The sequence below is a fragment of the Oncorhynchus nerka genome, linkage group LG6, assembly GCF_034236695.1.
Source record: "Oncorhynchus nerka isolate Pitt River linkage group LG6, Oner_Uvic_2.0, whole genome shotgun sequence".
Lineage (NCBI taxonomy): Eukaryota > Metazoa > Chordata > Actinopteri > Salmoniformes > Salmonidae > Oncorhynchus > Oncorhynchus nerka.
Window position 1 is genome coordinate 73,042,957 of NC_088401.1, and position 53,276 is coordinate 73,096,232.

General features: G+C 43.9%; 6 protein-coding genes across 8 annotated transcripts; 1 reads left to right on the plus strand and 5 right to left on the minus strand.

Moving 5' to 3' along the window:
- The first annotated feature begins 1,756 nt into the window (after positions 1 to 1,756).
- slc24a6a (solute carrier family 24 member 6a) lies at positions 1,757 to 17,630 on the plus strand. Its single transcript, XM_029660843.2, has 16 exons — positions 1,757 to 2,244; positions 2,515 to 2,628; positions 7,700 to 7,776; positions 7,966 to 8,040; positions 8,440 to 8,524; positions 8,800 to 8,903; positions 8,999 to 9,099; positions 9,199 to 9,252; positions 9,729 to 9,868; positions 10,145 to 10,308; positions 14,038 to 14,323; positions 14,696 to 14,862; positions 15,006 to 15,120; positions 15,551 to 15,663; positions 15,809 to 15,874; positions 16,011 to 17,630. Exons 1-16 carry the CDS (start codon positions 2,136 to 2,138, stop codon positions 16,119 to 16,121), a joined length of 1,881 nt encoding a protein of 626 aa, XP_029516703.1. The 5' UTR covers positions 1,757 to 2,135; the 3' UTR covers positions 16,122 to 17,630.
- A 110-nt stretch (positions 17,631 to 17,740) lies between these two features.
- Positions 17,741 to 21,998, minus strand: LOC115130917 (zinc finger protein ubi-d4-like). Its single transcript, XM_065019858.1, has 10 exons — positions 21,914 to 21,998; positions 21,150 to 21,310; positions 20,955 to 21,062; positions 20,635 to 20,828; positions 20,290 to 20,467; positions 20,075 to 20,209; positions 19,598 to 19,729; positions 19,163 to 19,275; positions 19,007 to 19,086; positions 17,741 to 18,898 (listed from the first exon to the last, which is right to left on the minus strand). Exons 1-10 carry the CDS (start codon positions 21,943 to 21,945, stop codon positions 18,808 to 18,810), a joined length of 1,224 nt encoding a protein of 407 aa, XP_064875930.1. The 5' UTR covers positions 21,946 to 21,998; the 3' UTR covers positions 17,741 to 18,807.
- Positions 21,999 to 22,143: 145 nt separating this feature from the next.
- Positions 22,144 to 30,322, minus strand: pola2 (polymerase (DNA directed), alpha 2). Of its 2 annotated transcripts, XM_029662500.2 has the most exons (18): positions 30,237 to 30,322; positions 29,878 to 29,999; positions 29,634 to 29,758; positions 29,460 to 29,551; positions 29,246 to 29,303; positions 28,978 to 29,087; positions 27,376 to 27,575; positions 27,090 to 27,178; positions 26,759 to 26,974; positions 26,537 to 26,600; positions 26,249 to 26,373; positions 26,098 to 26,136; positions 25,919 to 25,992; positions 25,673 to 25,781; positions 25,416 to 25,522; positions 25,233 to 25,289; positions 22,692 to 22,818; positions 22,144 to 22,573 (listed from the first exon to the last, which is right to left on the minus strand). In XM_029662500.2, the coding sequence occupies exons 2-18, from the start codon at positions 29,957 to 29,959 to the stop codon at positions 22,421 to 22,423; spliced, it is 1,827 nt and encodes a 608-aa protein (XP_029518360.1). In that variant the 5' UTR covers positions 29,960 to 29,999; positions 30,237 to 30,322; the 3' UTR covers positions 22,144 to 22,420. The 2 variants fall into 2 exon arrangements, with proteins under 2 accessions (XP_029518360.1, XP_029518359.1); XM_029662499.2 differs by having other exon boundaries at positions 29,878 to 30,296.
- Positions 30,323 to 30,438: 116 nt separating this feature from the next.
- zgc:195212 (DUF4554 domain-containing protein) lies at positions 30,439 to 35,252 on the minus strand. 2 transcript variants are annotated; one of them, XM_029662496.2, is made up of 13 exons: positions 35,115 to 35,250; positions 34,776 to 34,917; positions 34,625 to 34,678; positions 34,255 to 34,361; positions 33,909 to 34,048; positions 33,744 to 33,812; positions 33,420 to 33,615; positions 33,087 to 33,222; positions 32,408 to 32,560; positions 31,776 to 31,897; positions 31,343 to 31,453; positions 31,112 to 31,210; positions 30,439 to 30,654 (listed from the first exon to the last, which is right to left on the minus strand). In XM_029662496.2, exons 1-13 carry the CDS (start codon positions 35,133 to 35,135, stop codon positions 30,598 to 30,600), a joined length of 1,407 nt encoding a protein of 468 aa, XP_029518356.1. In that variant the 5' UTR covers positions 35,136 to 35,250; the 3' UTR covers positions 30,439 to 30,597. The 2 variants fall into 2 exon arrangements, with proteins under 2 accessions (XP_029518356.1, XP_029518357.1); XM_029662497.2 differs by lacking the exon at positions 31,112 to 31,210 and having other exon boundaries at positions 35,115 to 35,252.
- A 4,834-nt stretch (positions 35,253 to 40,086) lies between these two features.
- tstd1 (thiosulfate sulfurtransferase like domain containing 1) lies at positions 40,087 to 41,822 on the minus strand. The gene is made up of 4 exons (XM_029662498.1): positions 41,717 to 41,822; positions 41,203 to 41,331; positions 40,806 to 40,968; positions 40,087 to 40,709 (listed from the first exon to the last, which is right to left on the minus strand). Exons 1-4 carry the CDS (start codon positions 41,778 to 41,780, stop codon positions 40,658 to 40,660), a joined length of 408 nt encoding a protein of 135 aa, XP_029518358.1. The 5' UTR covers positions 41,781 to 41,822; the 3' UTR covers positions 40,087 to 40,657.
- A 223-nt stretch (positions 41,823 to 42,045) lies between these two features.
- On the minus strand, positions 42,046 to 46,154 carry LOC115131207 (LRRN4 C-terminal-like protein). Its single transcript, XM_029662801.2, has 2 exons — positions 45,960 to 46,154; positions 42,046 to 45,197 (listed from the first exon to the last, which is right to left on the minus strand). Exon 2 carries the CDS (start codon positions 45,193 to 45,195, stop codon positions 44,392 to 44,394), a length of 804 nt encoding a protein of 267 aa, XP_029518661.1. The 5' UTR covers positions 45,196 to 45,197; positions 45,960 to 46,154; the 3' UTR covers positions 42,046 to 44,391.
- Between the last annotated feature and the right edge of the window lie 7,122 nt (positions 46,155 to 53,276).

The window sequence follows — 53,276 nt, forward strand, 5'->3', positions numbered from 1 at the left end:
ACTGAAAGACGAACGAGGTCAATGGTGGTAATGCACCTAATTTATGAAAGTTGCCAATCGCATTATAAAGTCAAGACAAGAAAAAGCCTGGAAGGAAGAGAGATTACTTGAAACTACTTAGTTGACCATTTTATGTGTGGATTAATTGCCGGAGTAGAGGACCTTGTGCATTTCAGGTAAAATAACAACTCAATGTTTATATCCCAGAACAAATTAGCTAGCAACAGCAAGCTAGCTAAATAGGACAAATTAGCTAGCAAGTGCAAGCTAACTATCTAAATTGCCATAAATGTTTAATGCTTTTCGACCTGTCCCCAAATTAATATTATTGGTTCAGAGTTTGTTTTGATATTTTAACCTGCGTGTCGTGATCGCGTTTGGTGTGGGGGGACAAAATAAATGTATGCATGTTGGTGCACGCGCGCAGCCGGTTTGGGTTCCGTGTTAGACTTGTTGGTGACATAGTGTCCCCATGAGTGACAGATCACTGAGCCAATCACGCCGCAACACTCCGTATTTCCTGCTGAATTGCCTCAAGACCACAGAAAGCACTGAGCTAGGCTGAAACACCTGAATTTTGGAGCTACTTTACTCAAGAAACCAAAAAAAGAGACCATGTTATTTACTCAAAATATATATAATTGTTAGATTCTTTGCAAACTGATATATGACATGTATTAATGACAAAATAACATGCAAAACAGGCAAGCCTTATTTTTTGGCCCCACCTGCCCTGAATGACAGGTTGCGACTGGGTAGCTGATATTCAGAGTTTAAATTGCCAAAATTGATTAGTCACAGGAATCAGGATGAATAAAGCCAATACAACTGCCTGTTTTACAAATGGATGGGCAATCCTAAAATGCCATTGCAGGCTGACATGGTAGGCTGCACCCCATTAAGCACGGACCGACGCCAATGTCTTTTGGACCTCTTTTCAGTCCCGTTAGGACAGCCGTCTTTTTTTGTGTATTTTACAAACGGTAGGCCTACCACGTAGATGGGCATTCCTAAAATGACATTTCCAGCTACACTGTAGGCTATACCACAATAAGCACAGAACGACACTGATGCCTTTTGGACATCTTTTTTTGGTGAAGTCCAGACTGGAGGTCTTTTTTTGGTGCAGTCTGGACCAGCTTTGATTTCCACGTCCACAAACGTTTGTTTTTGGTCAGGACCAAATCTAAACCAATCATAGATGCCTGTTTGGTTCAGATTTGGTCTGGACCGGCCTTGATTTGGCCCAAACAGACATCTATGAATGATATATTCTCAATTTTCACCTAGAACCGAAAATGTACTTGATTTCAACTTCCAGAAAAGTATTTAGACCTTTCATTCAAAGTATTTAGACCTTTCATTCAGAACCTAAATTAAACCTAATTTCAATTTAATTTTGCTTACTGGGACTATTGTAGTTTTTTTTTGTCTTGCCTAGGGAGCCAGTTACCCCCTAGTACCCTATTGGTCAGTGCTACTCCTGCAACAATTATTTTGTGCTCGTATTTGTGGATGCATTTTCAGAAACATAAAATAATTATTTATTTATTGGAATTGTGTCTGTGTTGTGTGTCTTATATTATATTATTAATGACATAATGGCGTAACATAACATGCCTCATGTTGATAAATACATATTTAGTCCCTGAGACTGGAGCTCCTCGTTGGTGCGCCCCACCCAATTGTCGTGCTCACTGATGGTGGCACCAAGAGCTCACGGTAAACACCCCTCGTGACGGAGTCATGAAGATACTGGAACAGACTGGGAGCGAAGGAGACATGATGGGAGGAGTGTGAAATTCTGGAAATAGTACAGACTTGCGACGATGTGACGCTTAAAACCATAAGCTAGTGTGTGCGAGACTAATTATTTATCAAAAAGCCCATCGCCTGTTTCCTCGGTTCCGTGGAGGAACGGACAGATGCCCGCGGAAGATGATGCGCTTCTGAAGACAGAGAGTGGGAAAGAATGGGTGCAGGGATGCTGACAATACAAATCCATGGCTGCACGTGAAGAACTAGCTTTCCCTGGGAGTGCATGAAAAAGATTCCACCTGATCATCTGATATAAAGCGGAGAACCGACGCTGCGATGGTGACCGACATGTTCTGAGCTGAGGGAACAGCGGCGAGATGAAGGCGGCGGTAAGACCTAAGCGCATGCGGCTTTTCTGGCGACTCGGTGTCTGTGGAGTCGGGATGATCACCGCCACCTGGCTCATGCAGCTCCTAGACGTAACAGGTGCGTTTCCCCCAGAGTCGCGTTATTTATTTCATTCATACATAAAATATCAGTGGTTTATTCAATCATCACACCTGTTTCATTATTAAATTCTTATTATTTTAAAATGTTTTATTTAACTAGGCAAGACAGTTAAAGAACAAATGCTTATTTACAATGACGGCCTACCCCGGCCTCCCCTAAAAACAATGTGATCGCTTTTTATAAACACATAATATTAAATAGGCTAATATATTTTAGGAAATAATTTATGCTGCTCTATCCTAACAGACTCTCCAAGCCCCAGTGATGTTGTTGGTGACTTCCCGTGGTCTAAGAGAGAACTAATGCAGGAGAGAGAAGAGGAGAACCACACCTCCTACACTCCTACAACGCCCAGAGCTGGTGCACAAGTGTTTTTGTTTGTTCCTATACTCTTGGATCATTAGTGTCTTGTCTTTCTACCTGTGCATGACTCCTCTGCTTCCCATTCACTCATCCAGTGTTTCTAGCCTATCTGTCAATCTCTCTGGCGGTCTCTCATCATTTCTTTAAAGCCAGACTCAGTAAATCGCAAATAAAATGTTTTTTTTTTCTTCAGGTTTAATATATCTTGAAATGTATTGATGAAAGATGAATTTGCCATTTGGATCACTTCAAAGTGACACAAATGAAGGTTTTACGAATTATAACTCCAGCAGTTTTATTAACAAATTGCAGGTCAGATTTCTCCAGGAAATTATGAGGCATAGGCCTAGTGATAATTTCTATCGCACATGTTCTAAATGTCTCTCTGATCCCGCCACGACTACAGCAACACATCAACACTAAATATCTAGCTACACTACATGACCAAAAGTATGTGGACACCTGCTTGTCGAACATCTCTTTCCAAAATCACAGGTGTTAATACAAATGGGGGACACCTTTGTAGTTATAACAGCCTCCACTCTTCTGGGAAGGCTTTCCACTAGATGTTGGAACATTGCTGCGTGGACTTGCTTCCATTTAACCACGAGCATTAGTGAGGTCGGGCACTGATATTGGGCAATTAGGCCTGGCTCACAGTCGGAGTTCCAATTCATTCCAAAGGTGTTCGATGGAGTTGAGGTCAGGGCTCTGTGCATGCCAGTCAAGTTCTTTCACACCGATCTCGACAAACCATTTCTGCATGGACCTCGCTTTGTGCACAGCGACATTGTCATGCTGATTCAGGAAAGGGCCTTCCCCAAACTGTTGTGACAAAGTTAGAAGCATAGAATCGTCTAGAATGTCATTGTACGCTGTAACGTTAAGATTTCCCTTCACTGGAACTAAAGGGCCCGAACCATGAAAAGTAGCACCAGACCATTATTCCTCATCCACCAAACTTTACAGTTGGCGCTATGCATTGGGGCAGTTAGCATTCTTCTGGCATTTGCCAAACTCAGAATCGTCCATTGGACTGCCAGATGGTGAAGCGTGATTCATCACTCCAGAGAATGCATTTCCACTGCTCCAGAGCTTTACACCACCCCAGCCGACAATTAGGCTTCTGTGCAGCTGCTCAGCCATGGAAACCCTTTCATGAAGCTCCTGACGAACAGTTATTGTGCTGATTTTGCTTCCAGAGGAAGTTTGGAATGCAGTAGTGAGTGTTACAACCGAGGACAGACTATTTTTACACACTACGTGCTTCAGCACTCGGCATTCAACCACTTCTCGGCTGAGCTATTGTAGCTCCCGAGTGGCGCAGTGGTCTAAGGCACTGCATCTCAGTGCAAGTGGTGTCACTACAGTACCTGGTTTGAATCCAGGCTGTATCACGTCTGGCTGAGATTGGGAGTCCCATAGGCTGTCATTGTAAATAAGAATTTGTTCTTAATTGACTTGCCTAGGCAAATAAAGGTTAGAAAGCTCCTAGATGTTTTCTCTTCACAATAACAGCATTTACAGTTGACCGTGGCAGCACTAGCTGGGCAGAAATTTGATCAACTGACTTGTTGAAAAGGTGGCATCCTATGACGTTGAAAGGTTCTGAGCTTCTGTAAGGCCATTCTACTGCCAGTGTTTGTCTATGGAGATTTCATGGCCGCGTGTTTGATTTTATACACTTGTTGCTGACATAGCCAAATCCACTCATTTGAAGGGATGTCCACATAGTGTATGTCTCTCTTAATACAAACGAGACTCATAAATGAGAGTTGAGTGATACAGAATCAACGTGTAATTTAGCAGACAAATGCATGTTGTAACGGTTAATATTATTGGCTCCTGGCTGTCAGTCCGTCTGTGCTACAGTTGATGATATGCAATACCGCAGATTTGAAAACACTGGTCGGTCTGTCATTACAGTTACTTTGATGTTGCTAGTTTGAGTTTGAATGAACTGGAATTGTTGCCGATTTTCATTCAGCGAGGGATTGAGAATATTTTCCTAGTGCAACACTTGCTAGTTGGAACATATTTCAGACTTCTCAGCACGAGCAATGCTAGCAGAATGCTGGACACTAATCACGAATGCCAGCTCTGCCTACTGGTAAGTGAAGCAAGTCAGCTAGCTAATTTAGCTGACTAGCAAATGGATAGATACACACACGCATTGCTTGCAAATGTGCATAGCCTACGGGTGGGTGATTATCCTCCAGCCAAATAAATGTTCATGCAGTTGCTAGTTGGCTAATTGTTTTTTTTTCTTGGATGTGGGGTTTACTATTGCAACCCTATAGTTGCTATGGGTCAAGCAGATTTTTTTATTTAACTTGGCAAATCAGTTAAGAACACTTTTTTTATTTATAATGACGGCCAAACCCGGACGACGCAGAGCTTTATGGGACTCGGCCGGATGTGATACAGCCTGAATTCAAACCAGGGACTGTAGTGATGCAGTGCCTTAGACCGCTGCGTTACTCGGGAGCCCAGATAACACCGCTAATGTTGCTCCGCATTAGGCGGCCTATATTGTTGAACTTGTTTATGTAAATTAAAATGTCATTTTACTGCTGCAACGTTCATAGCTGACTCAACTTGTAGATTTGTATTTTTTTGTGCAGTAGAGTAACCTACATGCTTGTAGGCTACAAGCAAACGAGAACACCAGCTGTCTGATACTGACAGATCAAAGGATGGCTTGCCCAGTGGCCGCTTGAGAATTATGTTTTGCCTGGGTTTGTTTTGGCTCCCCGACAGTTTGATATTTTATAATCACAAATGACGTAAATTATACTTACTGAGTCTGACTGGGGTTCAGACTGATGCCTAAACCCTCATTAATACGCCTTTGAGGTCCGTGTTGCTAGGCAACTAAATGCTAAATTCTAGAACTGTTAGCAGAGTGTATTCTGAGCTTTTTTAAATGCTGCCCTGTTAGTATCGCCCACTTTTCTTGTCACGTCTGGTGTGTGTGTGTGTGTGCGTGCTTAAGTTAGTGTGTGTGTAGCATGTGCGTAGGCCAATGTGAATGAGTTTAGGGTCCAGGCCAAGGGGTCTGAGGTAGGTTGCATACAGTGCATTTGGGAAAGTATTCAGACCCCTTGACTTTTTCCTCATTTTGTTATGTTACAGCCTGATTCTAACATGTATTAAATGGTTTTTACCCCCTCAATCTACACACAATACCCCCATACTGTCAATCCCCCCATGTTTACATAAGTATTCAGACCCTTTACTCAGTAATTTGCTGAAGCACATTTGGCAGCGATTACAGCCTCGAGGCTTGTTGGGTATGATGCTACAAGCTTGGCACATCTGTATTTGGAGAGTTTCTCCCATTCTTCTCTGCAGACCCTCTCAAGCTCTGTCAGGTTGGATGGGGAACGTCGCTGCACAGCTATTTTCAGATCTCTCTAGAGATGTTTGATTGAACTCAAGTCCGAGCTCTGGCTGGGCCACTCAAGGACATTGACAGACTTGTCCCGAAGCCACTCTTGCGTTGTATTGGCTGTGTGCTTAGGATCGTTGTCCTGTTGGAAGGTGAACCTTCCCCCCCAGTCTGAGGACCTGAGCACTCTGTTGCAGGTTTTCATCAAGGGTCTCTGTACTTTGCTCCGTTCATCTTTCCCTCAATCCTGACTAGTCTCCCAGTCCCTGCCGCTGAAAAGCATCCCCACAGCATGATACTGCCACCACCATGATTCACCGTAGGGATGGTGCCAGGTTTTCTCCAGATGTGAAACTTGGCATTCAGGCCAAAGAGTTGAATCTTGGTTTAATCAGACCAGATAATCTTGTTTATCATGGTCTGAGAGTCTTTAGGTGCCCTTTGTATAAATTCTTATACTCTATATTGGGCCCAGCCTTTGGAACTTTGGTTTTTCCTAGATATGGCTACTGACGTATATACCAGAGAAGTATTTTAGTTCTACATCATGGAAATCTATCTGAGCATTGGCCAACGTTTTGTCCTGCTGAACGCTGCCCAGGATCAAGGTTGTAGAATACTCACCAATTAAGGAGGTGAAGAGCTCAGGGGCAAACTCCGAGCAGGCTGTCATGTGCCTTTTACTGAAGAGTGGCTTCCTTCTCGCCACTCTACCATAAAGGCCTGATTGGTGGAGGGCTGCAGAGATGGTGGTCCTTATGGAAGTTTGTAAGTCGCTCTGGATAAGAGCGTCTGCTAAATGACTTAAATGTAAATGTAAATGTTTCCCCCATCTACAAAGAGGAACTCTGGAGCTCTGTCAGAGTGACCATCAGGTTCTTGGTCATCTTCTCCTCCGTTTGCTCAGTTTGGCCGGGTGGCCAGCTCTAGGAAGAGTCTTGGTGGTTACAAACTTCTTTCATTTAAGAATGAAGGAGGCCACTGTGTTCTTGGAGACCTTAAATGCTGTTTTGGTACCCTTCCCCAGATCTGTGTCTCGACACAATCCTGTCTCAGAGCTCTACGGACTATTCCTTCGACCTCATGGCTTGGTTTTTGCTCTGACATGCACTTTCAACTCTGGGACCTTACATAGACAGGTGTGTGCCTTTCCAAATCATGTCCAATCAATTGAATTTACCACAGGTGAACTCCAAGTTGTAGAAACATCTCAAGGATGATCAATGGAAACAGGATGCACCTGAGCTCAATTTCGATTCTCATAGCAAAAGGTCTGAATACTTATGTAAAAAGGGGTATTTCTGTTTTACATTTTTAATACATTTGCAAACATTTCTAAAAACCTGTTTTCACTTTGTCATTATGGGGTATTGTGTGTAGATTGATGAGGACAAAAAATTATTTAATCCATTTTAGAATAAGGCTGTAACGTCACAAAATGTGGAAAAAGTCAAGGGGTCTGAACTTTCCGAATGCACTGTAAATCCCAGAGTCCACTTAAACCAGGAACTGTGTGGCTGTTGCTAGGGGATGATATGGAACACTCACATGGTCACATGATCTCAAATCTCAAGAACTGCTAGAGTTTTGGAGCGCAACAAACTGTCTTATTCCCTTGATTTGGAACCCGTCTTCAGAAAACACACTCAATCCCTCTCTCCTCTCCCTCTCTTTCAGCAATCCACGAGTTTCCAGCAGATATTTTCTCTCCAGAGCAGAGGAGAAAAGGAGCAGTTCTTCTCCATGCAGTCTGTGTAAGTGGCCTACCATGTAATTAGGAATTAGAATGCATATATAGTCATTTAACAGGATCTCTATGTAGCTTACTGCGTTGTTTAACAATGCTGTCATAGTACACCATTCTACTGTAACAGTACCCCAACAATCACTATGTCATCCAACTCAGTCCACAGACAGGCTGTTTCTTCTCCTGTGTTTTCTAGGCGATCTACATGTTCTATGCCCTGGCTATAGTCTGTGATGTCTATTTTGTTCCATCACTGGAGAAGATATCAGAGGTGACAATAAAAACACCTTCCCACTTCTGTTGGTTTCTTTGCAGGTTGACATTTATTGTCATGAGTCTTGCCCTAGAGGCAGAACTGAACCATTTCTGCTAGATGGGCCAGCTGCAAAGTCAAAATTGGCTATATTGTAAAAATATTTGCTTTTTGTTCTTATTTTAAGGTTCGGGTTAGCAGTGTGTTTAAGGTTAGGGTCAAGTGTTGGGTTAGGTGTAATGACTTTGTGGCTGTGCCAGCTCGTGACCACTCAGCATTGCTGCGTCTAGTATATGTCATCTCAATAAATGCCAACCTGCAGTTTGTTTCCCTCGTTACTTTTTGATTGCCTCTTCACTGTTTGACATTTGTTTTATTTACAAAGCCTCTTTGTTTATCCATTAACCTCTTTTCTAGAATCTTCAACTCAGTGAGGATGTTGCCGGGGCAACATTCATGGCGGCTGGTAGCTCCGCCCCTGAGCTCTTCACCTCCTTAATTGGTCAGTATTCTACATCCTTGATCCTGGGCCGCGTTCAGCAGGACAAAACGTTGGCCAACGTTCAGATAGAAATCTATGATGTAGAACAAGCATACTTCTCTGGTATATAGAATAAGGAATCACGTCAGCTCTAGTCATGGGATATCTATCTGCAAAGTTCCACAACGTTTTTGTTCTGAACATAGCCCAGGCCACCAGAAGGGGCCTGCAAATGCATACCGATTGGACTGATTGGATCAATATGCACTGCTGTTGACCTCCTCTTGTTCTCCCAGGTGTCTTCATCACGAAAGGTGACCTGGGGGTAGGCACCATTGTGGGATCGGCTGTCTTCAACATCCTCGTCATCATCGGCATTTGTGGGATCTTTGCCGGACAGGTTACTCAACTTTTTTGAGACAGGTGAAAGCAATATGGTAGGATTTCGATTTAGACAGGCAGTGTTGTTCAGTAGTATGTTGTGTTCTCTCTCAGCCTATCTCGCTGAGCTGGTGGCCGCTGCTTCGGGATTCTCTCTACTACATCCTGTCTATATTGATGCTGATTGTGGTGATCTATGATGACAAAGTGATTTGGTAAGGACATTGGACCATTAACAAGAATGGGTTCTCTACATATTTATAACTCAGTGATAGATATAGATTGTGCTTTTAAACAGTTTTTCTCTGTTGTAGGTGGGAGACCATCATACTGATCTCCATGTATCTAGTCTACATTATCATCATGAAGTGAGTAACTGACTACATTATCATCATAGGGTAGGTTACTGACTATATTATCACCATGAAGTAACTGGCTACATTATCATCGTGGAGTGAGTAACTGGCTACATTATCACCATGAAGGGAGTTACTGACTGCATTATCACCATGAGCTGAGTTACTGACTACATTATTATCATGAAGTGGGTAACTGACTACATTATTGTTGTGGGGTAGGTTACTGACTACGTTATCATCATGGGGTAGGTTACTGACTGCATTATCATCATGGGGTATGTTACTGACTACATTATCATCATGGGGTAGGTTACTTGCAACATTATCATAATGGGGTAGGTTACTGACTTTGTCTGTGCCTCTTATAGTTTACTATTTGTTCAGTTCCCCTTCTTACCCCACAACATTTTACTTCAGATAAGCACAAGCAAGGTATCTATCCAGGACAGATGTTGGTTGCTATACTGTGTGTGTGTTTTGTGTAGGTTCAACAGACCCCTGTCAGGCTGGGTGGAGAGGCACTGTGGTCGAGGGGGCCAGCCCTGCTTCAGTACCTTGAGACGGACCACCGCAGTGGGACATGGGGGAGTCGACTGTGACACAGACATGGTGCTGCTGAAGAGAGGTCGGTTTGTGTCTCCATCACTGATTGTTTGTGTGTGTGTACGCACACACTTATATCCACATTGCTTCAAATTGTTTTCAATCAAATGGAACATATCCCATTGGATCATGATTCTAAAATAGACAGACATAAAGTAGATCTTTCAGTTGAAAACCTACTTTTGCTCACCTCCTCCCTCTCTCTTTTCTCCTCCTCTCTCCTCGTCTCTCTCTCTCCTCCTCCCTATCTACTCCTCCTCCCTCTTCTCCACCTCCTCCTCCAACATCTCTCTCTCAGATTCGTGTGCAGGGCAGGAGACTGCAGTAGTGATGGTGGATGAGTTGATGAGTCTGCACCCTCACCAGCTGAGCTTCTCTGAGGCAAGCCTCCATCTCCTGATCACCCCACATTTCCCCCCCTACACACGCCTCCGCATGGCAGGACGCATGGTCATCAATGAGGTACACAGGACACACGAGCACACACCACACACACAGCAGTATGTCTCCACACCGTAGCATGGAAAGATGCATGGTTATTATAGAAGTTATTATAGAAGTGCAAAGAACACACACATGTAGGGCTGTTGCGGTGTCCGTATTACCGCCACACCAGCGGTCACGAGTAATGAAGGCAGTCAAATTCCATGTGACCGTTTAGTCACGGTAATTAGGCTTTTCCAAGCTCTGCTGGTCATTAGTAGCCTACCAAACTTGCTAACTGCCTGGTACTCAGCACTCTCTTGTCCCTCTAATCACTCTGAAATCAATGCAAATATAATCAAAAATATAATTAAACAATTCATGAGCTCATGTTGCGCATCATTTTTATAGGTGAGAAAACAGAGTGATGGCCTCTATTAAAAAGAGGAGGATCCCATCTGCTTTCTATAGGCTAGGTCTACTATATTTATTGCTCAACTTTCCTAATATTTAGCTAATATTAAGCACATTGGTTCTCTTTACAACAGAAGTATAGCCTACCTGCTGGCATGAAAATGAATATCAGGAAAAGTGTCCTCTATTTGCTATTTAAGTGCAGAGATGACATGTATTCTTCCGCTGCCCCTGTTACGAGACAGGTGCAGGATAATGGTTCATTCTAAATCAAAATTAATTTTACACGTATATGTAAAGACAAAAATAAAATCAATGATAGTCTGATGGGTGACCATATTAGCTTATCACTTGTCAATTACATATCACTTGTGATGCCCATCTTAAGGAAAGAAAAAATGCCTTTTTTGAGTCAGTCACACACCTCATGTAGCCTAGCCCATAGGCCTATATGTTTTGATAAGATTTGTATCACAACTAAAGTGGCCAAAAACTTATTTAAAATTAAGCACATTCATCCACTTTACAAAGGGTGTAAAGCAGGGGTGTCAAACTCATTTCGCATCGTGGGCCACATACGGCCTAGGGAGATGTCAAGTGGGCCGGACCATTAAAATTATACCATACTCTGCTACACTGCTCCACGAAATTGAAAATTTATGGAGTTGTATGAACAGTAGAATTCCATCACACAACTTTTGTTTTGAAGCTGCTGACTAACATTAAAGTGCACATTTTTTAAATCACCACAGTAAGGATTCATCTTCACAGAGCTGTATTCTTTCAATGCAAACAGTATCTAAGGCAGCATTTTAAAGGTGTTAGTCTAGTCTGGACTTGTATTTGTTCCTGAAACTTGGCATCTTTTGGCCTGTACAAGTGCATCAACACCAGGTGTCATGTCCTGACTAGCTGTCACTTTCAGAATGTCATTTAAGTGCTTGTTTGTGAGCCTTGAACGCATTTTTGTTTTATTGATATTCATCACTGAGAAAATTTGTTCACAAAGGTAGGTTGTCCCAAACATGCACAAAATTTTAGCAGCCAGGGCTGTTAATTTGGGGTACCCTGGTAGTAGATACTGATAAAATCTGTCCAGACCTACAGAGGCAAATTTGCCCTTCAAATCTGCATCACACTGCAAATCAATTATCTCTAGCAGTGGTAGGGAGGCCTGCTCGCCTCCCTACCACTGAGGAAGTACAGTTCCCGCTCAGCCCAGTCAAAACTGTTCGCTGCTCTGGCCCCCCAATGGTGGAACAAACTCCCTCACGACGCCAGGACAGCGGAGTCAATCACCACCTTCCGGAGACACCTGAAACCCCACCTCTTTAAGGAATACCTAGGATAGGATAAAGTAATCCCTCTCACCCCCTCCCCCTGAAAAGATTTAGATGCACTACTGTTCCACTGGAGGTCATAAGGTGAATGCACCAATTTGTAAGTCGCTCTGGATAAGAGCGTCTGCTAAATGACTTAAATGTAATGTAAATGTAAATTTCGACCGGCAGATCAGAAGCTTTAACTGTGAAAGGTGAGCGAAAAACTGAAAATTCTGTCTCAAGTTCACCAAATACCTGAAAACGTTTCTCAAACTCCCGCAGTAGTCCTGCAATTTTGTCTTTGTACCGTTTCATGTCCGCATCAGGTCTGGTCACACACACATCTCTCAGACAGGGGAAATGAGCAGGGTTGCCATTTGCCAGTTGCATCTCCCACAAAGTCAGCTTCAACTTAAATGCATGTATGTTGTCAGAAAACTGTGTGACAACTTTCGATGCTAATGCTATTTCGCTAGCAATTAGGTAGCTGGCTTTTACCGCTGCTTCACTGACTTCTCGGCTCTGGATGAAAGTTGACTGCTGTTTCCTCAGACCCGCCAGCAATTCGTTAATCTTATCTCTTCTCAGTTGTCCTTGCAAGCCGTCATATTTTTCGCTGTGATGAGTCTCGTAGTGGCGTCGAATATTATATTCCTTCAATACCGAAACTTGTTGCAAACACACCAAGCACGAAGGTTTTCCGTGCATCTCTGTAAATAAATAGGACGTGGTCCATTTTTCTTTGAAAATTCTACACTCCTTATCTACTTTTCTCCGTTTGGATAACGACATTTTGGCTAATGAGGGTGTAGCGGAGAGGTAGAGACCAAGGTATTAACAACGTCGTAACAAGCAGCAGATGGCGCATTGATACCGTCTGCTGTTTTCAGTCTGTCTCAGTGATGCGGCTTGTCTTCTACTCTGATGGAAAGAGTGCGCCCCTTAGCGGATAATCCATGAATTGCAGCGAATTAAAAATATTAATTCCATGTCTTTTATGCATTTTTTCCACTTTCAAATTATCCTGCGGGCCTGATCGAACCTCCTTGGGGGCCGGTTCCGGCCCGCGGGCCGTATGTTTGACACCCCTGGTGTAAAGCCTAACTGGCACACATACTGTATGCATGGCCTGAGTTTCAAGTTTGGGGAAGATAATTTTCACCATAAAAATGCACCTTCATAATAAAAGCATTACATGCATAATCACATTTGTGGTCACTTTTGATAATGGTGTTTTCCGCTAATGGAACATTCATTGTGAATGAGAGACTAAATGAAGCATATCGGAGGACCTATTTCTTTGTTAACCGCTCAACACATAATAGCTGCATGTGCACATTCCCTCAAATCATTTGGATAAAATATCATTTCTATTTTATTCAGCTTTTGTTCTATTGTATTCTTCATACTATAAAATAATGACACAGAATTCCAGGCAAATTTTGTCTGCTAAATGAACTAGTGTAGCCCACAGCCATATGCCATAGCCACATCAGGACCTAACATAAGGACAACTCAGAGTATGTTATTCTGTTCTTCTGAAATAGACTACATTTTCTTCATATCATGTTTCTTTAGACCGGTCTAAAATAAATAATGGATTTATTGTTATGGTGTAGGCTATATTACATGGATTTATTAGACTTTTAAAATGTAGATGTTCCAAAAGGTCTGCATCAGTGACTTGTAAGCTGTGTGTGGAAGCCAGGAGATGCTAAATGTGTTTATGTTAATTAACTGTAAATTACCGTGAGACTGACACTTATTTGCTTGACCATCACCGCCACAGCCCTCCTACACACATGCATTGCATATTTCCTAACTCTCCCATGCCTTTGCTTTTACCGGATGCACGATTACAAAGCACAAACACAGACCCACTATGCTTGTTTCATCCCTTTTATTCTGTTCTGGCTGAATGCTGAAAGCCAACATTGTGCTGCTGGATGTTTTCCTGCTCGAGTTGTGACATACTCTAACAAATAAAAACTGTAAAATGTATAAAGTTTGTCTCTTACCTTCTCACTCGCAGAGACAGAGGTTGAGCCGGGTTCGGGGCCAGGAGGAGAACGATGGGGAGGAGGGGGGAGATGGGGCCACATGGGGAATAGGGAACAGTGGGGCAGGGGAGGAGAGGGGAGATGGGGAGGCATCATGGGCAATAGAGAACGGTGGAGCGGGGGACAGTGAAAGGCAGCCACTGGAGGGGGACGGAGACAGGGATGGGGGGACGGAGGAGAACACAGAGGGGTTACAGCCCGAAGAGGAGGAGCTAGAGGAAGAAGAGGAGGTCTCCTTCAGTCCCTTCATAGTGCCAGGTGAGCGTAACCTTACAAACACATTTACAAACAGGGAACCTGTTGCTATATTCTGATGATATTGAGCCTGGTTCCTCTCAAGGTTTCTTGCTGCTGCTTTTTGCTCTTTGTAGATTGAGGTCAGGTTACTGTAAAGCTCTTCGTAGATTGAGGTCAGGTTACTGTAAAGCTCTTCGTAGATTGAGGTCAGGTTACTGTAAAGCTCTTCGTAGATTGAGGTCAGGTTACTGTAAAGCTCTTCGTAGATTGAGGTCAGGTTACTGTAAAGCTCTTCGTAGATTGAGGTCAGGTTACTGTAAAGCTCTTTGTGACTACTCTTGCACTTTGTGATTGATGATTTAAAAACCAAGGTGCTGCTCCCTCCATCCTCAGGAGGGCACTGTGAGCGTGTGCGCTGGCTGGTGTCATGGCCTCTGTGCCTGCTGCTCTGCTGCACTGTACCCAACTGTGTCCTGCCTCGCTGGAGCCGCTGGTACCTCCTGACCTTCCTGGCCTCCACACTCTGGATCGCAGTCTTCTCCTACCTCATGGTCTGGATGGTATGACTACAGATCACACATACACAAGCTCACACATAAAAACAAACACATGTTCCTACACATACAAATGGGATTTGATCATGTTGATAAGAATGTAACAGCTTTATAATAACCCTGTCACCAAATGCCCTCTATGCTCCCAGGTGACCATTATCAGTTACACGCTGGGCATCCCTGAGGTGGTGATGGGCATCACCTTCCTGGCAGCTGGCACCAGCGTACCGGACTGTATGGCCAGCCTGATCGTCGCACGACAAGGTAGTCAAATTCTAATTAATCTGTGTGTGTTGTGACGTTAACCTTTTTTGTTTGTTTTGTACGGTATGAAGGACATGCCTGTCTAACAGTAGGCCTTGTATTGACTGGTGTGTGTGTGTGTATGGGGGATATGGCTGTCTCTAACAGTAGGCCTTGATTTGACTGGTGTGTGTGTATTGTAGGTATGGGGGATATGGCTGTCTCTAACAGTAGGCCTTGTTTTGACTGGTGTGTGTGTGTGTATGGGGGATATGGCTGTCTCTAACAGTAGGCCTTGATTTGACTGGTGTGTGTGTATTGTAGGTATGGGGGATATGGCTGTCTCTAACAGTAGGCCTTGTTTTGACTGGTGTGTGTGTGTGTATGGGGGATATGGCTGTCTCTAACAGTAGGCCTTGTTTTGACTGGTGTGTGTGTGTGTGTATTGTAGGTATGGGGGATATGGCTGTCTCTAACTCCATTGGCAGTAATATCTTTGATGTGCTTCTGGGACTTGGGTTCCCTTGGTTCCTGCGCACTCTGGTGGTCGACTACGGATCAGTGGTAGGGACAGATTTTTTTTGTGTGTTGATTCGTTTCTGTGTGGCTCTGGTTGACAAATGTTCATCAACCAAAAAGCTAGGTATTGTGTCTTTGAGGTTGCCAGATGTGCATCTACATAAAGAGGTTGTGTTTTTATGGTTGGCAGGTGTATATCAACAGTAAAGGCCTGGTCTATTCAGTTGTTCTGCTGTTGGGTTCAGTGTTCCTCACTGTGAGTATCACTGTAATATCTTTTAAAGTTATTTGCATAACCATATCTGACTGTATATAGTACTTTTCTGCTGCTCTAATCTTCTCTGTCCACCTCTCACTTCTTTCTCCATTTCTCTCTATCACTCTCTCTGCAGGTCCTGAGTGTTCATCTGAACCGTTGGTGGTTGGACCGCAGACTGGGTCTCTGTCTCATGATGCTCTATGTCATCTTCCTACTCTGCTCGGTCGGCTTCCAGCGACTGTAGGCCAGGTTCCCAGACATTTTAGTATGATTATTATGATACTATTTGATGTGATGTTTTCACTTGTTGACATTATTTATCAGTTGTATGTGTACGGGTATTTAGTTACGGTTCATTTGCATTTGAGACATTTATGAATATTGTTATTGATGGGAAACCTCACATTTTATCTTTGAATGTTTCAAACTGGATCTTTTACATAGTTTTATACAGAGCAACTAGAGAAATGTGTGATATCCGAAGTTGACCAGTAGAGAACATCCACTTCACACAATGAATTTATAATGTATTGAATTTCTATCTACAGTTTAGTTACTTGATGACAATGATGAATCATATTCTTTAGAGTGAAAGTGTTAAAAGGCCCAGTGCAGTCAAAGTTGATTTTCCTGTTTTTATATATATTTTCACACTGCATTTGGAATAATAAATTTCAACAGTATGATAATGCCCTTTTTAGTGTAAGAGGTGTTTGAAAAGACAGTGGGATGGAGTTTTGGCCTGCCTGGTAAATTACTTAAGACCTATTACAAAGAGTTCCAAACCTATTTTTGACCATTGTTTTAAATGAAAATCATTGTAAGGTACTTAATTGTTACCCAGAAATTATTTGACATTGAGATAAAAACAATGCATTGGACCTTTTAAGACCCAATATTGTATTGCTTGTAGGAGTGCCACAGCAGTAACCATACTCTGCTAATCATATATAATTGTATGCTTGTAGGAGGACTCATGTATGTAGACTGAACAAAAATAAACACATGTAAAGTGTTGGTTCCATGTTTCACGAGCTGAAATAAAAGAGCCCAGAAATGTTCCATATGCACAAAAAGCTTATTTCTCTCAAATTTTGTTTATCCCTGTCAGTGAGCATTTTATCAATTTTAGCCAAGATAATCCATCCACCTGACAAGTGTGGCACATCAAGAAGCTGATTAAACAGAAGGCCACTAAAATGTGCAGTTGTCACAACACAATGTCACAGATGTCTCTAGTTTTGATGGAGTGAAATTGACATGTTGAATGCCCAGAGAATTGGATGTTAATTTCTCTATGACGGTCTCCGTCATTTTAGGGAATTTATCAGTATATCAGTCAGGCCTCAAAACCGCAGACTATGTCTATGGTATTTTGCTGATGTCAATGTGGTCAACAGTGCCCTGTGGTGGCATGGTATGGGCAGACATAAGCTACGGACAATTTGAATGCATAAAAATACCGTGATGAGATCCTAAATCCCATTGTGAGGCCCATTTTTTTTAAGGTATCTGTGACCAGCAGATACATGTCTATTTCCGGTCATGTGAAATCCATAGATCACGGCCTAATTTATTTAAATTGACTAGTTTCCTCATGAACTCACTCAGTAAAATCTTTGAAATTGTTGCATGTTGCATTTGTGTTTAGCATGTTTTATTCACTCACTGTTGGACTGATGATTGCACTGTTTTCGTTTCTGTTTAGAGAATGAGTGAGTGCAATAAATACCACAGTCTGTGCAATAATTCCTTTTGCAGTCTCCCTCCTTTAAATGTACTCTTCCCTGAGTTTCTTGTAAGTTATGGAGGTACCTATTGCTGAAGTATGAACAGAAGCTTGGGAATGTCCACTTCCTAAGACACTGTTAGCAGATACATGGACATTTTAATAGGGCAAAAGCAGTTTCAATACAAAAAAAGTAAATAAAAAATACATTATTTACCATAAAACACTATGGAGAACATCACAAAAGAAGAAATCAATGTCACTAAAAACAAATAGAAAAAGTCATACAGTACTGGAATTGAGTAATATATACCGGTACTTTACAAAATTCAACTAGAAAAAAAATCCCCTGCCCCATGGAATATCAAGTGATTATAAAAAAAGTAAAGAATTGTGTGAGTGTGTGCAGTCGTACTCAAGTACAGGTGCAAGTCTGCATGCAATGTGGCACAGATATGAACAGCTACCTAAACCATAAAGATGACAGCTGACAAATGTTCAATAATGTTAGGTTGAAAATCAGACCCGGCAGTAAGATGTGATTCAGTCACGATAGAATGACTATGGTTACCTCCCAAAAGGCACCCTATTGGACCCTGGTCAAAGGAAGTGCACAGTAAAGCGGATAGGGTGTCATTTGGGACATCATATGGACCTTGGCACCAGAGGTTCCTTAAAATGTTTTGTCGTTGCAGAACCTTTGAGATAAATGTTAAAACATCCAAAAGAAGTACACAGACAAAACTCCACTATTAATATCCCTCAATGTGATCATATTTTGAAATCGTTAAGTAAAAATAGATCATTTGGCAACAAATGAAACACACTGCCCGTCTTCGTCTTCGCAGTCCACACCATATAAAGGAGACGGGGGAAGTTGAGCTGGGGAATAGTTAGCGAGAGAATCCTTTTTTTCTAATGTGATCTCTGTAGAGTGGTTACCAGGGTTACGGTGGTCTCTGCAGAGTGTGTAACAGTCCAGGTGAGTTTACAGCCGTGATAGAAGGAAAGACAGCAAGGGTCGTGAGTGGACTCCCTCCTCTCCAGTCCCCAACCAGACCCTAACCCCTGGTCATTGGGGGGGGGGGGGTGGACCAGGGTGAGGGCTACTGTCGTTGAATGAGGTGGTAAGGTGGGGTCCCCTGGCTGAGGGCAGGGTGGGTTACTCTGGGGTGGCCCCAAAGACACTGATAACTAACCGCTATTCATCCTCTGTGGTGGGGCTCTGCTGCTTGTATATGGATGCCTTGTCCTTCAGCAGCGCCAGGCAAAGGTGACAACTCCAACTCCCTGGAAACAGAGAGAGTGATTAATACAGGTAAACTCACAAGTACAACATCATCATAGTAAATGTGGGCTTCATTGAAGTCATAGAGGAGTTGTGGTTAAACTATCATACCTTCTGGGGCTCAGTCATAGGAGGCTTGAGGCAGTACATGTGGTATCCTCGATCACAGTCATCACAGAACAGCAGCTGGTCCTGACAGACAGAAACAGAGTGTGAGGAGACAACGAAAAGGAGAAGTATGAAAAGGCAGAGGTGGAGCAGCACTCACGTCGTTCTCTGAGGTACCACAGACGTTGCAGCACTTGCACTCGATACACTGCCAGCGGTACGTCTTCACAGCTGCCATCATCACATCTGTAAACTGCAGGCAGGACGGGTGACCTGAAGGGTGACAGTCACAGGTCTGTTATCAATTACTTACCAACCTAGGTAAATAAAGGTTGAAATACATCCACAGAACACTGAAACAGAGCCAGACTAAGGAGTTACAGTGCAGCACTGCTAACATCAGTTCGGTTGTTAACATTCATGAATTTTGACGATGCTAACTCCTGGCTGTGGCAGAAATAAATAATGGATTATTGTTGATGCTGTCAGCATGGGCCTTCAGATAACTTAAGGTAAGGGTAATTCCACCCAAATATAGATTTTGCCTGAACTATCCCTTTAATGGAAATGTGGGACATTGGTGGGAGGTTCCTACCCGAGCGTCCGCAGTCTGAGCAGGACACCAGCTCCTCTGACTGGCCGGTCTTCTGGTTGTGGGCGGAGTCTCCCAGACAGAAGTCGCAGTAGTCGTTGGGCAGGGCCAGACCGTTAGGGCCTTTCTTAGGAGCTGGGATAAGAGAGGAAACGTAGAACAATGAATGAAAGACAATACACTCAACCTGCCCTAGAAGACCAACATCCCACTGAAACTACAGTAGCGAGACTAACTTTGCAATAGTTTGACTCGTTCTTGAGGTGTGCTTCATTTAGCTTTGGGTATGCACTTTTGGGACTATTCTATTGATTCCATTGTTGTAAATGAAGTAGTAAACTGTTAAGACATGCATTTGACTCAGGTCTGGTATCATGAGATAAGCAGGAGTGATTCTAGATCTATAATAGAAATGTGACCAGCTCTATAGTAGACTGTGACTCATGATTCTAGCTGCTATCATTCCAGACAATGACTCACTCTTGTGTTCCTCAGGCTGGCGCCGGGGGGGAGGGGACTCTATCTCCTCTCTGTCCTCCCCCTCTTCCTCCGCCAGATGGGAGTGTGTGTAGTGGTAGCTCAGGCCCGGACGGTTCTTATAGCGCTTCCCACAGACTGCAAACACACACAGCATTATGGAGTAAGTCATCACACACACACACAACAGAATTTACATGAAATAAATGTATACTCACTGTCACAGGCGTATGGTTTGTCCTGCTCCTCCAAGGCTGCAGCAGCTGCCTCCATTTTCTTCTTTCCATTTCCCACTCCACGACCCTTGGACTTGCCCTTCCCTCGTCTCTTGGGGGTCTCATCCTCAAAGTCCTCATCATCCAGATCATCCAGGTAGTCATCGTGGTCCAGCACCCTCTGAAAGCAGAGTTCAAGATAAGACAGGTGCACTGACAGAGCATTGGGAGCAACGCAAACCTTTTTGTAAAGGGTATTAGGAATCTGGAGCCTCGTTTGTAAAAATGTACTAAAAAAAAAAAAAACTTTGGTTCATTGATCTAGGGAGGTCAGAGGTCCCATCTAACCTTGCGGATGCGTCCAGAGGAGGTGTGGCTGGAGACTGTGGCGGCCACGGGTTCAGGTGTGGCTGGGTTGTCCTCCGGGGCACGGGGGTCTGGCGGGCCCCTCCTCTCCAGGGGCTCCCCCTTCAGCAGGGCCTCCAGGCTGCTGCCGTCCACCGTTCCCACAACATCCCGTTTCAGACCTAGCTCCAGCTCCGCTACACACAGAGAGAGAGAGAGAGACCGAGAGGCTTCAAAACTGAGGAGGCAGAAGACTAACAGGCAGCACTACGCCCTCTGGCATATAAAGAACAGATAAAAACCCATAGGATGAGGAAATGTACCTGATTTGATAGGTGGGAAGGCCAAACGGGGGTCCTCAGGAGGGTGGGACCGCCGTCTCTTCCTCCAGCGTCGAGACGGATAGCTATACAGCTGCCCAGGAGCCATGCCTGAACAAAACATAGATGAATAAATGTTTATCATTAAAGTGTGCTTTTGAGGGAGTGAATGTGTGTGCACACGTCTTTGCTACAGACCTGCACTCCGGTGTCTCTTCTCCATCCAGATGTAGCAGTTGCTTTGAGCAACACCCGTCTGAGAGTCGATGAAAGGCATAAGGATGCTCCTTTCCGCACACAGACGAGCATTGTAGCTGTGGCACTGTTCCATAGCATCCTTGTAGTACTGCTCCCCGAGCCTGAAACAAGAAAACACACTCATGCTAAACTAGAAATGATCAGTCGTTATTCTAACCATTTCAAAACGAATAATCCTGTATAGTTGTACAGGACCCACCCGTTCACTGTAATATTACAGGATAACACTTGGCTACTATAGCGAACAATACAGAGACGGCAGGTAAACAATGAAGAACCGCAGACAGGCTGCGCTTCAATGGTTAGCAAGCTAGCTACGCTGGTCTCAGTGAAAGATGGGCCTATAAAGCCAGCTACGTAGCTATTAGTTAACGTTAGGTGCAATTTATATTTACACCATAATCTTCGTAGACCGTTTATGAACTTCCGTCTTGTAATCAAACAGATTACACTAACTTAAAATGACAATCGTGTTCAATTGAAACGCTGTCTAACATAAGCTAGCTAAACTTGCTAGCTGGTTAGCAAGAGAAACAATAGCTATAGCTAGTTGGCTAGCTACGTGTAGCCAACGCTTTGCTGTAAAGATTGGGAAAAGTCATGTTCTACATAGTTTCCAATACATTGTAAACTCCTACGTCGGGACATAAATCTCTTAAAGTGCAAAATGCACCTACTCGTTTAAAAAATAAAGTACAACTTACACTTTCACAACACTATCTACGGCCGCCGCCATGTTTGCTCAGTGCAGTTGTCAAAATATCCACTGCGCCTGCTCGAGTAACTGGGTTCAAGATACGTTTCCACCTTATCAAAATAGAAGGTCCCCTTTTGAGCATTCTCATGTAAACTTGAACACATTGCAGTGGAAAAATCATTGTTTGAACAATGGCAACTGAAAATAGATACGAAAATAAATACAACAATAAGCAGATTGAGAAATAATTATTTATTGACAAGAATAGTGTGAGAATCAGAATGGATGACTGATAATCATTGAAGTGCCCAATATCATCATGTCTTTGGAAAACTCCACTGTAAAATAAGGAGTGATTCAGTAGAATACCAAACACATACAGGACTGAGCAAATTATCAAATTAAATTACAGTAAGCAGCTAGCTACATTAGTCATTGTAGAATAGGTCATTTTGTAATATGAAGATGAGAGCGATGGGGAGAGAAATCAATCTTCAGTCAGTCTTCAATCAGATTAGATCTTGACCACTTGGCCGGCCACACAGGGACTGACTCTCTTCCCATCTATCGATGGGGCGCTCCTCTGGATGAGCAGCCTGCCATAAGTCCCTCCCACCTGGCCCTTGGTCAGGCGTCCAGGATTGACACACACGCAGCCAATCACATCCTGTGAAAAATATATATATATTTTTTAGCTTCATTGTAAATATTTGTGTGTGTGTGAGAGAGAGAGAAAGATGCAAAGAGAGAGTGTTTCCACTGTGTGAACCAGCTATGTTGTTCACCTTGATGAAGAAGCGTAGCTCGGAGGGGACGATGAGCACATCGGGACTGAGGGGCATCTGGCCGTAACCCTGGAACTTCTCATAGTCCATGTTCACCTCCTCCACAGGCGGGTACAAGGGGTAGTAGCTATATATTGAACACAGAACAGGGAAGAAATTAATTATTCTTGCCCTCAAACGAGTTCAAGAACAATAGCCAGAAAGTGACATAATTACTGTGTGGACCCAGGATAGTAGTGTGTGGAATCTATGCCCTTTAAGCTAAACACTCCCCCCATTATTTTGGCCATGTGATGTCACATACAATTTAGCTTTTATCTCCTAATGTGTAACATGTTTGATATTTTTGAACATAATGGAAATATGGGCTCCGGGCAGCCGAGCGGAAATGGAGGAAAACTCGCCTCCCTGCGGACCTGGCATCCTTTCACTCCCTCCTCTCTACATTTTCCTCTTCTGTCTCTGCTGCTAAAGCCACTTTCTACCACTCTAAATTCCAAGCATCTGCCTCTAACCCTAGGAAGCTCTTTGCCACCTTCTCCTCCCTCCTGAATCCTCCTCCCCCTCCCCCCCTCCTCCCTCTCTGCAGATGACTTCGTCAACCATTTTGAAAAGAAGGTCGACGACATCCGATCCTCGTTGCTAAGTCAAACGACACCGCTGGTTCTGCTCACACTGCCCTACCCTGTGCTCTGACCTCTTTCTCCCTCTCTCTCCAGATGAAATCTCGCGTCTTGTGACGGCCGGCCGCCCAACAACCTGCCCGCTTGACCCTATCCCCTCCTCTCTTCTCCAGACCATTTCCGGAGACCTTCTCCCTTACCTCACCTCGCTCATCAACTCATCCCTGACCGCTGGCTACGTCCCTTCCGTCTTCAAGAGAGCGAGAGTTGCACCCTTCTGAAAAAACCTACACTCGATCCCTCCGATGTCAACAACTACAGACCAGTATCCCTTCTTTCTTTTCTCTCCAAAACTCTTGAACGTGCCGTCCTTGGCCAGCTCTCCCGCCATCTCTCTCAGAATGACCTTCTTGATCCAAATCAGTCAGGTTTCAAGACTAGTCATTCAACTGAGACTGCTCTTCTCTGTATCACGGAGGCGCTCCGCACTGCTAAAGCTAACTCTCTCTCCTCTGCTCTCATCCTTCTAGACCTATCGGCTGCCTTCGATACTGTGAACCATCAGATCCTCCTCTCCACCCTCTCCGAGTTGGGCATCTCCGGCGCGCCCACGCTTGGATTGCGTCCTACCTGACAGGTCGCTCCTACCAGGTGGCGTGGCGAGAATCTGTCTCCTCACCACGCGCTCTCACCACTGGCGTCCCCAGGGCTCTGTTCTAGGCCCTCTCCTATTCTCGCTATACACCAAGTCACTTGGCTCTGTCATAACCTCACATGGTCTCTCCTATCATTGCTATGCAGACGACACACAATTAATCTTCTCCTTTCCCCCTTCTGATGACCAGGTGGCGAATCGCATCTCTGCATGTCTGGCAGACATATCAGTGTGGATGACGGATCACCACCTCAAGCTGAACCTCGGCAAGACGGAGCTGCTCTTCCTCCCGGGAAGGACTGCCCGTTCCATGATCTCGCCATCACGGTTGACAACTCCATTGTGTCCTCCTCCCAGAACGCTAAGAACCTTGGCGTGATCCTGGACAACACCCTGTCGTTCTCAACTAACATCAAGAGGCGGTGGCCCGTTCCTGTAGGTTCATGCTCTACAACATCCGCAGAGTACGACCCTGCCTCACACAGGAAGCAGCGCAGGTCCTAATCCAGGCACTTGTCATCTCCCGTCTGGATTACTGCAACTCGCTGTTGGCTGGGCTCCCTGCCTGTGCCATTAAACCCCTACAACTCATCCAGAACGCCGCAGCCCGTCTGGTGTTCAACCTTCCCAAGTTCTCTCACGTCACCCCGCTCCTCCGCTCCCTCCACTGGCTTCCAGTTGAAGCTCGCATCCGCTACAAGACCATGGTGCTTGCCTACGGAGCTGTGAGGGGAACGGCACCTCAGTACCTCCAGGCTCTGATCAGGCCCTACACCCAAACAAGAGCACTGCGTTCATCCACCTCTGGCCTGCTCGCCTCCCTACCACTGAGGAAGTACAGTTCCCGCTCAGCCCAGTCAAAACTGTTCGCTGCTCTGGCCCCCCAATGGTGGAACAAACTCCCTCACGACGCCAGGACAGCGGAGTCAATCACCACCTTCCGGAGACACCTGAAACCCCACCTCTTTAAGGAATACCTAGGATAGGATAAAGTAATCCTTCTCACCCCCTTAAAAGATTTAGATGCACTATTGTAAAGTGGCTGTTCCACTGGATGTCATAAGGTGAACGCACCAATTTGTAAGTCGCTCTGGATAAGAGCGTCTGCTAAATGACTTAAATGTAAATGTAAGTTATTTGTGTTATCCTAGACAAAACATGTTATGCATTGTGTCCACATTTGTGGTTGTATTGTGTTTTTAAATTGTAAAAAAAATAAATTCAATCAATCCCTTAGACCACTCTGTCCCTGCGCTCACTCACTTTCTCTGGGTCAGCATATGCTTCAAGATGCGTGAGAATCTGTCCGAGCCAGAGGCACTGAAACAAGGAACAGTAGGACCTCAAACACTTTGATCGAAGGAGCAGTCATGTTAAGCAACATACATCTGTGAACACCATCGAGATACAATGTAGAGGTTTGGAACCGAACACACATGCACTCACCAGCTGATCTCCTCTGCTCCCATGTGGAAAAGGATGTCTGTAGAGGTCAGGCCAAAGGTCACGCCATCGATGAGCAGGGTGCAGGGGTCAGGCACCAGGGTCATACGCTGAAGAGCCAATGAAAAGAAACAAATGTAACATTGAAGTAAGGTATGCTGTTTTTCTATGACAAAATACTTTTTGTATGATAAAACATTCTAGATTCTGAGTGACAGCAGGTGTCTCAGTTCTGAATGACATCATGCAGGCCATTTCACCATTGCGTCATCCTTGCTGAGGTCCGGCAGGATGAAAGGGGGTTGTGGGTAAATGAAGTGATGGTGGACATCTCTCTGGGAGGGAACAAATACCAACCGACATCCAACTCTGAGGAGGAAGCAGAACTGTGTTTACAACAGCAAGGGAAGAGTTTGAGCTAATGCAGTTGGTATGTAGGATGTAAAATGAAGCAGTGTGGGTGTAGTAACAGTGTGGTAAATAGGTAAATATAAAGTCATATTTACCCTTTGGTGCCTTCCACAATGCTTCCCACACATCTGGAGAAGATGGCATCAAACGTTTCCGTCACCAGAGATTTCTGTCACACACAAAGAAAGAACAATCAACTTCTGATAGAAAATGCAAGTCAACATACTAGATATTGAAAAATAACTTGTCAGTAGCCAAGACAATGAAAAGGTACCTCTATCTGCTCATGTTTGGAGTCCACAAAGGGTCCCAGCTGTGGGTTAGAGAGGAGATGTGAGGGACAAACATACAAACTTCAGCCAAAGAGCAAAAAAGTGTGTGAGTGAGTGAGTGTGACCTCGTGAAAACATGTCAATTCTACTGACCAGTATGCAAACGTCAGGGCGGTCCCTGGCGATGACGTTGATGAGGTCCACCAGGGGGTCAAAGGTCAGGCCGTCAGAGGGGGTGTAGGGACCACAGGCCACCATCACCAAAAGCTGCTCTGGAACTGCGCGACAGCAGGGACGTTAGGGAGGGGGGTCTAAGAGAGCTGTCAGAGGGGGTGTAGGGGCCACAGGCCACCACTACCATCAGCTGCTCTGGTACTGTGTTAGAGCAGGGACGTTAGGGTGTGTAAGTGTGTGTGGTGCATACTCAGTTCCCTTCCTTACCATCAGGAATGTCCATGTCCATTTCCTGTTTGATGGGAGTAGAGTAGAATGGGAGAGGGACACCCTAAGATATTGAAAATATCAAACAATTAAACAAAGAAACAAGAACTTAAATGTCATACTGGTCAGCTTGAGAATCTCCAACAGAGCTTTTAGTCCTGGAATGGGCTTGATCAGGACCCAGGAAATCAAACAAAGGTGTTTTAGAAGAATCCCACTGACCTCAAAGAGTTTAGATGCCACAAACTTCCTCCCTGAAGTATTCATCCCCTCCATGACGACCACCTGTCCAGGGAAGAGTGAGTAGTCTCTGAGTTCAGACAGGTCTACTGGCACCTGCCGCCCACCCTGATCAGGCCCTGCCTCCAACAGCACTGATTGAGAGTTAAGCTTCCCATTACTGTCACAGCACACCTGTCCCAGGACAGTCACACTGTCCTACAGACAGAAAGAGAGAAGAGAAATTAACACACATCCCCACACAGCAGTGAAAGTAACAGGGGGAACATACTGTGTGAGAGTGACTGGTAGGCAGTGAGCTGCCTGTAAGTACCTGAGCAGGAAGAGACACAGGTGAGAACTCTTCTATGTTGAAGTTTGTCCTCAATTCCTCTCCCAGCTCCTCAATCTTCTCGGTCAACACTGGCAAAGACAAAAGACAACATTCACGTCGGCACATAAAAAAATGAAATAGAAAGTCCAAAAACAACACTAGTGATCTAACAGTCAAGATGAATGAAAGATGAGGAATAAGGAAGTAGCTGTGTCATCACAATCCTACTATAATCCAATAGTAGGATGTTTAAAATAACTATCGCAGTTGTAGTTTTGTTGCCTACCGTTGCGGACGTCCCTCAGCCTTTGGAACATGTACTTGTAGTTGTTAATCAAAGAGTCCTCTGATCCCTCTAGAAGCTCCAGCTGAACCCCGTTCGTCTGCCCTTTCCTCCCTGCCCAAAGTGTGCCCTGGACGGCCCCAAATGTAGACACCACCTCCCCCCGACCTCCACGCTGACTGTACTTCTGAGAAGGGGTCACACTGCAGAGAGGAGGAGGACACATTTGGGGATAAGGCAAGGGTGAGTGTGTGTGTGTATTCACAGATGATTGTAGCGGTGTATCCATGTACACTACATGACCTAAAGTATGTGGACACCTGCTAATCAAACATCTCATTCCAAAGTCACGGGCAACAATATAGAGTTTGTCCCCCCCTTTGCTGCAATAACAGCCTCCACTCTTCTGTGAAGGCTTTCCACTAGATGTTGTAACATTGCTGCGGGGGCTTGCTTCCATTCAGCCACAAGAGCATTAGTGAGGTCGGGCAATTAGGCCGGGCTTGCAGTCAGCGTTCCAATTCATCCCAAAGGTGTTTGATGGGGTTGAGGTCAGGGCTCTGTGCAGGCCAGTCAAGTTCCTCCACAATGACCTCAATAAACCAATTCTGTATGGACCTCTGAGGTCTGAAACAGGAAAGGGCCCTCCCCCAAACTGTTGCCACAAGGTTGGAAGCACAGAAGCGTTTAGAATGTCATTGTATGCTGTAGCGTTAAGATTTCCCCTCACTGGAACTAAGGGGCCGCGCCAGAATCATGAAAAACAGCCCCAGACCATTATTCCTCCTCCACTCCACTGCTCGAGTCCAATAGTGGCAAGCTTTACACCACTCCAGCTGAAGCATGGCATTGCGCATAGTGATCTTAGGCTTGTGCGCAGCTGCTCAGCCATGGAAACCCATTTCAGGAATTTCCAGATGAGAAAAAAATAAGAAACGTGCACACTGCTCTTGATAGTATCACTGCTCTTTAATAAGCTTTACGTATCAGCCTAAAAAAAGCTTATTAAAGAGCAGTGATACTATCAAGAGCCGTGTGCACGTTTCTTATTTTTTCTCATTTTATTCAACTGTTACTATGCACCTGCAAAAAAAACAGCTCAGATGTGGAAGTGCCTTTTGAATTATGAATATCGAGACTTAACAGTTAATGTGCTGAAGTTGCTTCCAGAGGCAGTTTGGAACTCAGTAGTGAGTGTTGCAACCGAGGACAGACAATTTTTACGAGCCACACGCTTCAGCACTCAGAGGTCCTGTTCTGTGAGCTTGTGTGCCTACCACTTCACGGCTGAGCCGTTGCTGCTCCTAGACATTTCCACTTCACAATAACAGCACTTACAGTTGAATGGGGCAACCCTAGCAGGGCAACATTTGTACAAACTGACTTGTTGGAAAGGTGGCATCCTATGACAGTGCCACTTTGAAAGTAAGAGCTTCAGTGGGGGCATTCTACTGACAATGTTTGTCTATGGAGATTGCATGGCTGTGTGCTCAATTGTTTTACACCTGTCAGCAACAGGTGTGGCTGAAATAGCAAAATTCACTCATTTGAAGGGATGTCAACATAGTTTTGTATATATAGTGTATGTAGTTGTGTGTGGTGTACCTGGGGGAGAAGCTGGCTGAGCACAGCAGCAGGCCAGGGCTGGCTATAAGAGCTGCACTCCTCTTAGACTGGGGGTGTTCTGGGGTGGTCAGGGCACGCTTCTGAGAACCCTAAAAACACAGCAGAGATAATGCTTTGTACAACACATATCAACAGAGACATACACTCAACAGACAGTTTATTAGGCACACCACTGGCGGTGAAGGGGATGTCCAACCAGTTACTAGATGGGTATACTTAAACTGTCCAGTGAGTGTGTGTAAAATACCTTAGCTGGGGTGGAATAGGAGTCCAGAAGACTCTCCTCTTCTTCTTCTGCTTTGATTCTGTAAAGGCAAAGTTAAGGGACAGCACCAGATAGAGTCCTGTATTGCTCAAACTGTCAAACATATAAACACACACTCAAATATTTCTTAAGCAATCCTAAGCGAAACATTTAACACTAAGATAGAGATTGTGTGTGTATAAACTGTAGAGGATACAGGTCATGCAGCGAGTTGATATCCCTGGTTCTGTTGTGTGATTCCTCTCGCTTTGCGATGGCCGGCTTGGCCTTGTATTTCTTGTTTAGAACCTGCAGCAGCGCAAGATCATTCAACAATGAACACCAAGCGAGTGTGTGAGTGAGAAAGGGGTCATATGTGTCTTTCTCCCACCTCATGCTCAAACTGCTCCAGTGTGTTCAAACTGAGTTTCAAGCCTCCCTTGGTGGTGCTGAAAGCCACCCACTCCAGGACTATATCATCCCCCTGCAACCTGTTGCACAGACACTGCTCCAGCACTGGAAAATAAGTAGTAAGTATGCCAAGATCACTGGTCATTTGGCTAACAAAACATTAGCAAAGCAAGTTCGTTTGTTAGCTTAATGGGATAAGACCGAGGGAAGAAAATTGCACTTACTCTTGTCCAATATGTCGTCTCCACAAACAATGTCGAACGTGTTCAGCTCCGATTTGATTCTATCTGCATTTACTAATGCCATTTTTTTACAAATTAACTGAGCCAATTAAAGTGTGGAATATCTGATAGGGGGGAAAAAAACTACAAATAAAACAAGATAAACCAGCCAACTACTGCCAAGAACAATGTTGTGATAGTTAATAAGCCTGCTAGCTATTTTCACAGCCTTGCTACCACTTCCGACATCATTATGATTCCCAAATACTCGAACAACCAACTAAAAGTTGACTAGCTAACAGTTATACGACAACCAACAATAACTTGATTAATAATAATAGCAGTTGGGAAACTACCATTACCTTTCCGTACACTCATCGATTTTGCCGCGAAATTTCGTCGCAGATGTTGGCGGCCGGATTAGACGTCACAGATCAAACCCTAGAGCTACAAAACGAGGAGCTCGGTGTATTTGCCAAGCTGCACTGCCATCTACTGTTTATTTTGATAGTGACGCTTAATGTTTAAATACATTAAATACATGATTACAGAGGAAAACAGAAATAGAAAAAATTGTCTCGCTGTGTCTTCCAGTTTTAATTTACATTCACATCATAGAAACATACATATTTATATCGCACTTAATAAATATCACAATATATAATACAAAACAAATACAATGAATTGACTGTTATAGTACAAGAGAACGAAACGTCAGCATGTTCAGATTTCCTTCCCACTTGCAAAGTTCTTAGGTCTGCTGCAGGTGAGCGTGTCCGCCTAAGAAACACAGTGGTAAACACAGGACTAGTAAATCATATGCTCACATACCCTTGTAGCCGTGGCTAGGGTATTTATAATACTGAACTCAAGTCCAGCACATTTCAAAGCAGTAACACAGCCATAGTGTTAGACTTGGCCACTTATCACAACATATTATAAAATGTTTACATGGCATAATTTATTAGTGGACTTCCACAAATACTGTATCATAAGTGGCATGCCTGGATTTGAACCTTTATTTAAACCTTGTTCATCACTGTCCCCTTTTCTTTGTATGTCAGATGGTCCAGCACCATCCTCAGACAATTACTTTATTTTTTGGTGTAATTCAAATTTCTGCATAAGGCTTAAAATACAGGATAAATCTTGCTATGTCACATGATTGTGCAAAACACAGGGCCCTAGTATAATACACTGGACTCAACTCAACACCCTGGATTCACATCCCACTGACCTGTCCCCAGTAACACCTGCCACTAGGCACTACACGGCCAGCTGTGACTCTCTGTAGAGACTCATGGAGAGAGGCTGACAGCTCATAAGTGTCCTGCACCTAACACACACACACACACACACACACACACACACACACACAGTGAGTCACCAGTCATATACTGTGAAATCGATCAAAATGTATTGTTTAGGCTCTTTCACAGTACAGTTATTGTTGTAGTTATGTAGCTACCATCATGCGGTCCAGACAGGCAGCTCTGAACTCCATGTTGGTGCTGCTGCTCACCACACAGCCTATAGATCTCAGCATCACCCCCAGGGCAGAGCACATCTTCTCCTGAGCCTGACAGACCGACAGACAGATCGACAGACAGGAAGACCGACCGAGAGATAGGCAGACCAACAGGTAGGCGGGCAGACCGACACACAGAGACAGACATATCGACAGAGAGACAGACAGACAGGTAGGCAGAGAGACATGCAGAGAGACAGAAATTCGTGTTTGGGAAATGCCATACACATAATGATTAGAAGAGAATCTCTGATAGTGAATTTTGTGCAATGTGTATAGTCAGAGTACATAGTGTTTTACTTTGTGTATGTGTGTGCGTGTCTGCATAGGTAAGTGAGTGAGTGTGTATAGACTCCAAGTACAGAGCACTTGCCTTGTCTCTCAGCTGCTGGTCTTTCAGTGTGCTCTGCAGCAGTGTGTTCAGGGCTGCTGTCACCGCCTCCCTGTTGTACCTCAACACATCCTCCAGGTGGAGCTCTAACAGCTCCTCGCTGGCTGCAGGAAGACATGAAACTTTCAGCCAAACCACTGTGATGAGATGAGACAATGTAAATTGATATTTCAATGTCATCCTGGAGTGATCCACAATTGCTTCGAATGTCAGAATGCACGATTAAAATAACAATGAGGTCACTGAATTGGTCTTCTAAAGAAAGGGTGCTGACAGGTCATGCATGTGGTTTATGGGTAATCACAAATATGCCACTCCAACGGTGTTGTTCTTTTGACTACTTATAACATCAGAACACTATAATGCAACATTGGGTTTTAAATTTAAACTCCACTCCAATCTTTTAAACTAAGAGACAAACAGGAGTTTGACTGTGGTCTACTTCCTACCTCCTGAGCACAGTGAGCTGTAACTGTCTGTTAAATCATATTGTGTTGACACTGAGTGAAACAAGCCTGTGGTAAGACAGACTCATTTTCTCCTTGAGTGAACCACAGCTTCATCAGTCAGGGTACTTAAATCAGAGCTTTTGTTTGTTGAGTTTATTTCCTCACCCATGAAGTCAGAGAGCTGGGAATGGAAGGGGTCACTGTGCTGGAGGAACAGGAACAGAGAGAGGTTCTGATCCACAGCGGGGATCCCTTCTGGCTCAGTTTCCTGACACTGTGCTCTGTCTATACTGTACACAGTGTCACTGCAGAGTGGATCTGTTGAGAGGTGGTAGCAAAGTAATGTTAATGTAAGACAGTGTTGAAAGAATGGCTGTTTGAAATTAGCAGATGGATTGTTAGCGTCATCACACAGTAAATGAGTTTGTCAGCAAGGCCCTAGTCGGAACATAATACTGCATACATAACAAGCTGTGTTCAGTGGACTGGATGTCATAATTTCTAAATATTTAGGTCATGCTGATGATAATAATAGGCAACATGCACCAAACACGTCTTTGCATAGTCACGCCTACTCAATGCTAAATTATGGAAATGTAGTTCATGCCCCATATAGTCATTGGTGAATGCAAATACTGAACAGTATTTGCAAAACAATTGTCCAAACCTGACACTGCAAGGAGTAGGTATTTAACCTATGTATCAGGACATGTTTTACATTGTTTCTATGTTATAACAATATACTTAAGATTTAAAAATATATATATATATAAAACACTTTATCATTTACTAGATAAACAAATCAAATGTGATATATTATTTAATATTTTGCTTATCGCAGTACCTGAGGTGGTGGAGTGTGTTGGGGTACAGGTAAGCCCAGAGAGACCCAGCCCCTCCAGGGTCAGATAGGCAGGCAGCTGCTGTAGGAAGGCTGAGGGACCCAGCAGGGGAAGGTTACTGGGGCTGTACAGCAGCACGTACCACTGGGGTTAAAGACTGATGGTTCAGTAGGAATAAGGGTCTACTGTCACTACTCAGACATCTTTCAAACAGCCTTATCTAAACAACTAGCCCCAAAGGCAAGGGGATATGAATACATAACACACAGGACATAACACAGGAATAAGAGTGAAGGTGTGTGTGTGTGTGTGTGTGATAGATAGATAAAGGATATCTGTATGCGTGTGACTCTGGTTGCCAGGTTGGGGTACTGCAACACACAGGGGGTGAGAACAGTGACTGGTAGGAGGTGCAGCTCCCCATACAGGCCTCTCTCCATGGCCTCAGGCGGGATAAGTAGAGGTAACCCACCTCCTAATACAGGGTGGACTCGCTGGCACCACGGGCCTGCTCCTACTGACATGGGAGGCCTGCAGGACCAACACACAGACACACACACACCGCATGCACATAATTACAATATGATGTACGGTGAATAAAAGAGGTCAACTGTTTCTCCAACCTATACGATGACAAGAGACATGGGAGTAATGCTGACTGCGTGATAGAAGAAGCAACGTCCATGATCACAGTCTGGTCCTTCAGGGTGAGTCTCTCTGCCTTCCCACTAAGAAAAACCAGAGTAAAACACATGAATAACATAATATTATTCCACAATACACACACATGAAATATATTCAGTGGCAGTAATAATAGAATATACCTAAAAATTCTCTGGTATGTTTCTCCTTCCAATTTCAATTTGAGGTGAATTTTCACCCCTGCGTTAGTCAGGCTCAGTTTGTGCAAGAAGCCCTCTGTGTGTGACCACACCTTACACCTGTCCAGTTTCACCTCACTGATCTGGAGAATAAAGGACACATACCCGACTCAAGTGTCACACCTTTCCATTTAGTTACTTTAGTTTGCCCACTGTGCTGTTTGGTGGCTAAAATTAAAATTGTGCAGTACACTATTTTGTGGAGATACTCTCTTGTCTATTGTCAACTGACATGCTGACTAACAGGTGTACGTGTGGCTAAGCCTGGTGGGTACTGTAGTTCACCCACCTGAAAGGACAGAAGGAAGTGGAGAGGGCCATAGATTTCGGTGAAGGCACATAGTTCCTCTGGGTCAGGGGCAGGGCAGGGGGAGGGGCCCAGTCTCCTCCAGAACTCTAACACAATCCATTAGAGAGGAAGATAAACACAGGAACTCAGTTGGAAAACAGACAGAAAGCCAAGACACATTAAAGGGCATGACTTCTCACATATAGCTAAAGAGCCTATGCACAAAGCTGTGGGCAGTTGTGAGTTGATTGTGTGTGTGTGTGAGACCCTAAGTCAACCCAAAACAGGAACAACTTACCTTAACCTTCTGTGTACTACAAGTACTATCATGTGTCTAAATTATTCATACCCTTCCTAGTTCAGAACCCACCTTGTTGGACTTCTTCCACTCTGACTCCTGAGCACCAGGGTCCTGCAACTGCAACTGTACAAATAACACATTAGCTAGACCCACGGCTAGTCTAACCTGATGTTTTTTTATGATTTATAAAAGCTTCTAGGTAATTCAGACCTGTCCATACCTGTGCAGTTGACCACCTGGCCGCTGGGTGGCTGGCCCGGCGCGGCCCACAACAGGACCAGTAGTCCCCCTCCATCTACGACTAAGGACTTTTCTAGCCGTTCTCTCCCCCAACGGGCAAGTAACATCAGTGATTGTAAAACCTAACACAAAACAAACTATTATTTGGGATAAGTCAACTCAAAGACACATTGTGATAGCTGAAGAAAATAACCCGTACTAGAGATTAGTTGTGTGGCGGTAGCTAGCTAGCTAGCCGCATGGAAGTGAAAACTGTGGCTAGTTAGCTAACTAGACAAGAGAAATCGGTCAATTTCGGTTTATATTTCAAAAAATACACCTGTTGTATGTGTTTCATCATCTTCGCCGAGAGTTCCCGTCCCTAGCAGAGATGAGACAGGTGTGGGTGAATGCGGATTGACAGACTTCAAAACATTTGCACGGCGCCTTTGATCCTTTCGGATTAAAATCTCGCGCCACAAATTGCCCTTCGGATGCTGTCCGGCATCCGGTTATCTCGTGCTGCAATATTTTCAAATGACATATCCCGAGTTTATTTAAAACAAGAATAGTTTAATTTAGTATATGACACTTTGTGTTCAGGGGTGATTTCATCAATTTTTTAAATCAGCCCTATCACTTGTGTGGGTCATCAAAGGGTCAAGGGACAATAACATGCTTTTAAATTAGTACATGAAAATGCACGCTTACTCCGTGACAACCATGGACACCTACATGACTCACTGCCAGACATTTGGGTAAAACTTGATATACTACCGAATGGTGATTTGCTTTCATTATAGGCCAACTCTTGCAACTCTGGTCTGTCCATGTGTATTGTGTAGTCTAATTACTCCTCTAATTTCCATCCTTAACTGCTTCTCTCCTTTACTCCCTGCAGAATACCTCTGTGGGTGGCACCACTGCTCCGCGCTGCTTCGCGCCCTAGGAGTGACCACGCACGGCGAAAAAAGGCCTACAAATGTATTCAGCGGAAACTGGTGAGGGAGATGCTGATCGTATCACAGCATTAATTGTGTGTATTTGTATTTATGATGGAGTAAGCCCTCAGGCCACTACTCTACTACCACACATCTATAACCCAAAATCTGTGTGTACATGTGTGACCACGCACGGCTAACTGCTACCCCTGTTGGTATTATCTAAGTGAGTTTCAGTATATGGATGTTATCTGTAACTACCAAGTTACCGGTTTCATGAACCTTGTTTCTTAGGCTACATATGTTAATCTGGGCATATTTTAAAAAGGTTTTCTGGGATTTTTTATTGTTTTTATTGTTTTACTTGGAAGTTTATCAGAGGTAGACATGCCAGTGATATTTATGTTTGAGCTGATAGCACAGGTTGAGCTGCACACAGTGGACTTCCTACTAGGGCAAACCGCCTCAGTGCAAACAGTATGACTCGGGTTCACTGGCACATGATTACTGCATACAATAGCTGTACGCCTACAGCGTCATTGCGTAAAATGGTACGCAGCATCATCTTGATATGTGTGCAACAAAAGTGCAACATTCACCTTCTGCTACCATTTCTGTCAAGCTGTCTACACATATAGTTTGACGCATACTTTGATTAATCAAACCTATGGACCACACATAACGCACTGTAACTGCCTCTGCAACGCAATGCTGCAAGGCAAATGCAGCATTCCATTGAAAATGAAGGTGTTTCTGGTGTGCCAAAATGCAATGACACTGTCGGTGTGAGTGAGGTGTCAGGCTCTACAGGACTGGGTGTCTCAGGCACTGCACACTCTTGGATAGCATCATACCTGGCAGGCTGCTCCTACTAGGTGACATGGAGAAGATCTCTGTCTGCACCACGTACTCACACTATTGGTGTCCCCCAGGGTTCGGTTCTAGGCCCTCTCCTCTTCTCTCTATACACCAAGTCACTCGGCTTGATTATACATTGAATGGTCTCTCCTATCATTGCTACAGTGCATTTGGAAAGTATTCAGACCCCTTGACTTTTTCCACATTTTGTTAAGTTACAGCCTTATTCTAAAATTGATTAAATAATTATTTTTCCTCATCAATCTACAAACAATACCCCATAACGACAAAGCAAAACACATTGGTAGAAATTTGTGCAAATGTATAATAATAAAACATAGAAATTAAATTTATATAAGTATTCAGACCCTTTACTCAGTATTTTGTTGAAGCACCTTTGGCAGCGATTACAGGCTCAAGTCTTCTTGGGTATGACGCTACAAGCTTGGCACAGCTGTATTTGGGGAGTTTCTCCAATTCTTTCTCTGCATTTCTATTTTCAGGTCTCCGGAGATGTTCGATCGGGTTCAAGTTCAGGCTCTGGCTAGGCCACTCAAAGATATTCAGATACTCAAACAGAAGCCACACCTGCGTTGTATTGGCTGTGTGTTTAGGGTCATTGTCCTGTTGGAAGGTGAACCTTCTCCCCACTCTGAGGTCCTAAGCGCTCTGGAGCAGGTTTTCATCAAGGATATTTTCCTCAATCCTGGCTAGTCTTCCAGTCCCTGTTGCTGAAAAACATCCCAAACAGCATGATGCTGCCACCACCATGCTTCACCGTAGGGATTGTGCCAGGTTTCCTCCAGACGTGACACTTGGCTTTCAGGCCAAAATTCCATCTTGGTTTCATCAGACCATAGAATCTTGTTTCTCATGGTCTGAGAGTCCTTTTGGCAAACTCCAAGCGGGCTGTCTTGTGCCTTTTATTGAGGAGTGGCTCCGGTCTGGCCACTCTACCATAAAGACCTGATTGGTGGAGTGCTGCAGAGATGGTTGTTCTCCTGGAATGTTCTCCTATCTCCACAGAGGAACTCTGGAGCTCTGTCAGAGTGACCATCAGGTTCTTGGTGACCCCCCTGACCAAGGCCCTTCTCCCCCGATTGCTCAGTTTGGCCAGGCGGATAGCTCTAGGAAAAGTCTTGGTGCCAAACTTCTTCCATTTAAGAATGATGGAGGCTACTCTGTTCTTGGGGACATTCAATGCTGCAGAAATGTTTCGGTACCCTTCCCCAGATATGTGCCCCAAAACAATCCTGTCTCGGAGCTCTATGGACAATTCCTTCGACCTCATGGCTTGGTTTTTGCTCTGTCAACTGTGGGACCTTATATAGACAGGTGTGTACCTTTCCAAATCATGTCCAATCAATTGAATTTACCACAGGTGGACTCCAATCAAGTTGTAGAAACATCTCAAGGATGATCAATGGAAACAGGCTGCACCTGAGCTCAATTATGGGTCTCATAGAAAAGGATCTGAATACTTATGTAAATAAGGTATTTCAGTTTTTTTCTTATATATATATATATATATATATATATACATTTGCAAAAATTTCTAAAACCCAAGAAGACTTGTAGATTGATAAGGAAAACAATTAATTTAATCAATTTCAGTATAAGTCTGTAACGTAACAAAATGTGGAAAAAGACAAGGGGTCTGAATACTTTCCGAATGCACTGTATGTGGATGACACTCAACTACTTTTCTCCTTTTACCCTTCTGACACCTGGGTGGCGAAACGCATCTCTGCTTGCCTGGCAGATATCTCAGCGTGTATATCGTCACACCACCTCAAGCTCAACCTCGGCAAGATGGAACTGCTCTTCCTCCTGGGGAAGGCCTGCCCGCTCCAAGACCTCTCCATCACGGTTGACAAATCCACAATGTCCCCCTCCCAGAGTGCAAAGAACCTTGGCATGACCCTGGACAACACCCTGTTATTCTCTGCAAATATCGCTCCTGCAGGTTCATGCTCCACAACATCAGCAGAGACCAGAGGTGGCGAGTACGACCCTACCTCACACAGGAAGCGGCACAGGTCCTAATCCAGGCACTTGTCTGGACTTGCTGTTGCCTGGGTTCCTCGCTTGTGCCATCAATCTTGCAGCCCACCTGGTGTTAAACCTTACCGAGCTCTCCCATGTCACCCGCTCTTCGGCACACTCCACTGGCTTCCAGTCGAAGCTCACATCCACAAAACCATGGTACTTGCCTACAGAGCAGCAAGAGGAATGGCCTCTCCCTACCTTCAGGCTATGCTCAAACCCTTCACCCCAACCTGAGTACTCTGTTCTGCCATCTTTGGTCTCTTGGCCCTCCCACCCTTACAGGAGGGAAGCTTCCGCTCAGCCCAGTCAAAGCTCTTCTCTGTCCTGGCACCCCAATTGTGGAACCAGCTTCCCCTGAAGCTAGGACAGCAGAGTCCCTGCCCAACTTCCAAAAACATCTGAAACCTTTCCTCTTCAAAGAGCATCCCACAGCCCCCCCTCCACATGAACTAACACTCACACTTGACTTCTTTCTCCTCACTATCACTGACTTTGCTGATAACTACTTTATTGAGGAAAAATGTACGTACTATTGACTGAGATATGTGATTGTGCAACCGAACTATCTTAAGATGAATGCACTAACTGTAAGTCACTCTAGATAAGAGCGTCTGCTAACTGACTCAAATATAAATGTGTGTGTGTGTGTGAGTTAGTGTGAATGAATGATGCATTGAGGTCAGGGATGTTTGACCAGTGAGCACTGCACTTGACTGTAGGCCAATTGTATCTCTCCCATACATCTCCCCTTTACCCCGTACAGTATCACCATGGGGTGGGCTGCCAGAAGGGTGACGGTGGCCATCCCACTTATGTCTACCCATCAGAGCTGAAGCAGTTGATGCGCGCTGTGTTCCCAGAGGACGTCTGTGACTACCCTGACCCATGCCACGCACAGGTCAGACACAGAGGTTAAAGGTCAAATATGTATTTGAAGCAAACACCTTTGCTATGGGTTCTGCTCTTGACTTGGGTTGATATTCACACAAAGTTTATAATGGGTTATATCAGTAATGATTGCTTTTACTATTTAAATGTTATTATACATTATAGAATTCTGCTTCTGGCTTCTAAAAGTGCTCTATTGTTTTCTGAGTATAAACACTCTTCTTCATGACCTACGTGTGTAGGTGGTGCAGGTGACTATAGAGGACCTTCAGGGAATTGAGTCCTCTTGGCTGAAGAGGGCACTTACATAGTAACAGCATAGCTGCATAGCGACAGCATAGCTGCATAGCGACAACATAGCTGCATAGCGACAGGCCTTGGTTTGTTTGTTAAGGGCCTTTAAAGTTGTTACCACAAGCACTGTTATTAAAGCATTTTATCCCTCATATTCAGACATCCATGTACTATGTGTGTTTTCGCTTTTGATGTATTTGATTCCAACAAAATCAAAATAAACTGGGAGAACAATAGGAAGTACTGTGGATTTTAAGCAAATATTTACATAATACACATTGATCCAACTAAAGAAACCAATTTTAATGATTTTTAACAAGATGAATACATTTTTGTCAGGTCAAACAGAGAGATTTGATCCATCATGCACACACACACACACACACACACTACATGATTTGGAAAGGCACACACCCGTCTACGGTACACAACATGTACGATAACGGACTCATTTCAACCATCAGGCAAACCCGGGGGTTTCCCCTCTATGTCTATGGGATGTAGATGTGCATCACCTGGATAAGCCCTATGTGCCACAGTGCAGCTTCAGCAGTACGGGTTTGAAGAAACTCTTACTGAAGGTAATAAGCAGTGCAAGCCTACAGCCATGGTAGAGGTAGAAGATGGGAAAAGTGGAGCTCTATGGGAAAACACGGTGAAAAAGAATAATGATACATTCTTTATTTTAAAACATATAGAACACATCTGTAATAACAAATAAAAGCTACAAAAAGGCAAGTGATGAAAAATGTTATAACAAATATACTAGTAATTTTATGTTTCAGCACAATGTGAGCATCATTTGTGCGTTTTTATGCTCTGCTTTCATAATGCAGGCTAATCGTGCAACTTATCACCCCTCTTTCTCAGACCACTCCTGGTATCCTCCGGCATAGTTGACGGCCCTGAAACGAGAGTAGGAAGATGTCATCATTTACAAAAGTATCCCAAGGCATCAAACACAGTATACAGAGCAGTATTGTCAAAATGTACACTCATACTTTTGGAATCCAAGGCCTCGTGCCTTGTCTGTGGCCACGCCTCCTCGCCGGCCCATCTGACAGTGAAACACCAGCTCAGGGGTATCCAGGGGGGGTTTGGGCACCCCGTACTTGGCCTGGAACTCAGCAGGGTCCAGCGCTAGGGCACTCTCCACTGTATCAACTGGGAGAGGAGACACAGGAAGTTTGCAATACGACTCCATTTAGAACGCAATAAATATACCTAAATAAGTAGCTCAATGACAACAGTAAATCAAACCTTTCTTGCTCATATTTGGCTGAATTACACCCATATAAATTGGGGTTTATTATGCTTCCAAAGTTTTGGACTTTGGACAGCAAATTCCAATTGAACCGGAGAGTGTAATTTTACTACAGGACTCCGACTGAAGCTCACCTGGAATATGGATTGATCCTGGAATGTGTCCTCTGTCTACCTCCTCTTTTGTCCTTACATCAACCACCAGAAGACCCTTGTTGCTCTTGGTCAGGAGGGCCTTAAGGTCAGAGTAGGAGATATCCTTATCTGGGGAGAGGTGATTCACAGCTAACTTCATGTTGCTTCCTGGTACTAACCATAACCTCTCTTTGAGGAAACAAACTTGTAAGAAAATAACATGTATTCTACTACAGAGTCAGACAGTGAGAATGCAGAAGTTGCACCAAAATATTACAGTAGAAAAGTGCTGAGTCACTGTACGGTACGATACCACGCCCAGCCACTTTCAAACCCCACATAGCCTATCAAATCAACCTGGCGTTACACTGACAAAAATCAACGATTGACATTTGATCCAATGTATATTGTCGTATTATGGCTCACAAAGACAGATGATCAGTAACGATCTAGTAGCACTGCGAACTACACAAAGAAGGTAAATGCAGAATACAATCGTGGAATTTGCACTTACCTGAGTTTGCCATCTTGTTTACTGGTGCGTATTTGAATGGAATATTGATTGTCATGTACCACATTATTTCCTCATTCGTTCCAAGAAGATTTTTTGAGCGGTAACCATTGGACGAAATTCTTAAAAAGGAGGGACTTATGACAGTATTGTAGCTATAGCCAATCAGACCGATTCTTCATCTTCAACGGTTCATCTTACTCAAGTTTCAAAATAAAAGTTGCATTACTGTTATAGGACATCACTTTATTACTTCCAGCAATATTCATTGAGTTTCATCAACATATTATGTTCCTTCCATTAAAAACAATCAGTCACACAAACTCAGGAAAAATGATGTAAACACTTTTATTCTAAAAACAATTGCTTTTGTTATTCATAAGTCAGTTTTATTTATTCTACACATGAATCCGACTGCCATAACTCTTCCCTGTCATGATCGAATGGTACACAAGCAGTGGCTACCCGTCATTCAGGGCAGGAGCTCCACCTGTTTTGAACCCCACATTTTTAGAAAAAAAATTGACTTTCCTGTTTTGCATGTTATTTTAATTAATTAATACGTGTCACATATCAGTCTGAAAACAATGTAAAAAAAAAAGATCTAGGATTGAGTTAATAAACCTGCATACAAACATGGTCTTTTTTTGTTTTCTTTAGTAAGGCAGCTCCAAAATGCAGGTGTTTCAGCCTAGCTCAGTGCTTTCTGTGGTGGTGGGGCAAGCCAGCATAAAATACGGAGCGTTGCGCCGTGATTGGCTCAGTGTTCTGTCACTCATGGGGACACTACGTCACCGCCATGTCTAAGGGTAGAGTTAGAAAATTCTAGCTCCTTAGGTGCTGCTATAGAGCTACATTAGAAGTGCTCATCCATGAAGGCTCAAAGTCATTGGCCACAGTCATTGGCCAAAGTCATCCCCTTAAAATGAAGTCAAATCACGTTATATGTACAGTAGCTTTGATTGGACTGATCATGTCAACATCATACTTTCAAAATCTTAGCTAGCAAGCTAGACAAGCAGTCATCATCATGAATCAAGTTGATAATCTACTCATCGGCCATTGGCCATTGGACATAAACATTACACAACAAGTTGGAAATCGCAAATTCAACGATGAATGGTTTGGAAGGAATCAGTGATAGTGGCTAACTGCAAGCATTACAAAGCAATCACTAGCCTGCTATTCAGTAGAGTGGCTATGATAAAATGATAAACATTCAACATTGGCCATGCTGTCAATGAAATCTGGGATTAAGGGGCTCTTTTCCAAGTTTAAAATGATAAACATTCAACATTGGCTATGCTGTCAATGAAGAATAATTTGTGCCGCGCTCAAAACGTCTGTTAACTTGGAACTGCGAAAATGTGACTTCAGTAAAATCAAGACAACTGGGAAGTCGGGAATAAACAAGCTCTGACTGGGAAAATACATTTTGAACGGTCATCCAACTCGGGATTGTAAATCTGTCATCTTTCATGAGCTACGACTTGAAGATCGATGACGTCATCATGATTCAACCTTATTTTTTTCAGTGTTCCCAGTTGTTTTGAAAGCACCATAAATCCAGAGAATGCCAGACTTTGATAGCCAAATTTGCCCACGAAGGACCGCCGCGCCACCTTCCTGTTCAGTTGAGCACAGCATACAAAAATGTATTATATGCTGCTGCATAAATTATGTAATATGCCAGGGAGATATGTATACTGTAGCTAAGAAAGTAATACTAAGTGTATGTTGTGTAGTAAGATGTTAGTAGCCCATGTGCCTCATCCTAATAATTTGGTCTATTTACACCTCTTAATTACGCCTACTGTTCTGGTGATGCACATGTAGCTTATAACCTATTTTAGAGAAATATAATCATTGAATATTGTAAGAGCTTTCACTGTCTGCTTATATTCCCCCTTCATTTATCCTATGGTTCTGACTTGGTGTACAGGGAGAACACTATAAGAACAGCCTATGTTCTGAATTCTGTCGCTGTACATTTCAAAAGTGCTAAACAAAGAGTTATATTAACTATGTCCATCCTAGCTTGCTCATTAATGTCTTAATCGAAATTACGGATAGCCTCTTATCCTCTTGTCATCCCCTTGTGCCATAGTTTGTACATCTCAATTGTCATTAGAAACCGCATTTGTTTAAGCAAGTCAGCTATATCAGCTATGTTTTTTTAAAGTCAGTAAATGAGGCTGAATGAACTGTTTCACTGCCAGACAAGGCTCCGCTGATAGCCAGGTGTAGCAGTGGTGAGACGTTGGGACTGCTGTTGGGACAGCTTTACGTAGGCCCTAACAGTTTATGGGTACCGTTTGTCACCGTTATAGTGCAATTAATGTATTGTTTAGTGTTGTGTCGTGTAGTGTAATGGCTTTGCTGGCATGCACATCCCATTTTTTGGCCCCACCAAGATTTACATGTTAAAATCACCACTGTACACAAGTTAATTTGCCAGCAAACAACCTGCAGTCTCTTTAGTCACAAAGCTTCTTAAGCTTTTGTTAGGGTTATTTAGTCCACTAAAGTCAAAAGTTATCATTAATTTCCATATTCATAAGCGCAGAATTCTGAACAACCTGAGCACTGTGCTGGTGAGTCACTGGTGAGGGAAGCCATTCTGTCTCTGTCCCATCCCAGTTACTTTACTCTTACATTCTCTGCTACACAGAATTGTATCACAGCGTTCCCTCCGTGCTGTAGGAGGGGTTCCCCAGCCCCTCGGCAGAGTTTTCCCCTGTTTTACACGTCTGTCGCCTCCAGAGGACCAGGGCGACCAAGGAGAGGAGCAGGAGAAATCCCAGCCCCCCTCCGATGACCCCCGCCCTTAGGGCCAGGTTGGTGGCCTCAGGGGGGTCGTAGCGCAGGCAGGAGAGCTCCGAGGGGGCGCTGGTTCCCGCTATGTTCACCGCCTCCACACACACCTTGACACCTGCCTCTAGTTCCCCCAGCACCCCGCTCCGAGAATCACCCCTGAACTGGAGAGGCGCTCCCTTTCGATCTTCAATCACGACCCGGTATCCAGATACCACAGAGGCTGGAGCGCACCACCGTACCTCTGCCCCTCCATCAGTGCCTGGCACTAGCTTCTGGAGGTGTGGCGCGTGAGGGGGCTCGTCTACCCCGCTTAGCCCAGGGCAGAGGCACCCGGTCTGGGCAGAGAGCTGGGAGCAGGGCATCTGATTGTCCTGGCAGGGGTGGTAGTCACAGGGCTTGGGCTGCATCGAAACCAGAGTAGAAGCTGATGAGGTTTTGCTGTAATTGGGAGGGGAATGGGAAGCGTTCTCTTCAGTGTAGTCATCTTCATCGTAGTCAAAGCCCACACCGGTAACATATTGGATCTTGGGGTGTGTGACCGTTGGGGAGGTGGGAATGGCGTGTGTGAGGAGGGGTTGGGTGTTGATGAGGTGGGTGGGAAGCAGGTCAGGGGTCAGTACTAGTAGAAGGAGCAGAGCTGCCCAATTCCAGCAGAATGACATCATCTCTGTGGGACAGAAATGGAAAGATTATAACCACAAGTAGGAATTAACTACCACATTTTAACCGTGTGAACCCGTACAGGAGCAGACACAGGATACAACAGACAGAAAGATACAGAACAATAATTTACTGTAGGACAATTGGTTCACAGAGAGATAATGTACTGTAAGACAACCGGTTTACAGAGAGATAATGTACTGTGAAGACAACTGGTTCACAGAGAGATAATGTACCGTAGGGCAATCGTTCACAGAGAGATAATGTACAATAGGACAATCGGTCCACAGAGAGATAATGTACCGTAGGGCAATCGTTCACAGAGAGATAATGTACAATAGGACAATCGGTCCACAGAGAGATAATGTACTGTAGGATAATCGGTTCACAGAGAGATAATGTACTGTAGGACAACCGGTTCACAGAGAGATAAACTAATAAGGCTGATTCTCAAGGAGTAAAAAAAGAGTATCCACCAGCTAGTGCTTTCTTCTCAGTTGGCAGGGTGCCAGACAAATCTGTGGGAACCCAAACTGTACTCTCAACATATGCTAGTCCTCCTTTTAGCTTCCACATACTTTCATCCATAGAATGATTAAAGTTGTTGGATGACTTTATCTGAGTTGACGTTGACTATGTTAATCAATTGTTATGTTAATCAATTGTTGTGAGAAAGATTAGAACAGTCATGCTCTCAAATGTATCACCATAGCAACCAATTGAAAGAAAACTAAAACAAACGAATGCGAGTAGTGATCTTTTACTATACCTGAATTGAAGAATAATAAGATATCTAATGTCTCTTTCTGCTCTTCACTCTTCTTTGTGCTTTTCTTAACTCACATTCTCGCTCTCTTTCTCTCCACATCAGCGTCTACTTTTATTCTCACCAAACTTTCCCCTCCTTTTTAACACACCCTAATTTTCTCCCCTCTGTGCCCCTTTCTCTCTCTCTCTCTCTCTCTCTCTCTCTCTCTCTCTCTCTCTTTCTCTCTCTCTCTAGGTCTCCTTGGCTCTTTCAGGAGGGGGGAGGGTGTACTGTTTGTTTGTGTCCCTCCTTGCATACCAATTTACTCTTCAGTAGCAGTAGGTAAGCTTGAGGGGGCTTGTTAGTGTGTTGACTGTTCATGACATCATTGTATGACAAAGTGCCCATGTATTTCTATGTGTAATGTATGTGAATAGAACATGAGTTTGGCATCAGATCATATTAAAGCATGTGACCCACATACTCACATTCAGGTGTGTACGAGAGTGTGTCAGCGTGTGTGAGGGTGAATGCTTGCGTGCGTGGTGAGAGTGAGTGAGAGATAGAGAGAGTGGGAGTGAATGTTTGAGCATGCATGTTCATTGTCACAATCCCCATGGTGTGCATTGTTGCGGAGCTGAAGGAGAGGAGGAGGAGGACAGAGATTTGACTCCAGTCCTTATATGGAGGAGAGCTGGCAAGGTGGACAAGCTGGGACATGATAGAAGTAATAGCATCTGATTGAGAAAGACAGAGAGCGAGACAGGAAACCAGAATCAGAGCTGGGATCACCTAGCTTCCCCTTTGTCTTGTCCTACACGCCAAAACACAATACTTCCACTTTGTCTTGTCCTACACGCCAAAACACAATACTTCCCCATTGTCTTGTCCTACACCCCAAAACACAATACTTCCCCTTTGTCTTGTCCTACACCCCAAAACGCAATACTTCCACTTTGTCTTGTCCTACACCCCAAAACACAATACTTCCACTTTGTCTTGTCCTACACGCCAAAACACAATACTTCCCTATTGTCTTGTCCTACACCCCAAAACACAATACTTCCCCTTTGTCTTGTCCTACACCCCAAAACACAATACTTCCCCTTTGTCTTGTCCTACACCCCAAAACACAATACCTGCCCTTTGTCTTGTCCTACACCTCAAAACACAATACTTCCCCTTTGTCTTGTCCTACACCCCAAATACTACTGCTACACAACACCTCCCATACCCTGAAGTGCTATTGTTATCTAGTACTACTACAATCCACAACATGACACTTCATCTTGACTATACGTTGTAGTTACCTAATACTACCCCAACATGTTACCTTAAGCCCAAAATATTACAAGTTGTAAGTTTATTAGTGGGCGTTATGCAGGGGCTTATCTGAAGTTCAAGTAAATAATTGATGTATGAAGAAATGATGTATCAGTGGAGGCTCCTCAGAGGAGGAAAGGGAGGACCACCCTCCTCAGTTCATTTCATAAAAATGTAAATCTTAAAACATTAAAAAAGTTATACTTTTTAGATAAAACGATACTAAATATAATCACATGTCACCAAAGAAGGTCTACAGTAGCCTGTACAGCACTCTGTAGGGTAGCACCATGGTGTAGCCGAAGGACTGCTAGCTGCAGTCCTCCTCTGGGTACATTGACTTCAATACAAAACCTAGGAGGCTCATGGTTCTCACCCCCTTCCAAAGACATACAAAGTAATTATGACAACTTCCGGAGGACATCCTCCATCAGAGCTCTTGCAGCATGAACTGACATGTTGTCCATCCAATCAAAGGATCAGAGAATGAATTTAGTACTGAAAGCAAAAGCTACAGCTAGCTAGCACTGCAGTGTATAAAATGTGGTGAGTGGGTGACTCAAAGAGAGAGAAAGACAATAGTTGAACAGTTTTGAACAAATTAATTTCTTCCAAAATGAAGGAGAAGCAAGAAAGAAAGAGAGAAAGAGAGAGATTTTGTCTTTTTTTTCCACTTTCAGTTTCACTTGCTTAGCTAGCAAATGCAGCTATCTAGTTTAGCCTACTGAAACACCCTGCTCAAACAGAGGGATGCTATGTTAGCTAGCTGGCTTTGATTTTCCAAAACAGCACTGGAACTCTTCCAAGTCAAGGTAAGCTTTTGGTATTACTCACTTATTGCACCGGGGCCCGCTGGTGTAACTGCTTACTGACTGTACACTAATGTTACTGCATGATTATAGCGAGTTCAACTAACGCGTTAGTTCTATTAGCTATGCTGACTATGACGTTAAGCTAATATGGTGACAACGATGTAGGCTGTGTGTAGCGGTTTGGCTTGGAAAGTTTTTTTCACCTGGTCACATACAGCTGATGTGTTGTGCATTGAAGTCCACAAGTGAAGGGAAGAGAAGGAATACAACGTGGCTGTTATGAGAGTGAACTGTTTTTACGGTGATCAGGGCTGTATTCATTCCCTGATTCTGTTGAAAAACGTTTCTTAAACGAAAGCAAATGGAACAAAATGGGGATAAACATACCTGAATTTGTCCAATAGAAACTCTTGTTTGCAACTATTGGACTGATGATTACAGCTAGAAGCAGGCAAGAGTGGCGGTATTGAATGTCATTGTCTGTCACCTCAAATTTGTCTCTCAACCTGTATGCACCTATTTTGTAAACTTTCATTCATAGGCAAGGTTGTGGCAATCTCATGATGGGTATAGGGAAAATTGGAGTATCATGTAGTAGCTTAAACCTATCGATGTTACATTGAACTGGGAGAATGGAATATGAAGGAGTCATCCAATATGCTGTAATAGAAATAAGGTCATACTTATGAAAAAAAATCTTAAACAGCACTGATCGCCAATGGAATGTATATATCATGAAGTGAGACTATAGGTACTAACATGACATAACATAAATCATACTAACATGACATCACATAAATCATGCTAACATGACACCACATAAATTATGCTAACATGACATCACATAAATGATGCTAACATGACATCTCTCACTGACAAGAATGGAAGAACACTGACAACATACACAAACATACTTTACCTTCAGCATTTCCTCATGTTTGTTTTGTTGTTAACTTCTACCTGAGTCTGGTTACAACCAGATGGAAACAGGGGGTCAGATGGAAACAGGGACCCAGATGGAAACAGGGAGAGAGATGGAAACAGAGAGCAGATGGAAACATGGGACTAGATGGAAACAGGAGAGCAGATGGACATGGGACCAGATGGAAACGGGCCCAGATGGAAACAGGGACCCAGATGGAAACAGGAGGCAGATGTAAACAGGAGCGCAGACAGAAACGTGGCACATGTCAGACAATATCTACCAGCAGGGATCACTGGATATGTGCATGTTGGTACTGCTAATGTAGCAGGCCTTGAACACTTCCTTAAAAATATAAACACCTATTCAGTCCATTTGTTTTCACATGGATGAATAGCCAACAAGTACTTTTAAGTGGATAATTTATCATGTACATTTCCATGAGTCTAGACTGTCAGGGACAGTCATTGCTAGATGCTGTCTGGTCACGTACCCTGAGATGAAACCATGCATGTCCCTTCAGGAGACTGTCTAGCACAGTGTGTCACACAAAATATTGTTTTGTCTGAAAGTATTTTCCCCACTGCGTCACTGTGTGCCAATGACTACAGGTATGAGGGTGAGGGTGTCACCTTTCGATATAAGAAGTTTGCTTCCAATGCAAACTACACCAGGATCACAGACATCAGCTATGGAATACAGACAGGGACTCTTGATTTGTTTTTGTTCCACTGACAGGCATAAACCAGTGAATTGAATCACATAGAACAAACTGTAACTTTCAGAACCCTGAGGGAAAATAATGTGATGTGAGTCACAGCAGTGTGATAATGGTTCTACCAGCACCACCTCACCCCTCGCTGGCTGCTGCATGTTCAGGCATGCTGAACACTACTTACATTACCTCTCTCATCCTCTCTCTCTCTCTCTCTCTCTCTCTCTCTCTCTCTCTCTCTCACACACACTCACTCAACCTCTCTTTCTTACCCTCCCTCTCTCCCACTCACCCTTTATCCCACTCACCCTCTCTCTCTTTCCCACTCACCCACCCTCTCACCCCCTCTCTCTGCCAGTTACCCCCTCTGTCACCCACTCACCCTCTCCCACCCTTTCTCAATCAGTTCCAGTCTGATCCAGACAGCATGCATCATTCAGCGCTGCTGACGTCTCCGTCTTTTCTTTGCTGGGAGACCACCCGACCCCAGCCTCCACCTCTCAGGGAAATTAAAGACTTTTGACCCATTACATGTGTGAACTGCCGGAAAGTTCTAGAAACAGAACTCCTCAATCATCTATTTATAGGCCTCATTAAGGAGTGGGATGATGCTGCCACAGAGACAAATCCTATAATATAGGCATCTATGATTATAAAAGAAAGCCATCAGTGCATCGAGCCAGAGGGACTGTAAGATCAGGAGAGACAAAGGACACTTATCTATAGCCATACACCGAGATAGGTCAACTGTTGCATGTTGGCCCCATCCAATGGTGAAAGTTAGCTATTGCGTCACAGCTGTGGCCTATGATTATGGCCAGTTGTTTTTTTTGTTTTTTTTACTGTTATTTTCAGCATTGTCCACTAGGTTTGCTGCAGGTAGAAAATCCTAGGAAATTATTTGCAATTGACACAAGCTGTCTTCAATCAATCAATCAATCAATCAATGTCTGGTTGTGTGAGCATTTGGTGGGGAGATGTAGCTCTAATAATTTTAATTGCACAAAGCCTATTATTTGGTAGGGAATACCATTTGTAGATCACTGATTCTACACCTCTCTTTGCTCAAGCTGATCCTCTCCAATGGACTTGGAAGTTGTAGCTAAAAATGTGTCAAATAGGGGAAGTTTAGAGCCGCAATGAGCAGTAGAAACAATAACAAAGCGTACTCCCCTCACCTGTTTCAGTAAAAAGCTGAGGGATAGGGCAGGAGAAATGTAACCACTCTCAAATTCATAGATAGCTATGGACGCAAGGACGGACCATCCATGATTTCAAAATTATAGTTTACTTTTAACCATGTTTTGAGGCTGTATAATGTTTGTTTACATTTACTTTGAAAAAAACAAGCTTATTTTGGATTCTGATGGTGTATGACCTTTGAACTAAGCTCATGAGACATTTCTAAATTATATTCTTGAAGAATTTTGGGTACTTATCATTCATTTATTAGTCCAAAAATGGATATAGCAACTGCTAATTGCCCACTTAAAGGGAAGAGTCAATGAAACCAACTATGGAAGTAGACAGGGGCTACCTCTTTAAATGCAGTCATAGAAGAAGCCTGCTTTACAAGCCTCAATTTCCGTCACTAGACGTAAATCGCACGTTTTAACAGCATTTTATTCTGTTCTAAAATGCAAATGTATGGGATGTGATGGATACTGTGCATATTTTCCCTTAACACAGAGGCCGCACAGGGTTGTGTGTTTAATCCCCTCCTGTACACCCTGTTCACCACGACTTTGTGCCCACGCACGACTCCAACACCATTATCAAGTTCGCTGACGACACAACGGTGATAGGCCTGATCACCGCCTGATCATCACTCATCGCCAACGATGAGTCAGCCTACAGGGAGGAGGTCAGTGACCTGACAGTGTGGTGCCGGAGCATCAACCTCTCCCTCAACGTCAGTAAGACCAAGGAGCTGATCATGGACTACAGGAAACAGGGGGGCGAGCACGCCTCCATCTACATCGACGGGGCGGCAGTGGAGCAGGTAGACAGCTTCAAGTTCCTCAGTGTCCAAATCACTAAAGACTTAAAGTGATTAAAACACACACGCACAGTCGTGAAGAAGGCGCGGCAGTGCCTCTTCTCCCCTCGGGAGATTGAAAAAGTCAGTCATGGGCCCGCAAATTTTGTTGTGATGGCGCCGGAGGGGAAGGCTGCCGTCTTATCGGCTCTTAACCAACCATGCTATTTTGTTAGTTTTTTTGCTTTGTTCGTAACTTGCTTTGTACATAATGTTGCTGCAACCATCTCTTTTGACTGAAAAGAGCTTCTGGACATCAGGTCTGCGATTTCTCTCCTCAAACTGGACGAAGAGTTCTTCTTCAATGAGTCAGACGGGAGGGATATAATACAGACACCCGACCAGGACCAGATCCCCGTTATTCGCTGGTGAAGGAAACTCAGATTTTGCGGAAAGAGATCAGGGTGCCTTGTGAGGATTATACGACAAGTGGCTAATCTGTCCATGCCTTCTGTCCTGCTAGCTAACGTTCAATTGCTGGAAAATAAATGGGATGAACCGAAAGCAAGTTTATCCTACCAACGGGACATTAAAAATTGTAATATCTTATGTTTCACCGAGTCGTGGCTGAACGACAACATTAAGAACATACAGCTGGCGGGTTATACACTCTATCGGCAAGATAGAACAGCAGCCTCTGGTAAGACACTGGGCAGGGGCCTATGCATATATGTAAACAACAGCTGGTGCACGATATCTAAGGAAGTCTCAAGGTTTTGCTCACCTGAGGTAGAGTATCTCATGATAAACTGTAGACCACACTATCTACCTAGAGAGTTTTCATCTGTATTTTTCATAGCTGCCTACATACTACCACAGACCGATTCTGGCACTAAAACCGCACTCATTGAGCTGTATACCGCCATAAGCAAACAGGAAAACGCTCATCCAGAGGCGGCGCTCCTAGTGTCTGGGAACTTTAATGCAGGGAAGCTTACATAATTTCTATCAGCATGTCAGGGGAAAAAAATTCTAGACCACCATTACTCCACACGCAGAAACGCGTACAAAGCTTTCCTTCGCCCTCAATTTGGCAAATCTGACCATAATTCTATCCTCCTGATTCCTGCTTACAAGCTCAAATTAAAGCAGGAAGCACCAGTGACTTGGTCTATAAAATCGCGGTCAGATGAAGCAGATGCTGAACTACAGGACTGTTTGGTTAGCACAGACTGGAATATGTTCCGGGATTCCTCTGCCGATGTCATTGAGGAGTACACCACATCAGTCACTGGCTTTATCAACATTCGGGCAACATTCGCACTGAGCTAAATGTTAGAGCTGCCGCTTTCAAGGAGCAGGGCTAAATAAAAAATCCCGCTATGCTCTCCAACGAACCATCAAACAGGCAAAGCATCAATACAGGACTAAGATCGAATCGTACTACCCCGGCTCCGATGCTTGTTGGATATGGCTGGGCCTACAAACTATCACAGACTACAAAGGGAAGTACACCCGAGAGCTGCCCAGTGACACGAGCCTACCAGATGAACTAAATAACTTCTATGCTCGCTGCGAGGCAAGTAAC

Coding starts and splice junctions, on each gene's coding strand:
- slc24a6a (XM_029660843.2), top strand. CDS start 2,136: ATGAAGGCGGCGGTAAGACCTAAGCGCATGCGGCTTTTCTGGCGACTC. Junction 8,525..8,799: donor GCTCTTCACCTCCTTAATTG/GTCAGTATTCTA, acceptor TTGTTCTCCCAG/GTGTCTTCATCACGAAAGGT. Junction 9,253..9,728: donor GTCTACATTATCATCATGAA/GTGAGTAACTGA, acceptor TGTTTTGTGTAG/GTTCAACAGACCCCTGTCAG.
- LOC115130917 (XM_065019858.1), bottom strand. CDS start 21,945: ATGGCGGCGGCCGTAGATAGTGTTGTGAAAGT. Junction 20,829..20,954: donor CTTCCCACCTATCAAATCAG/GTACATTTCCTC, acceptor CTCTGTGTGTAG/CGGAGCTGGAGCTAGGTCTG. Junction 19,730..20,074: donor CCAGCCTGAGGAACACAAGA/GTGAGTCATTGT, acceptor CTCTTATCCCAG/CTCCTAAGAAAGGCCCTAAC.
- pola2 (XM_029662500.2), bottom strand. CDS start 29,959: ATGGCATTAGTAAATGCAGATAGAATCAAATCGGAGCTGAACACGTTC. Junction 27,179..27,375: donor GCTGAGGGACGTCCGCAACG/GTAGGCAACAAA, acceptor TGTCTTTGCCAG/TGTTGACCGAGAAGATTGAG. Junction 25,523..25,672: donor TCAGCAAGGATGACGCAATG/GTGAAATGGCCT, acceptor TTGGCTCTTCAG/CGTATGACCCTGGTGCCTGA.
- zgc:195212 (XM_029662496.2), bottom strand. CDS start 35,135: ATGATGAAACACATACAACAG. Junction 33,813..33,908: donor ACATACCAGAGAATTTTTAG/GTATATTCTATT, acceptor GGTTTTTCTTAG/TGGGAAGGCAGAGAGACTCA. Junction 33,616..33,743: donor GTTGCTTCTTCTATCACGCA/GTCAGCATTACT, acceptor TTGGTCCTGCAG/GCCTCCCATGTCAGTAGGAG.
- tstd1 (XM_029662498.1), bottom strand. CDS start 41,780: ATGTGGTACATGACAATCAATATTCCATTCAAATACGCACCAGTAAAC. Junction 41,332..41,716: donor AAACAAGATGGCAAACTCAG/GTAAGTGCAAAT, acceptor ACCTCTCCCCAG/ATAAGGATATCTCCTACTCT. Junction 40,969..41,202: donor AGGATCAATCCATATTCCAG/GTGAGCTTCAGT, acceptor CTCCTCTCCCAG/TTGATACAGTGGAGAGTGCC.
- LOC115131207 (XM_029662801.2), bottom strand. CDS start 45,195: ATGATGTCATTCTGCTGGAATTGGGCAGCTCTGCTCCTTCTACTAGTA.